Source organism: Gordionus sp. m RMFG-2023, chromosome 2 (genome assembly GCF_954871325.1).
Source record: "Gordionus sp. m RMFG-2023 chromosome 2, tfGorSpeb1-WG-v2, whole genome shotgun sequence".
Lineage (NCBI taxonomy): Eukaryota > Metazoa > Nematomorpha > Gordioida > Chordodea > Parachordodidae > Gordionus > Gordionus sp. m RMFG-2023.
The window spans coordinates 44,108,747-44,169,554 of NC_088776.1; the positions used below are offsets into that span (position 1 = coordinate 44,108,747).

The 60,808-nt window shown below is 27.7% G+C and overlaps 3 protein-coding genes across 13 annotated transcripts; 1 reads left to right on the forward strand and 2 right to left on the reverse strand.

The window, feature by feature from the left end:
• Positions 1 to 2,716: 2,716 nt before the first annotated feature.
• Positions 2,717 to 3,496, reverse strand: LOC135924366 (uncharacterized). The gene has a single exon (XM_065459422.1). It carries the CDS (start codon positions 3,494 to 3,496, stop codon positions 2,717 to 2,719), a length of 780 nt encoding a protein of 259 aa, XP_065315494.1.
• Positions 3,497 to 17,379: 13,883 nt separating this feature from the next.
• Positions 17,380 to 31,989, forward strand: LOC135923477 (uncharacterized). Its single transcript, XM_065458242.1, has 10 exons — positions 17,380 to 17,434; positions 17,479 to 17,557; positions 17,598 to 17,767; positions 17,808 to 18,175; positions 18,222 to 18,341; positions 18,384 to 18,470; positions 18,518 to 18,590; positions 30,996 to 31,169; positions 31,430 to 31,551; positions 31,723 to 31,989. The coding sequence occupies exons 1-10, from the start codon at positions 17,380 to 17,382 to the stop codon at positions 31,900 to 31,902; spliced, it is 1,428 nt and encodes a 475-aa protein (XP_065314314.1). The 3' UTR covers positions 31,903 to 31,989.
• On the reverse strand, positions 19,453 to 53,297 carry LOC135923478 (nucleoporin NUP35-like). 11 transcript variants are annotated; one of them, XR_010571223.1, is made up of 12 exons: positions 53,172 to 53,297; positions 52,940 to 53,127; positions 51,511 to 51,704; positions 51,405 to 51,465; positions 51,271 to 51,357; positions 51,159 to 51,228; positions 49,604 to 49,882; positions 49,221 to 49,394; positions 49,107 to 49,169; positions 47,215 to 47,341; positions 46,890 to 46,945; positions 37,998 to 38,138 (listed from the first exon to the last, which is right to left on the reverse strand). XR_010571223.1 is itself a non-coding variant. In XM_065458246.1 (9 exons), exons 1-8 carry the CDS (start codon positions 53,241 to 53,243, stop codon positions 47,303 to 47,305), a joined length of 990 nt encoding a protein of 329 aa, XP_065314318.1. In that variant the 5' UTR covers positions 53,244 to 53,297; the 3' UTR covers positions 37,998 to 38,138; positions 47,273 to 47,302. The 11 variants fall into 11 exon arrangements, 4 of the variants coding, with proteins under 4 accessions (XP_065314316.1, XP_065314315.1, XP_065314318.1 ...); XR_010571226.1 differs by lacking the exons at positions 49,107 to 49,169; positions 49,221 to 49,394 and having other exon boundaries at positions 47,273 to 47,341; XR_010571227.1 differs by lacking the exons at positions 49,107 to 49,169; positions 49,221 to 49,394.
• Between the last annotated feature and the right edge of the window lie 7,511 nt (positions 53,298 to 60,808).

Below are 60,808 nucleotides of genomic sequence, written 5' to 3' on the forward strand. Positions count from 1 at the left end.
CGGCCGGGCCGTTCTGCTATTTATTAATATGTTTCTAATATATGAGAAATATATAATTGTAGAACAAACTTCAGCCACAGCCCGTGATTTTTTGCTAGGTCTTGCCGGCCTTATATATACAACTAAAGTTAAATATCAATTAAAATCTTTTATAATATAATTTTATTTTAAAAAATTCAGCAAGCATTGGGCAGTCAATTTTTTTAAAATAAGTAGTGTAAAACTAAAATAATTATTTTTTAAAATATAACCTGGTCAGACTTGCAATAATAGGGATAAACCTTTCTAGAGGTCTATTTAAAAACAAATATAAATCAAAAATCTTATCAAATCGTCGTGTTCCAAGGCAAAACTATCTTAGTTTTCCCGGATCTCAATAAGAGCCTTTTTTGCCTCCCACTCTTATATGTTTTTTTTAAAATATAATTATTTATTTTTGTCTAACGTTTAATTAATATTTTTCATCTTATTTTAATATGTTTTATATATTATGCTATCCCCTACAACGGGGGGGGGTCCGAAGCAACTGCTTCAGTAAATTTGAGTGGGGGTAATTTTTTTAAATTTAATTCTTTTACTGTTTTGTTACATCCATCATGATCAAGTTATTTCTGGTTTATAAATGCAATAATAAGATACCCCCCTCCCCCCCCCCCCAACTTAATATTTAATTTAATATATATTGACGGAATTTTTCTAATTTTTTTTAAGCATAATATGAATAAATAATAGTATTCATATTTTAATTTAAATATCTTATCTTCCCTCCCTCCCTTTTCTTAGGAATCAAATGATCCCATCAATATTGTTGGAAAAAGAATTGACAAATTTATAATTGATAAATATCTATAATTAGGAGCTCTTCAACCTACACATTATTTATTCCCCAAAGATAATAAAATAGAAACAAATCCTTTAATAAAAGCTTATATGGAAAAACAATAGCAAAATTGCTAGAAATTGGATTACTTATGGTATTAAAATGAATAGTTTTTTGCTTAACATGTCTCTTATTTGGAGGTCCACACACAAATTCAAAATGGACATGTGAAGGTCCAGATAAATGGCAGAATATTAATCGTGATATAATTCTGCATGAATCTTCACAGGTACATATGATGGCCGATTATGGAAGGCTTTCTCACAATAAAAATTCCATATTAAAATTTATAACACCCCAATAATAACCGTTCTATCATAAGAATTATAATAAGATGTTTAGATTATTTAAATAACCGTTCTATCATAAGAATTATAATAAGATGTTTAGATTATTTAATATCTCGTAACCAAGCTTTCTGGGGGAACAGGCAACAAGAAGTCAATATGATGGCCCTTATTAAGCTTATTGTAGATTCTGCTGTACTAAAAATGTATATACAACAAAATGAAGAAAGAAAAAGGGATAAAAAAATAAGGGATTAAAAACGAAATTATATTCAAATCTATTATCATATAATAACATAAATCTTCTCATTGAAACCATGAAAAATATGGTTATAAAAAAAATTCAAAATGAGATTACATTTAACAGGTGCTTTTCAATCATATTTGATTCGAAATCAGAAGCAATAGCTTTGATAGTAAGATATGTTGAAAATAGTGAGACGCCGAAGCCTGTTGAAAGACGGATTGACATATATTGTACGGGAAATACAACAGGTCTCGATATTAAGCTTAATATAATATCCCAACTCGGCTCGATGAATTTACCCCATGAATTTCTAGTTGGGCGAAGTTATGATGGCGCCTCAAACATGAGTGGAAGAATCAATGGTGTGCAGGCCTTGATTAGAGCAGAGGCGCCAAAGGCAGCTTTTATTTGGTGTTATTGTCATCGATTAAATTTAATCATTGTTCAATTATGCCAATCAATTAAAGAACTTCGAAATGTTCTAGGAATACTAGATGAGTTGAGGGCAGCTTTAACAAATTTAAAGGATTTTGAAGATCCTGCCACTTCCACTATGGCTAGTGATATAGTCTTTAGAATAGAAAAATTTGATTTTATCTTATCACTTTGTGTTTTGGATAAAATATTTTTGATAACAAGTTTGGCTTGTACAAAATTGCAAACCATTTCAAAGGATATAGGGTTTGCAATAAATCAAATTCAATTGGCAAAAGATTGCTTGATTAATTTGAGAAGTATAATATAAATTATTGTCTTAATTATTTTTTAATCTAATAGATAATAACACTGAATTTTTGGATGTTTTTTCAAAGGCACAAGATTTTATGAAGGAGAGAAATCTACCTTTGATTTTAAAAATTCTAGACTTCAAACATTACATTCCAAAAAGGAGAGGTATATATACTTTCATCATTAAATGTATAAATTTTTTTTAACTTTAAAATAGGTGTTTTATATGCTGCACTTCCTACAACCTCATGTACTGCCGAAAGAATCAGGAGTAAAATTAAATTAATTTAAAAAAGACTTCGTAGTACCATGAAAGATTCATTTCTCAATAATTTAATCATATTATCAATGGAAAAAAAATTTATTTAAACAATTAAATATTGATGAAATTATAAATTCGCTTTCTCTATCTAAATTATTAATTTAAAAATAATATTTATAGTATATTTTTTTTGCATATTTATATTATATACTAGTTGATAACCCGTCAAAAATGACGGGGAATATTATTTTTAATGAAACAATATCTCTTAGTAGCACCCTAAATACTATCATTATTTACCAGAGCTCCTGTTAGTCAGAATTGTCAGCGATCATATTAGGAGACCAACCAGGTTCACCATGAGGGAATAGTATAGGATAAACCATGGGGTCTAAATTTGGGCTCAATACATTAAGAATAATGAGATCGTTGTCATTAGATTTAGGATAGACTTTAATATCTCTTTTGAAAGGAGGCTCTCCATCTTCATTATTGAAAATCATAGCTACGTCATCCATAGATGGTAAATTATAACGGCGTCGATCGCTAGAACGATCTCCTTTAAAGATCATATTAATGGTTGGGAGTTTTGTATTAGAAGTAGTTGCTAATTCTAATGCAGATTGATGGACTTCACCTAATGTCTTAAAACTAAGAGCATAGGGGTTAATTTGTCGTATTAACTGATCTAATTGCTTCATAATATCTTTATTACATTTACTATTTGCTGGATGGTGTATACGCTTATCTATAGCCTGTGTCGTATCTAACACGTATAACTGGGCATAAGTAGGCAAAGCATTAGAAGGTGGGTATAAATTAGATGTGCGGTGATATATTTGGCCGTGCACTTTGAAACAATAAGGGCCACTACCTGTAAGCTCCGAAATTTTTGCGCCCATCGATGCAAAAGCTACTGCTGAATTATAAGAACGTATGTTCTTCATAAAATTATTATGTAACTTATCTTGAGGGTTTGATATAAGATTTTTTAAATAAGGAGGATATGGTATTTGGGTAAGGATAACCTTCCCTTTATGACAGCACTGTGTGAATTTACCGTCGGTCGGTCTCTCAACTATGAAATTCATGGAAAAACAAAATTGACATATGATATTCATAGGCCCGCAAGTATGTTCAGTTATTAAGTGAATATCATTAGTATTAAAATGTGTTAAATTACTTCTATTTTTAAGAATAGATGTATAGGTGGTGGGGAAAATCTGTTTAAGCTTTAGACGAAATGGGCAGCACATGCCCGCATCCTAGCAGTTTTAGTTGATATATCAATAGGAAAAGGTTTATTTAAATTAATACTTTGAGGTGTAGGTACTAAAGCTACTATAGGTTTGGGTTTCTTGGATTTTATATGACTTCGCACTTTACGACCACTTTCCTTAAAATAAAAATATTTTATCTAAATTATTGGAAAATAAAACTTCTTTTGTTATGTTTAATCTTTTTCTATTTCCCAAAATAGAAGTGTAAGTGGTAGGGAAGATTTGTTTAATTTTTTGATGAAAACGGCTTATGCATGCGCTAATCATAGCAGTTTTAATTGATAAATCAATTGGGAGATATAAATTTGAATTAGGATTATGAGTTGTAGTTAATGAAACTAATTTAGGATTATTATATTTGGATTTTATGTGATTCCGTAATTTGCGGATACTTTCCTTTAATTGTTTGGGAGATTGTCTATTTTCCATAGTATTCTATTTATTAACGTTACAAAGAATAAAAATTAAATATTATTTTCAAATAACTGGTAACACAAAAAAATTCCTAAATCTAGAAATGAACTTTTTCGTATCTTGGTAATGTTAATTTTTTTTCTATCAACTTTCCTATCATCTTAACGTTAATTTTTTCACTTTCCTATCTCCTAATGTTAAAATATCTTTTTTCTATCACCTTTCCTATCAATCATCTTAATGTTAAATAAATTGAGAGCTACTATTATCTCGTTAATGTAAAATTTTTTTTATGGCAACACTGGGATTCGAACTCGCAACCTATCGTTCGGAAGACAAACTTTTTCCCATTAAGCCCCCCCCCCCCTTCAATATTATATTTTGATATATTTGTATATATATGAAACTTTTTTTTATGAAATTAACTTAATTTAATTAGAATGACGGGTTGATGGGTAATTATTAAGTTAGGTGTATATGATACTAAATATGCTTTATTAATATATTTTATAAAAATATTAAAATTTAGGAGAAAAAGAGGTAAAATTGTTACAATGTAACACGTGAACATTAAGGGTATTAGAAATATCAAAATTTAAATTGTGATAGAAATCATATTGGCTAAAATTTAAAATAGAGATCCTTGAAAATTTAATTTTAAATATGGGATATAGATATTGGTCTGAAAATTTTTTTTTACAAACATAGCCAGGCCTGATCAAAAAAAGTCCCATGCAACTTTCATAAAATTTTCATTTTTTTTATTTTGATTTAATAACAATGTCTTAAATTTAATTTTAATATTCCATTTATTTCTATTGTGGGTAATTACTAATTAGTTAGGTGTATATGATAAGAAATATGCTTTATTAATATATTTTATAAAAATATTAAAATTTAAGAGAAAAAGAGGTAAAATTGTTGCAATGTAACCCGCGAGCATTATGGGTATTAGAAATATCTGGGTAAAATTTAAAATAGAGATTCTTGAAAATTTTTTAATTTTAAATATGGGATATAGACATTGGCCTGATATTTTTTTTTGCAGACATAGCCAGGCCTGATCAAAAAACCAAGTCCAATGCAACTTTTATATAATTTTCATTTATTTTTTATTGTAATTTAATAACAATTTCTTAAATTTAATTTTATATTCCATTTATTTCTATTGTAATTTAATAACAATGTCTTAAATTAAATTTTATATTTAGATTTTAAAATAAAATTTAAAATTGTGATAGATATCATATTAAGTAAAATTTAAAATAGAGATAACATTGGCTGGGAAATTTTTTTTCGCAAACATGGCCAGGCCTTATCAAAAAACCAAGGCCTATGCGACTTTCATATTCTGATTGTATTTTTAAATGAATTATGGGGCTGGGCTTGGGAATTTTTTTATTATTAACTATGAGTCAGACATTGAACTAAAACAAATTTTATTGCAGGCCTGGGCTCGGCCTGATCATAAGATCTAAATTTTAATAATTACTTTTATGAAATTTTAATCAAGAATGAAGGAAGCATGATAAAAATGGGTAGCTAATGTCATTTTAAGAGATTCCAATATTGTTTGGGGTGTATTGTGAGATTTATTTTTGTTTGTCAAATAGCTAAATATAATTTAAAGAATAGTTATAAGATCTAAATTTTAATAATTACTTTTATGAAATTTTAATCAAGAATGAAGGAAGCATGATAAAAATGGGTAGCTAATGTCAGGGTGTATTGTGAGATTTATTTTTGTTTGTCAAATAGCTAAATATAATTTAAAGAATAGTTATAAGATCTAAATTTTAATAATTACTTTTATGAAATTTTAATCAAGAATGAAGGAAGCATGATAAAAATGGGTAGCTAATGTCAGGGTGTATTGTGAGATTTATTTTTGTTTGTCAAATAGCTAAATATAATTTAAAGAATAGTTATAAGATCTAAATTTTAATAATTACTTTTATGAAATTTTAATCAATAATGAAGGAAGCATGATAAAAATGGGTAGCTAATGTCATTTTAAGAGATTCCAATATTGTTTGGGGTGTATTGTGAGATTTATTTTTGTTTGTCAAATAGCTAAATATAATTTAAAGAATAGTTATAAGATCTAAATTTTAATAATTACTTTTATGAAATTTTAATCAAGAATGAAGGAAGCATGATAAAAATGGGTAGCTAATGTCAGGGTGTATTGTGAGATTTATTTTTGTTTGTCAAATAGCTAAATATAATTTAAAGAATAGTTATAAGATCTAAATTTTAATAATTACTTTTATGAAATTTTAATCAAGAATGAAGGAAGCATGATAAAAATGGGTAGCTAATGTCAGGGTGTATTGTGAGATTTATTTTTGTTTGTCAAATAGCTAAATATAATTTAAAGAATAGTTATAAGATCTAAATTTTAATAATTACTTTTATGAAATTTTAATCAATAATGAAGGAAGCATGATAAAAATGGGTAGCTAATGTCATTTTAAGAGATTCCAATATTGTTTGGGGTGTATTGTGAGATTTATTTTTGTTTGTCAAATAGCTAAATATAATTTAAAGAATAGTTATAAGATCTAAATTTTAATAATTACTTTTATGAAATTTTAATCAAGAATGAAGGAAGCATGATAAAAATGGGTAGCTAATGTCAGGGTGTATTGTGAGATTTATTTTTGTTTGTCAAATAGCTAAATATAATTTAAAGAATAGTTATAAGATCTAAATTTTAATAATTACTTTTATGAAATTTTAATCAAGAATGAAGGAAGCATGATAAAAATGGGTAGCTAATGTCAGGGTGTAGATTTATTTTTGTTTGTCAAATAGCTAAATATAATTTAAAGAGTAGTTATAAGATCTAAATTTTAATAATTACTTTTATGAAATTTTAAACAAGAATGAAGGAAGCATGATAAAAATGGGTAGCTAATGTCAGGGTGTATTGTGAGATTTATTTTTGTTTGTCAAATAGCTAAATATAATTTAAAGAATAGTTATAAGATCTAAATTTTAATAATTACTTTTATGAAATTTTAATCAATAATGAAGGAAGCATGATAAAAATGGGTAGCTAATGTCATTTCAAGAGATTCCAATATTGTTGGCGGTATAATTAATTGAAAAACGGTAAAAATATATTGGTGAGAAATTCAAAAATTACGTCAAAATTAGGCGCATGCGCAAAGTATATAAAGCTTCATATATATACACAAATATATCAAAATATAATATTGAAGGGGGGGGCTCAATGGTAAGAACGTTTGCCTTCCGAACGATAGGTGGCTAGTTCGAATCTCTGTTTTGCCATAAAAAATTTTTAAAAAAAGTTTTAACATTAGCGAGATAATAATAGCCCTCGATTTATTTAACATTAAGATGATAGGAAAGTTGATGGAAAAAAAATATTTTAACATGAGATAGGAAAGTGAAAAAATTAACGTTATGAAGATATGAAAGTTGATACAAAAAAAATTAACATTACTAAGATACGAAAACGTTCATTTCTTGAATATGGCTATTATATATTATATATTAAAAATTGATGCAATAAAAATTATTTTTGGAATTTATGGGTGTCATAAAATAATTATCATTTTTTCAAGGGGGGAGGGGGGCTACTTTTCAGGGGGGTATTCTGCTTCATTCGCTCAGAAAGTGTAGGGGCCACTGCTATTTTTTAAAACATAAAAAGATTTTTAAATCGAAAAAAAATATTAGAGCATTCTAGTTTTTAAAAAAATATTCCTTTGTATAATTTATAACATTATTATTTGATTGTTAAAATTCTTTATTGTTTACTGATTCTATAAATTCTTAAATGTATAATATTATTTTTTTAAAGTATTGTTTATATATAAATGTCTGCGCCTAAATTAGATAATATCCAAGAAGAATTGAGCGCCGTTTTGAAGAGAGACCAATATAAAAATCTCGCTGAATATATAAAAAATATAAGAAACGATCAGGCTCTAAATAAATATGAGGATGAAAATAAATATTCCTACGATGTTCCCAATTTATCATCATCCCAAAATCTCGGTGCTTTTAACTTTAAAAGAAAATTGAAAAAATTTAAATACAAGTCTGATATAAACTTGGATTCCTCTTTTGTGGACAATAATCAAAATCAGAAACTATCTACCAGATTGAAATCTAATTGTAACTAATTTTTACTTTTCGTTAATTAGACCAAATGCTAATATAAAGTTAAATATTTTTTTATTATTATTAAACATTAGGGGATGCTGAGGAAATAAGGATGGGGGAATATAGACATTACATCGAAGGAGAAGTGCCGCTGATAATACACATACCAACTTTGGAACGACCTTTTACTACAATGCACAAGAAAACTCATAGACCCGTAAGTTACATCGCTATGATGAACGATGAAAATGCAAGGATCATGCGGCCCATTATTTGGTTTTTATTGCTTCTGCTATTACTTTTATTGCTATGTTATTGCTGTTGCAATATCTGCAGATCAAAGAGAAGTAAAGTTAGAGGCGATGAATATGGCAGGTCTTTGTTTGGTAGATTCTTTCATAATTTGTGGGACATATTAAGTCTTAGACCGCTTAGAGATGTAAATAAGGATCTCTCTTTAAAACCAAATCCTCCATGCTGGTGCTGTCAAAACGTAGAACTTAGGCAGCAAGATAAAATTTTGAGATTGGAGCATGGTTCAAATATAGATGATGTTGTAAGCCTATCGTCGGAGGTATACTTTGTCAACAATAGAAATATGTTTTCTCCTCGAAAATTAGTTCACCAGCCTCTATCGATCTATGATAATAAATCTCCTAGGATTATAGAAGATAAAACGATAAATACAAAATTAGAAAGCTATTTGGGAACTCCCACTAATTTAGACTCTAAAACAGAAAAACCTTTCATTGCAATTGTAAAAACACCGGATATTAATAGTAAAATAACTCCTGCCAAAATCTTAATAGATAAACCCCCTCAATTTCCTAAAGAAATGAGACCCACCTCGGAAGTCGAATCGATCAAAGTCTTTACTCCTACCAAAAGCCCTAACCAACCTCCATCTACTATAAAGGAATGATTTATTATTCATAAAATTAATTAATTTATTGAGCTGGTTGTACGATGAATAGAAATCACCTTAAATGTATCTCCCTTTTTAAAACAATTGCCATATTTGTTATTTTTATAATTATAAATTATTAGTTAAAATATAGTATTTAATACATAATATTTTATAAAAATAACGCCTAGAGATAAATATTGCTAAAAAGAGAAGCTTACAATAAAATAAATATAATGTAATTTAAAATTACATTATTTATAAACTAAAAAACCGATATAAACCTGTGTAAATTGGTTTATAGACATTGACATTGCCAACCTTTACAATCTCAGGGGGCTCAAAAATTAGTTTTTTTAAAAATGCCTGATTTTTTTAATTAACATTTTCAAAACTTTTTTTAGGCATTTTAAAAAAAATGTTAAGATTTTCAGGGGGTTCTTCAAATTTTTCAGGAGACTTGAGCCCCTGTGTTCCCTTCCTCCTAGTGGCGCTACTGTTTATAGAGGTTACTAAGGTTCAGCTAACTCCTTTAATATATATTTTTTTAAAGTTCAGTTCGGTTTAGGTTAGTTTATAAAATATAAAATATTTTAAATTCGGTTCTAATTTCGAGGTAGTTTTGTTCGGCACTTTAAAATGAGTTATATTACAATATGATTTTAAGTATTTCATATATTTCATTGAATGCTTTATAGATTAAATGAATAACAAAGCACTACTGAATATATATAATTATCTAAAGACAATATAATTTATTTTTTTCACAAATATTATTAATAATATTTTTAATAAATTTATGGTCATGAAATAGTGGTTTGTAGTTATATTTTAAACAATATATATCAAATAATGCTATTTCATTTCTAATAATCCCTTTGCGATTTTCATTTGTTTAGGAGTTATAAATTTTTTGGAGGTGATGGGGATGTGGCACTCAGTTTTGGATAGTGTTAAACTAAACCTGACCTCTAAAACTAAACCGAACCTAAATAATTAAATATTTTTTATGGAATCTGAACCGAATCTTTTAAAAATGTAAAGAAATTAATCAAACCCTTTTAAACCTTTATAAAATTTATAGTCTTGTTTAAATTTCCCATGAAAATAATTTTTATAAAAAAATGAAACTGAAATTATTTTTAGTTTAATTAAGTTTTAATTGTAAATTATTTATCTGGAAAAATGTTTAATAGTGAATATATTCCAATATTAATTACATTAGGTAATTTAAATTAAGTTAAATTCCCAATTATTGTTATTTATCACCTAAACTATATATTTGATTTTACGCTATATTTTATGTTTTACTTCTCATCGATAATTTTTGTAATCACAAGATTCTAAACGGACATGTATTGTGAAAATACTTTAAATATCAGAGGAAATTGTTACATTTGAATATTTATTATTGTAAGATATATTTAAAGGTCACCTTATATTTGTATATTATATTATTCCGACATGTAATATTATATTATCGAGGTTAATCAAATTGCATATTATTAGAAGTTAAATTGGATAATTATATAAATGTATATTTACCAAAAGAATTACAAATAAAAGTATTATAGTTTTTTAAAAAAACTTAATCGATATAATATTTGGCGACGAGGAAAAAGGTCGCGCGGTTTTCGGTCTTCGGTCAAGTTAAATATTATATAGAATTATAATTTTTTTTTGTTAAAAAATAAATAAATTGATTTAGCAATTATGGATAAAAGATGAATGAGATAAATGGGCTACTGACGACTATAGACACATAAAATATCCTCAAAATTCTATTGATAGAGGAGCAATTGATTTCATTAGATTAAGTCGCGGCCCTACTGAATCCATAATAAAGAATTAAGAATTCGCGATCAATTAATCGTCGGAGAACTATGGTTACGATACCCAGATACTAAAGACGAAGACCAACCGTGAAACTTAACAAAATTATAGAATTTATACGATAAAGGCACAATGCAGCCTATTTAGGTTTCCATGGATTATAGAATTTATGATAATGATAAAGGGCACTATCAAAATGATTGATGCAGCCTATTTAGATTTCCATGATTATAGAATTTATACGATAAAGGCACGATGCAGCCTATTTAGATTTCCATGGATTATAGAATTTATGATAATGATAAAGGGCACTATCAAAATGATTGATGCAGCCTATTTAGATTTCCATGGATTATAGAATTTATGATAAAGGCACGATGCAGCCTATTTAGATTTCCATGGATTATAGAATTTATGATATGATAAAGGGCACTATCAAAATGATTGATATTTGGATTTCCGTGGATTATAAAATTTGACACAGCCTATTTGGATTTCCAGGAATTATAGAATTTGACTTATCGTTACCAACATATGTAGAAATTAACATAATCAACAATATAATGATAATGGTAACGTGAATATTGATAAACTATATAGAGTAACCTGGAGTACTACAAAAAATATAGATGAACTTGAACTTGGTAAATAAAAAGATTTGTAGACAATCTTAACTTGGTGGGAAAGAAGATATGTTATATTTGAATTTATTATTGTAAGATATATTTAAAGGTCACCTTATATTTGTATATTATATTATTCCGACATGTAATATTATATTATCGAGGTTAATCAAATTGCATATTATTAGAAGTTAAATTGGATAATTATATAAATGTATATATATACCAAAATAATTACAAATAAAAGTATTATAGTTTTTTTTAAAAAACTTAATCGATATAATAGAAATTATTTACTAATGTTTTAATTGTTAGTGGAAATAAAATAGTTAGACACGTTGTTTATATAGTATTTATAAATAAATATGATAATCTCAATGACATATATAATACCTAGACTGACGATTCATTCATTAAAATGCATTTTTAAACCTAGTTAAAAGCAAATCAGCTGGGCCCGCCATTTTGTTAACACATATAGTATATTATCATGTTAAAAATTACTATTAAATTGATAACTTGCTTCCTTATTATCTCATTGATCCGGTAATTCTTTAATAAAGTTTGCATAAGATATAGGAATAAATTAGGCTCTCGTTTAAAATTTTAATAATGATTAGTGTAACCAAGATGGCATCTCCAGCTGATTTGCATTGATGTACACTGTAAAATTTAAATTTTCTTTTACTTCGGGACTAGCATCTACATAAGTGGAAGAGGGTGCGGTATGTGCAATTTGTTTCCATTTTATAGGGAAGTAGGGGGTAGACATTTAAGGGCTAGGCTAGATATAGAATAAATTTATTTGGGATTTATTAAATTTTCAGATTAAATAGGACAAAATATATTGTTGTAAAAAATTACTTAAAACTTTTATTTTAGACCTATTATAATATAATGATATTGCTGAACATTGATCAAATTTATAAATTGCATACAATCATAGTCATTATTTTTTAAATAAAATTTATTTATGGATAATTTTCTGCTATCTTTTTATATGTAATTTAGAAGGTTTAGACATTCTATTAGCAAACTAATATCCATGCCAAACATTATACTATAATAATTCATTTATTTTAAATGAGGGTGTTTTTAATTATTCATGCTTTAAATAATAACTTTTTTTTGATAGTTTAGAGTAGAGTATTTATAAATTAAGTTATTCTTTTTAAAATATTAAGAGGGTAAAACTATAATTAAAAACGTGTATTAATAATATGGGATATCGCATCGGGATTTTTAGGGAAGGGAGATAGGTATAGGTTTTTGAGGATGGTTTACTTCTAGTGAATATCACGCCATATAGATATAATTCGAGACTCATCTAATTTCCAAAGAGGGTCTTTTAAATATTCCGCTGACGCAATCTAAGTATAACCAACCCTACTACATATTTCTATAGTTTTCAAATAATCCTTTAACCTATTGAGGTTGGCTTCAAAAATATTTTTTGGGCAAGTTCAGATTTTAACTAGATGCCACACTCGTGTCAGATGGGCTGTTTACTCCTTTAACTCCCAGACCCCTAGAAAAAATGCCCTATTTTTGTATACAATAATTCAATTCATGTAATATTTTGGTTGACGATGCAAAGCGTCAGATGTTATATTTACTTGTTTTTTAAATATAATATGACGTAAAATTAATGCATGTCGAATGAAAAATTATATTTGGCAGGTAATATTAATATTATAAATATATTTTACATTTTCAATATTATATAATTTTTAAAATCTTAAAATTTTTGTTTAAATAAATGAATAAATTTGACTATTCAAATTCAAAAATATTATCGTCATTGTATAGTCACAAAAAAAAAGTTCCAACCCCCTTTCTCTCCAATTTTAACCCCTTGCCCATGATAGAAAAAAATTATCCCTATTTATCCTACCTCTCTCATTTCATTCTAATTATGATGGCATCCACAAAACTAGTGTTGTTAAACGGCTTGTTTTGAGCCGATCTTTTAAAACGGCTAACTCAATATTTTAGCCAGAAAAATATTGCCTAAGCCTTGAGATCTCGCTAATAGGTGTCGAAACCTTTGTTCCTTCTACAAACAAAATCTTCAGGCTTGCGTAATACTATTCTGGATGAAATATTGAGTTAGCCGTTTTTAAAAATCGGCTCAAAACGAGCCGTTTAACAACACTACACAAAACCATATATTTATTTCTGTATTAACAAATTGCTATAAAATATTAATGTTAAATTTGAGAAAAAATATTCATTGAAATTAAATAAGCAAGAGATTTATTTAATTAAAAGTTAATTATATATTTTTTTAGATTACGGTTAGTATTTTTGTTATTTTAAAATAAATAACCTTAAATTATTTTTATATAGATTTTTATAATTTGGTTTCTCATTTTTTTTTAATTTTCAAAAACTAAACCAAATATTAAAATAAAATATATTTAAATCTTGTATAAATAATAATAAAGCAAATTATTTTTATATAAAACATAAATTACTAAATTATATCAGTAATTACTAAAATTGACTGACATACATATAAAATACTTGCCATCATGAATTTTAACTAAGATCTTGCGTTATACATTTACCTTCTTGGATATGGATAAATGTGTAGGCGCAGTCAAAGGTCTTATCATATTAAATAAATAAACTAGGTCATATAGAAAATAAATTGAAAATATGATTAGACTCGAATGAAACCAACAAAAGATAAATTAGGACAATAACTATATATAAATAATCAAATGTCCCTCCGGGATCGAGTTGTCTTTGAGACGAGTTTTTTTTAAGGTAAGCATGTTTGATGGAATAATTATATTAAAATCATACAAATATTAAAATCGTGTTTAATTTAAAAAAGGATAATTTCTTAAATAATATAATTACCACTAAACTTCTTATCATTTCTCTATATATTGTTTACAATACATCCACACGCCTTTTAATGGAACAGGAAATTACTGAGAATGAACTTATAGAAATCACAGAAGAAATAGTTATGCTAACGCATTCAAAAATGCTATTTTTATTAGATATGGCGTAGTTTTCAAATTCTTGTTTATAGGGATACTGATAGATAGCTCGTCAAGAATGACGGGGAATAAAAATTATATCCTTAATTTGATCCTGAATGTTACTTTTTATTTGACACCCATATCCAATTATTACTTTTTACCCCTCCCCCTACTTCCAGGTTTAAGTCAAACCCATTAAGACCAAGAGTGAGTACCATTATTTGAGTCAAAATATTTTTTAATTAGCATTATTTAATGCCCATAATATTTTTGTTTATAAAATATTCCTGACCCACCAATACCTAGACTGCCCACATAGAGTGTTACTTATCATTGTAATCAAAAAATAATTATATACCTTTTATTTGATACCCATATTAATATTTTCTGTTGATTATAATATTCTTACCCCCCCCCCCCCTCCCCCCCAAGATCTAACCTGCCCACTTAGAGTGACAATTATCATTACAATCAAAATATATTTTAATTCAATTTTATTCGATACACATAATATTTTGTGTTGATAAAAATATACCTGACCCCCCAAGACCTAGACCTATTCACTTAGCCTAATAACTTTCATTAAAATTAAGACATTATAATTATTTTTATTCAATACCTCAAATTTTTATTATTACCATACCCGCTCCTCTCCGCCCTACCGATTCCTTCTCCTTATCTTATCTAGATTAAATTCAACCTATTAAGTAATAAAACCATGAATAAATAGTTACAGTCAAAATTATTTGTCTTGTGTTGATTAAAATATTGACCTAGACCTCCTCATTAGTAGATATTTTTATTAGCTATCGACTTATACCTATATTGCACATCTCTACCTTTATAAGACCAAATGCAATCAAATAAATAAATAACCTCAAAATATGAGAACCACCTGTAAAGGCATAATGCCAAGTTGGTTTCGAAGAGAATACAACACTAAGCTGCTACGACAAATGTTCAGTTATCGTATTTTGTTATGAGTTCGATTCCAAATTCTAGTATTGTACACTTTTACACAAAATATGATAAAAATCTGTGACAAATAATGTACACTGGATTCAAACCCCCCTCAAAAACCTATGCCTAGTTTTCCCATTATAAATTACACTGGTACTCCTTACATAAATTTTAAAAAGAATAACTTAATTATTTTAGCTCGCCTACCAACTATCAAAATATTGTGAATATAAAACATATATTTTTTAGATCATGAATTCAATTAAAAAATCCCTCATTTACAATGAATGCATTATTATAACATATTGTTTGGCATGAATATGAGTTTGCTGAGAATGTTTAAACCTTTTAAATTACATTTAAAAGGATAGCAGAAAGTTTTATTTGAAAAATAATATCCATGATTGTTTGTAAAATATGTATTTGGTCGATTATCAGTAATATCACTGTATTATATTAAGTCTAAAAGAAATGAATTAATTTTTATAACAATATATTTTGTCCTATTATATTTATATATTTAGTAGATAACCCCCCAAAATTTATCATACCCCTCTTAAAGGTGCCTACCCCCTATTTCCCTTAATAAAAATTGGATGCAAACTGTTCCTACCACCTCCCCCTCCCCCTCGTTCATTTAGACGATGGACAAAGTGTCACAATTTTATTATCCTTTTATTATATAAGCGATTTGGGAAAAGGCCTAGGTAAGGGCAGCGTCAATATGACAGGATTTCTAGATGCAAACCTTCCTCAAAAACCTATGACTGCCCCCTAAAAAAAAGTTTCGCTGCCTTCGGCGGCGATATTTATACTTTATTAATTATATCTTTTTAATTATAATGGTTCCCTTCATAAATTTTAAAAAGAATAATTAAAATTATTAATACTCCAATACCAACTATCAAATATTATGAATGTAAAAGAGTTGATATTTAGAACATGTAATCAATTAAAACCCCCTCGGCATTATTATAATATAATGTTTGACATGAACATGAGTCGGCAGAAAATGTCCAACTCTTTAAAAATATAGCAGAAATTTTATTTGTAAAATAATGTCTATAATTGTATGCGTTTAACTATTTTTATGTGACATAAATATAACTTTAACTTGTTAATTAATATGTCATATTTACTTTCGAATCATGAAAAATTGCGACAAGAATAACAGGGACACCCTCCTTAAGACATAAAATCTCGAAACTTGTTCTAAAAATTAAAGAGGGGACGTGATGATAATTCAAAAAAATATGAATAAATTTCTTAATTCCCTGTCATGGAAATAATTTTTTTAACCGTAATAAACTTTCGCAACCTTTTTAATACCATGAAATCTATATTTATTTCATAATTTTCTAGCTTAATATGACTAAAATTATTTTTAACTCTTCCTAATCTCCGATATCACCAAGAATATTGTTCATAACGATCTTTGCCAAATATTAGGTATTCAAAAAATACATTTTGTATCCAATTAATACTTTTATTTGTAATATAATATATAAGCTAATTTTATTATAAAATAAAATATTTGTATAATTTCATAAACAATAATATATACTATATTACAGTGAATCTAAAGACTTCCAATCAAATTTTGGGAAAATACTCCGAATATTAGCTTATGTGTAGAATGTAGGGGGGGGGTTTATTAGCTTAATGATATTTAGTAAACTAACGAATTAGATGGGAAAAGGGACTTTCTTCTACCATAGGCAAACATAATTTTTAAATAAAAATTCTTATTTTTATTTAACATTTTATGATCTTAGATCTCGTGATTGACGTTACAGATGTCATATTATTTTATTTTCATACAATAAAATGTCATTTGCACCCAGTTTTCCAACAATTGACCGTACTTTAAGATCAGTTTTTGGTATGTTAAATATAATAACCCTTTTTTATAAATTCGAAATATAGTTGGAAATATACCGTATGAGGCCACAGAAGAACAACTTAAAGAGTTATTCTCTGAAGTTGGACCAATACTTTCATTTAGGTAGATTTAATAACAGTTTTAGAAATAATCTATTTATTAGATTGGTTTATGACAGAGATACAGGAAAGCCAAAGGGTTATGGATTTTGTGAGTATAAAGATCAAGAAACAGCAATGTCTGCTATGAGAAATCTATCTAATATTGAACTAAATGGAAGGGTTTTAAGGGTAGATACAGCAACAAATGAAAAGAATAGGGAGGAAATAAAACGTTAAAAAAAATTAAATGCCTTAATATAATTCTCATTTAGAATTTAGTCAACAACCATTTATGCAAATGCCACCAACATCTCATAATTATCCATCAAACAATCAATTTAATATGCCAATATCTGCTAATCATTCCTTTCCACCTCCTAATATGTTGTCAAATACAACTTTTACTAACAATATGATGCCTCCTCCTATACCTTCAACATTGAACAAGCAAAATATAAACATGGATAGCATAAATTTTAAAAATAATTCTACCCTTAATACTAATATAAGTAATGATAAAGTTGTTAAAACTAACAATGAACAAAGTAATATAAAGGTTGAAAATGCACCTGAAGCCATTACTAAAGCAGTTGCAAGCTTACCCCCTGAACAAATGTTTGAACTTATGAAACAAATAAAAGTTTGTTTACATTAATAGTATACATAAATTAACTTGAAATCTTTAGGCTTGCATAAAGAATAATTATAATGAAGCTAGAAACATGCTTTTACAAAATCCACAATTAGCTTATGCTTTGCTTCAGGCTCAAATTATGATGGGCCTGATTGATTCCAAGACAGCATCTGTAAATATATTTATTCAAAAATAAAATTATAGTTTATTACAGAGTTTACTTCACAAAGATGGAAATTTTTCGCAAGCTAATAATTTGCCAGCTCAATTAACTGCTTCTCAAAATGTCTCAATTGTAAATGTAAATTATTACTATTATATGAATCTATTTAAAAGATATCAATTTAGGGCAACTACTCAGCAACTCCAATATATAATAATTTTATAAATCCACCAAATACAAATCCAATTATATATCCAAGTAATACATTTTTATATAACTTAAAAAAAGATTTTTTATTTTTACTCTCACATTTCTATTCAGTGTTGTCTCACTGTTGCTACTATTTTAAAAAAAAATTACTGTGACCATATTTATAATATACTTTATTATTTTATGTATATATAATTCATTCATTCATTACCACACCAGAAATTTCATGAAGTGCATTTTCATCACCCACCAGGAGTACCATGTATTTTTACTAATATATGGATTGTATACATGATGTCTACCCATTTTATTATAGCTAGCATAGTAAAGAAGAGAAGAGTAAGAAAGTGGTGATATATCAGTTCCCTTGCTGGCAGTGTTAAAAAATTGTAAGGTCAAGTCATAACAATGATAAAAATTTATCTAAAACCTGGTTAGATTATTTAAGGGAAGAAAAAAAATATTATATTGGTAGATATTCCTTTTTGGTAGTTAACGTTATATACGTTATCTAATCCTTAATATCTTATTTTTGTTTTTCTTTGGTAAGTCGATATTGTGTGTCCCTGCAAATCCTTTCTTTGTACTTAAATGATGCTCTGGATCCTCATCATTATTATTATATCATTATGGTGAATGGTAGGGATGTACCGATATTTTTTATCGGATCGGATCGGGCTGATATTTCACCCATTTTAAAATATCATTTATCGGCCAATGTTATAAAATTTCCGGATCCTATCCAATATAAAATGGCGTCTTTACCAAAATAAAATTTTAAAAAAAGTTATATCTAAAATCATTTATTTTTATAAATAAAATCGAAATCCATTTTTATGTATTATATTTTTTTAATAATAATAATTAATTAATAAACATTCTGCCATATTGTTATTTTTTTGCGCATTCTGTTTATAAAACCGTGCGATAATTTCTTCAGAATCTGTTTTTAGTGAAGCTGGTGATATTGACAGTTACCATTGCTAGGCTGACCTCTGATAAATAGAAAATTTTGGTATTTCTAAAAAGAAATCTTCGATATATTCATGTTAAATATTATTTAAAATATTTATTTTAAATTTCATAATATATTTGTTAATTACTTATTATGTATATAGATTAATGTTATTACTTATTATATAAAAGGGATTTAACAATAAAAATATTTTATATAGTTTAGAATTGAAATTGAATATAAACTATAACTGATCATTATAATATATTTAAATGACATAAGTTATGGTATAGTTAAATTATAGATGTTATACTAATAAAAAGTATATTAAAAATGAAACCATTGGTATCTTTACAGAATAAAAAATTAGATATGATATCAGATCGGTAATCGGCCGATAACAATTTAATATCGGGAATATTGGATCGACCTCCAAAATAGTATCGATACACCCCTAGTGAATGGTATTTGTTATCATTATTAGCTCTTTAATGGTTGCTGTTGTTGTCAATATCGTGTGTTCAGTAGAAGAAAGTAGAGTTGTCAAAATTATTATCATCATAGGATCATTCTAGCCATTGTTACCAAAGGTAACCAATGCCAAAACATAAATTTTCATTCAACTTCCAAGGGAAGAAGAAAAAATAGGTGTGAGCATAGTCTCATTCCTTTCAAACGACTATTTTAGTTTAGACCATGCCTGATACATATATTGTAGATGTTCCTTTAGGTGTTTTTTGTTTTTGCTGAGTGTCATCTGTAAATAAGAGTTTGATCATCAAACATTTTGCCAGTCAATAGTATTCGGGTTCTGCTTCCCATAATCTGGGGACCATTTCAAGGATAATATCATATTCTTCTGAGAATGTCTTAAACTATGACCAAGTAATTCAAATCACCTCAAAGGAATGAGTCGATTGATTGTTAAGATGTCACGCCTATTCCAGAGAGTTGAGTTCGAGGTGTTGTATGGGTAATATGTTTTAGTTATTCTTTTTAGGCATATGTTTATAAAGGCATGGGATATGTTAATATTGATTTTAGTGTCCTGTAAAATCTCTAATATATCATTTAAAATGGGTATAATTAGGGACTTAAAAAGTCTTATCTTCTGATTTGTAGATATTTGTTTGGAAAAACATAATTTCGTCAATTGATGGTATTGGAATCTGGCATTGTTCGTTCTCGATTTTGTATCCAATATTGTGATGCCTAATGACATTATCCTGGTTCCTGGGTATTTAAAGTTAGGCACCATTTCTACCATATTACCATCAAAATTAAAGGGGTTTATGTAAGCTGTATATGTATTAGACGCGATTAACTTGATTTTCGAGTAGTTCACTTTTAATCCATATTCAGAGCAATTATTAATAAATAGTGACAATAAATTTCTTAGCATGTATTTATATGCATACATTATTGGCATAACATAGAAAATTCAGAGAGTTATGCATGTTATCATTGTGTTGATTATTGAGATATTGTGGGTTAAGTGCATACTCTTGTTTGAAGGATTTATTCAGAATATCATTCATTATAAATATCACAGTTGAGAGAATGCTTGTTTAAGGCCCCTATTGGCTTTAAACGGCTGTGATTTGATATTTAGATGTTGTGGTACTACTCTATGATTGTCGTGAATTATTTTAATTAGCGATATTAGATGTTTATCTATTTCTATGCCTTCCCGTAAGGGCCATATCTTATGCTGTATTATGGAATTAAAGGCTTGACTTATATCAATCATTAAGGTAAAAATTGGGGACGTATGCATTCTAGCTTTTTCCAGATTAAGCACCATGGTTAGTTCCATTGTGTTTCTGCGCTTCCTGTACGATGTGATAGCCTTTGATAGGATCCTATTGATGATTGGTTTGATCCTGACTCATATAATATATGTGAAAATTTTTAGGATAATCGGGATCAGTTTAATACCTTTGTAATCCTTCAGGCTATTAAGCTTTTTGTTTTTAGGGAAATAATATTATCGATGTCATCTATTCCTATGTAAAGTTGCCTGTGTTCCATACCTCATTAAAAAGGGGAAGCAGTAAACTGGCCCTTAGATCTATCCATCTTCAAGAGTTCTGCAAAGATCCCATCTATTCCGGCAGCTTTGAATGACACAGATTATATCCATCTTGCTAAGGTTCCAATTAGGTGATTGGAATGGATAATCACATATAGATCTTGGCCATCTCATTCTGTAAAGATTAATGTAATGATCTATCCATGTGGCTAATTGTTCCTAGGGGTCTGTAATAATTTTATTATTTTCCCTGTATAATCTTGGTAAAGGATTGGATAAAAAATTTAACAATAAATATCTCCTACAATCAATATGCTAAATACCCCACGACAGTGTCGTATCCACGATTTTCTTATGGGGGGGGGGATTTTTGGTGGGCTTTGCCCCCAAACCTCACTTATCTGGCTTTCGGCCAGCTTTCCCCCGGCCTTCGGCTATGCTTATGGTTTAAATAATTATATTTCTATTTGTAACTATTATTTACTAATTTGTGCTAATGGATATTTTAAGCCTATTTTTTATTATTTTTAGTTAGGTATATTATAATTAATAAAGTTTTTTAAATGTATAGTTGAAATAAAGTTTAATGTCATTTTTTTTATAAAATTTGCTTTAAAAACTAAAAACTAGCCTCAGCTTAAATTCTCATACAATATAAGTATAATATAATTTTTTTATTGAAAATACTAATAGTAGTGTAAACGGCTCGTTTTGAGCCGCTTTTTAAAAACGGCTAACTCAATATTTTCGCCAGAAAAATATTAACTAAGCCTCGAAATTTCGATACTATATGTCTAGACCTTTGCTCCTTCTATGAGCAAAATTTTCAGGCTTGCATAATATTTTTCTGGATAAATAACTGAGTTAGCCGTTTTTAAAATTCGGCTCAAAACGAGGCGTTTAACAACACTATAAAATATTGACAAGAAAATAATTTAAAAAACAAGTTTTTTTAAACTTCTTATCAAAAACAATATTATACAAAATTTTTTATTAAATACTAAAATTATAATGTGATTTTTAATTTTCGTGGGAATGTTGCCAATTCATCAAGAATTTTGTTTGTCGTTGGAACCAAATCTCTGTGGATATTTAACAGTGCTAACCCATTTAGCCGAGATTCGGAAGTAGTACTTCATAAATATGTTTTCAACCTTCTTAAGTTGGAAAGTCCTTGCATTCGTACATGTTATTATAGACAAACATGGTAGAATATAAAACAACTTCAAAATATTAGGAATTTGAGCCAAGGTTTCTTTACACCGATTGAGAGCATCAATAGCATGCTCAGGTAAAATAGCTAAACGTAGTAAATATTTATACCACAATTCGAATTCACTGATTAAATTTATTTCAGTATCAATATCATAGGAATAAAATTTTGCAAAATAATTTTACCAATAGTGTCATTAGAAAACGAAGATAGATCTTTGGGTATTAAAACTTGAAGATTGCTAAAGACTTGTTTTTTATCTAAAAACCGTACTTTTATTTGCGATAAAAAAGTATCTAAGAATGGGATGAAAGTGGATATTTTATAATATTCTTTAGTTGAGCCAATATTTATTTTACATCTCAATAATTGCCCAGGTGCTAGACGAGGTTTAATTAGTGTTATATCATAAAATTTAGCCTTCGATATAACGTCTATATAAATATTATAAAAATATTCATCTGCATTCATTCTTATTGTATCTACCTGTTCATATTTATTTTCTGCTTAATCAATAACCTGAACCAAATTTAAATTTGGTTTTTGTAGATTTCTACAAAGTAGTGAGCTATAGGAAAATAATTTATTGATGCAACTAGCAGCAATGATAAACTCTGATTGATCAATTGAATTCAATAATGATATCGCTTCTGACGACACATTACTTTTTTTCATGCTAAGCCTTATTTAACTTTTGTATTTCTATTATATATATTTATTAATAATTAATATTAAAAATACTTATTAATTCTAACTTACTAATAATTTTGAATTTAATAAAATAATTATATATAATAATAAATAAATTACCATTTGATTTCAATCTCTTTGACTTAAATTTTTTTTATTTTATTAATGTTTTTGAATAATGTTAATGTACTCACAAGGAAAGGAAATTTTAATAATATTTATTTATAAAAAATAAATTTTATGTTGGAAAATTGATATTCAAATATTTGTAAAATTTTGATTGGGGGGGGGTGGAGGGTAAAATTTTTATTAGCTTAAAATGATATTTATGAAAACAGTCAAATTTGCGATGGGGGGATTCCCCCCCCCCCCCCCCATTTGTTACGCGCCTGCCCCACGAGATAATTATTCACTGCATAAGAGCTGATAAAAGGCGATTTATTTCCAACTTAACTAAATTTATACAATTTAATTTTGACAACAATAATATATAAAAGGCTTTTCTCTCAAATTACTCTTTAAATCCAACCCTTTACCAAGATTACACATGGAATATAATAAAATTATTGCAGACCTCAAGGAATAATTTGCTATATGGATAGATCATTACATGAATCTTTAAAGAACGAGGTGGCCAAGATCTATATGTGATATCCATTCCAATTACCTACCCGGAACCTGAGCCTGATGGATATAATCAGTACCATTAAACGACTAATAATGCACAAAGCTGCCGAAATCAATAGGATCTTTGCAGAACTCTTGAAGATAGATCTAAAGGTCAGTTTACTGTTCCTCTTTTTAATGAGGTATGGAACACAGGCAACTTTACATAGGAATGGATGACATCGATAATATTAAATTTCCCTAAAAACAAGAAGCTTAATAGCCTGAAGGATTACAGAGGTATTGCATTGATCCCAGTTACCCTAAAAATGTTCACATATAAAATATCAGTCAGGATCAAACCAATCATCAATAGGATCTTTTCAAAAGCTATCACATCTTACAGGAAGCGCAGAAACTTAATATAACTAATCATGGTGCTTTAGGTTATTCTGGAAAAAGCTAGAATGCATAAGTCCCCCAATTTGCCCTAATGATTGATATAAGTCAGGTCTCCATAATACAGCATAAGATATGGCCCTCACTGGAAGGCATAGCAATAGATAAACATCTAATATAGCTAATAAAAATAATTTACGACAATCATAGCAAAGTAAACAACATCTAAATATCAAATCACCCATTTAAGCCAATTATGGTCTTAAAGGTTGCATTCTCTCACCTTATTTATAATGAATGATATTCTGAATAAATTCTTCAAACAAGAATATGCACTTAACCCACAATATTTCGATCAACAACACAATGATAACGCATAACTCTCTGAATTTTCTATGTTATGGCAATTGGTGATCTGCATCGGGTCCAATTTTTCAAGCCCGCCACGGCCCGAAATTTTTTTATAAAGTTTTGCCAGGCCCGAACTCGAAATTTTTTTTAAAAAATTTTGCCGGCTCGGCCCGAATTTATTTAAATATAGAAATTAATTTTTATAATTACTCAAAATAAACGATATATGTTATTTGGCGTCTACTTTCTATAAATAAAATCACATATTTTTATTTTACATAAGAAATTTAACATAAAATGATAAATTTAGATATATTTTCTAAGGTCCGACCCGACCTGGCCCGAATTTTCTTAAAAATATTAGGCCGGCGGGGTACGGGCCGGGTCTATTTTTGGGTCATTCCATGTCAAATGAGCAAGAAAATCAAGATTTTCGGCCGACCCCTTTCAATTTCGATAAAAAGTTGTAGGCTAGTTATATATGTTAACATTCGATTATAAACAAAATTTTAGCGCATTAACAACTATAGCGACTATAATCGGGGTTAAAGGTCCAATAAACTTTGCTTTTTATTGATGTTAAATAATTAGTTTTTAATTTAAAACTAAATATGATCAAATATTCAATCAAATATCAATAGCTAAGTTAATAATTGATAGATAATTATGGCGAAAACATCAAGATTAATTTTTCTTAAAATATGGGTCATCATATGGTCAGTTGAAAATTTAATATTTCGAAATGAATATGATCTCCAATTTTAAATTTTTTTAAGATAAAATTATTCGTTTACTATTTTTTTATTAATATCTTCAACAATTAGCGTGGCTAGATATTTATTTTAAAAATAATTGCAATTTTATATTTAAAAAAATAGATGGCGCTATATATAATAGATTTAATATGATAAAATTTATTTGTTTTATTGCTTAAAAATATTCTCAAGTATAATATATCATAAAATTCGGTTATATAACTTTGTAAACCTCATTCCCCTAAGATATTCGTAGGATAAAAAATTTTAATAATTTTTTTAATATTTAAATATAAATTAAAAATAATTTAAAAATCCGACTAGCACACGAATAAAAAAGCAGGATTAAAGGAGTGCAATAAAATTATTAAAGGAAAAATCACATTAATTACCAGGCCTAATATTCTTTTATGGAATTGTCATTATCTTATATTAAAAAAACCAGAGATAAACAAAATTGTAGTTTTTTTCGAAGATCAAAAATTTTTTGCTAAAAATTTCTATGATCAAAGTCTTTGAATTTTGAGCAAATGTTTTAACACTAAAAAAATTAATCAAATAAGCCTAAATTATTTTTTATAAAATAAACTGATTATTAAAATTAATAAGCGAAAATCGTGAAAACACTAAAAATAAATCGCAGTTGCTAAAAATACAAATTGATTTCTTTAATATTTTTTCACAAATTGTAAAAATAATACTTGATTCATTTCTTTAACATTTATTTTTCTAATTTAAAAAAAATTAATTTTTTGTATTTTTACTTGTCTTTAAAAATAAATAAATTTTTCTAAATGAAACCTTTAAAAGATAAGCTAAATTGTTGCAATCCACTGAATAAACCAAAACATAAAAATTTTAAAAAGAATTTACTCTATTACCTTGGATGCTTAATATAAATAGTGATTTATATCTTCAACAAAAAATATCTAATTCGTGCCGCTACCAGTTAAGTAAAATTGGTCCACACATTCCCGAAGAATTTATATCCCCAATAACCTATAATCAAGATGCCTTTTAATCGATTAATGAAACATTCAGTACACAATATTGGAGAATCACTAATTAAAAAAAAACGTTTAATGGAGAAAAAATATCCTTAAAATAAAATTCAAAAGATTGAAAAAGCAATAAAGACTAAGGTTTTAGAAATATCTGATTCTGAGAATGATATTCCAATGAAAGTGGAAATTCTTTGTATTAAAAGATAACTTTGATAAATTATTAAAAAATTTACAATATTTCTTACAATTTTGCCTCAAAGATGGAGTGTAAATAAAATTCAAGAGGAATTCAACGTAACATCAAACATGGCAAGAATATCCAAAATGATGGTAAGAAAGTGGAATTCTTTCATTCCCAAAACATAAGGCAGGAAAGACACTAAACGAAAGCATTTAAACTCGTCAAGGATTTCTATAGTTGATGAAATAAGGCGACTCATGCCTGGAATAAAAGATTGTGTATCCGTTAAAGGCGAGAAAGAACCAGTCCAAAAAAGACTAATATTAAATAATCTTAAAGAAATATTCAAGATGTTTAAGGAAGAATACCCAAATATATCAATTAGATTCTCTAAATTTGCCGAACTTAGGCCAAAAAACTGTATTTTAGTTGGAGCTAGTGGCACACACACTGTTTGTGTCTGCGCCATTCATCAGAATATGAAATTAATGACAATGTAATAGCTGAAATCACAGCAGGATAAGATTTCTGTATAAATATCTTTTGGCGCAAATTATTTGTAAGCCCTCTCATCCAAAATGTTATTTAACAAATTGTGATCAATGCCCTGGTATAAAATCTCTTAAGGGCCAATTATACTAATTGTTTCAGAAAAATCATATAGAATATGTCACGTTTAAACAATGGATCACGGAGGATAGAACAAATCTTGAAACTATTATAAAGTCCGTTGATGATATCATCGATTTTCTATTAGAAAAAGTTCAAATTATACTGCTCCACTCTTTTATAGCTAAACAACAAACTTTATTTTGAAGAATTCCAAAGAAAATTTAAAATATGGGGAATTTTTAACAATTCTAGATTATTCTGAAAATAATTCCTTCATTTTACAAGATGAAGTTCAGGGATTTCATTGGAACAACGTGCAAACCACTATACACCCATTTCTAGCATATTATAAATCTGGAGAAGATTTAAAAAATATAAATTTTGTTATTATATCCGAATCATTAAACCATAATACTAGTGCAGTCAAAATTTTTTTATTAATTTCTTAACAGCCAAATTTAATTCTAAATCAGAAAAAATAATATATTTTTCAGATGGAGCCGCGTCTCAGTACAAGAATCGCAGAAATTTCCTGAACATATGCCTTCATACATACTTAATATTCCTGCCGAATGGCATTTCTTCGCCACTGCTCACTGCAAATATGCATGTGACGGTATCGGAGGAACTGTCAAAAGATTAGTTGCCAGAGATGTCTTCAAAGGCCAAATAAAAATCAAATCCTAACTTTATTAGAATTATATAATTATGCAAAAAAAATATTAATGGAATTCAATTTGAATATATATCCAATCTAGAATATATCGAAGGAAAATTAGCCCTTCGCAAAAGATTTAATTTTGCACTTCCCATACATGTCCCAAAATAAACTAAAAACCAAAATATATTCAAATTCCAAAAAATATAATATAAAACAAGTTTCGTTTTTAAATGAGAAAATTATATTTAAAAATATTAATGGATATGTAACATGTGTGTATGATGACAAATGGTGGTTAGGACTTATAATCGATAAAAATGATACAAATGAAGAAATAAAAATCTGATTTTTACACCCTTATGAACCTTCAGCCTCATTTAAATTTCCTCTGATAGATGATATTTTAGTGTTGCCCAAATCTAATATTCTCTCGCTGGTCAATCCTTAATGATCAAAATAATATATATTAAATTAATTTATCAGAAAATGATCAGTTCAACCCATGCTCTTCTTCTATTATGATATCACTATCTGCTGTTTATATATTTTCATTTTCTAAAATTTTAGGAGTAAATAACTGAATTATTATGCAGTTAGAGGCCAATAAAGGCTGTCCAAAGCCCAACCAGAGACTTGAATCGGGTTTGGACATTGAATTAATTTTTCTTGGGCTCAGCTGTAAGAGGTGTCCAACCCGAAGCCTAGCCCGATAAATAAATATAAAAAATTAGAGGACTTGCTTGAAGCCAGATAAACTTGACTCATCATTATTTATTCATTATAATTTTTCTATGTGATTCTATTGACTGGTCATTCCAGTACAAATCAACCTGTGTTTTGGATGACCATCTTAAATATTAATGAAACTTGGCATGTTAATTATTTATGTTGTAAATTTTAATAAAATCAAAATTTTGGATCGTTAGCTCTTATTCGCTAGGAAGTTTATTACCTTTATGTTTAATTGTTTAATAAGAAAATCGGTCTTATTATTTAAGACTATAGTCTGGTCCTGTCTTTTTTATAAACATACTAAAAAAGAATGAATACTGAGGAGATTTATATTTCTTTTTTATATCCCCATGGACCTTCACATCCTTCTTTTACCCCACAAGTGACATAAAAATATGTATATGAAATTTTCAAATGTTTATTTTGAAATATAGGTTCTAATCATCATATGCATTTGTGCTGCTTGCTTACATCGCCCCAGGACATATTTGTTATATTCAATGAATCTTTTTTATTTTAATACCAATACAATTCATATTTTTATTAAATATATATATTATAATCATTTTTAGATATAACCCCATCTATGTTATATTTTTTAATAATAATAAAAATGTAAATAAAATTTCAAAAAGAAAAAATTCGGATTTTTTATTAAACAGTTAAAAATAAAGGTACATTCCTAGCAAATATAAACACCCAAAAAATAACTTCTCAACAATGTTAATTTTTTTATTTTACCGGGAATAAGAAAACATAAATTTGTGAATTTATATTTTCCAATGTAAAATTTTAACGGCTATAAAATAATATATAATTTTAACTCTATCTTTTAAGAATTTTTTTAAAAATAAGATTTAATGAAATCACACATTGCGCGATTTTCGACTTTTAAGGGCATATATTTTTGGATCTGGTTGAGCTAGCCCTCTAAAATTTCGATTTTACTAAAATATACAGCATAGATATCTATCATGTTTATTTCATTTATTTTAGAGCTCGTTTTTTGATCGATTTGGCATGGAATGACCCAAATATTAATTGTATTTTATGGTAATTAACTTTTCTACTCATTTATTGCTAAGTCTATGGGTTCTTTCAAAAGACCAAATTCTCTCCGAGGCAGCATTTAAGGCAGCATTTATTGAAGGAATCGATAAATGCTTTATAGCAATCATACTTTTATAATGTACCGACAGCCCTTTACACCATATGAGAGGTTGAACATGCTTTGCACTTTCCCATATTTCCATGTTTTCCCAAAAGCCACTTTTTGATCAAAATTCTGTCTGATTGACATAAAAAACTCTTTGAATTCTTCAATTAGGGCATTGATTGCAGTCATGCCAGATGATATCTCATAATTAGTTCAATTAAAACGAGGATAAAATATTTTAGTCGCAGAATGAATATTTTGACAACAAAACTCTTTGCCGTTTTTCAATGACTAATATATTACTGATCACTTTCACCAACAAAATTTATATTAATTTTTATTGATGTTGAAATAATAGTATTGCTTGTCCGCAGTAAGAAGATCGGTTTACCTCTAGAATAGTTGTTAAAGATAATTATTTGAAACCCAAAAATCACCAAAATCGAATAATTTTATTTGTAAGATAAAAAAATAATGAATTCTCAATCATACAACTTTTTATATCCTACAATAAAATAAATAATATGATGAGCCTATTGATGGTTCAGAGTATTATTAAGCTCATTCCAAATAATGAGTTTGTGGAGTTGGAGTTTTGCCAACCGCTTATACACTCTAAATACTAAAGATTTAAATTTTAAATATATGATAAACTTCTAAATGTATATATCAGGGATGATATAGCCTATTCAAATTTTGGGAAAGGATAAGCAGAGGTAGATAAAAATATGGATACAAAACATTAATTTATTTTATAAGCAAGCAACTAACCAATAATATATATGATTCGACCCAAAAATACTCAAATGGTTTGATTTTTTATGATTTATTCAAATTGATGTCCAAGGAAATAATCTATTAAACAAATTTTTTAGAATACTACTATGAAAATTATAATAATTTAAATTTTTTTTATATCAATACCTTTCCTCTAGTGGTATTATTATTTATCCATTTTTAAATAAATTATTTTATACAATATAGTGATAAAAATATGATTATTTTATAAACTACAAATACAGAAATAAAATAAATTTAATTGAAATGAAAGGGGTAGTGCTACTTTGTTAATTTTATCTTATTTAAAATTTAATTTTACTTATCAGGTCTTGTCGTGCCTCCGCCTGACTTTAATACAAAGCCACTTATGAATATAATCCAACCTCCTCCATTTCTTTTAAATCAAAAAATGGCTAGTGTCACTCAAACAACCTCCGAAACATTGGTTGCAACTAGCATTAAAATTGAACCTGATATTTCTGGTTCTAATACGAATGAAGGTTTATTTAAAATCTATAAAATTTAAGAAAAAAAGAGACAAGAATAAATATAAGATAGAGCATAAAATTATTTAGAGAGATAGATATGATCTTTGTAAAGAATTGCTAAGATTTTTAGAATATATAAAGTGTGCTGCAGACTGTATACGATTTAAAACCCTTGCTATTTTTATAAGGCTGGATTTTTTTACAAACATAGGAGGCCATGATGTTAAATGGCTACATATATCAATTTTATATTATTGTGTTTATCTAAACAGATATGACGGATTTGTTTCCAGGATTTGGTGGTAGCGATATAGATATGCGATCTGCTGGGAAAAGGCATCTCCAACAAAATTATACTCAGCCACCTGAAAGTGTTAATAGAGTTGATAATACAGTTTTAAAAAATTAAACATATTTTTATCTATAAGGAAATTAGTAAGTTATAATAATTAAATTCAGATATTTTAATCTTAATTTTTGAATATAGAGTGCTCTGAATAATTAAGACTTACTATTGATTATTGTGATATAATATAACCCTGTTTTATTCATTTCACCATATCAGTCTGACTCTAAAAGGAACAAAGTGGACACTGACCACGTCATCAAAAATCAAGATGAGAAAAGTCAACTTATTCAGCAAGTGCTTAAGTTAACTGATCAGCAAATCGCTCTTCTTCCTCTTGATCAACAAAAGAATATTCAATTGCTAAAACAACAATTGACCAAGACTTGTCAAGCATAAAATAGACTTGATATATTTTGTTAAATATTCTTAAAACGGTCTCAAAATATTTATTATATGTTATGAAAAAATATAGTATTTAGAGGACTTGTGTTCCAAAGTTCGTTTATATAATGTTTATAATAAATTATCATTCACATAATTTGGTTAGGATTATCGAGCCTAGTAGTCACACAAAAAAATGGTGTTGAAGCATTTCAACATCATATTAATCTCAATGGGCGGTAACCCGACAAAATTTCTTAGACCACAGGTGGGCGAGTGGGTTAAAAAAAGAATTTTTAAATAATGAGCTAATTATTTTGCTAATCGGGTGCCCACCCATAGAAATAAAAATATTTTTTATTTTCCTTAATAATATTTGTTTAAACTGATAAAGTTTATTTGAATGGTTATAATATAAAATACAATATATTATATATATAATATTTTTGTCATTGTTTCCGAGATATATTTAAAGTGAAATCTTTTACGTCCCACCCTTCACAAAATAACTTTTGATAATGATATCCTGCTATGGAGGAAATGCGTTGATGATGTCCCGAATCCAATAGACAGAAGGATTGAGACATGCCAGTTGTAGCATGCTGCTTTGAACTTTTTTACTTAATGTAGCTGGGCATAAATTTTCGGATGTCATTCCTTCCAAAAATCTTCAACTAATCAACAATGAGCTAACTCACGATAGGAATTTCGTCTAAATTGTACAATAATCTTTCCTCACTTCTGCTTTGGCTGCGGCCCTCAGGCAAAGGAAGGCACAGCTTACATTGCAGATTTTGCAAAGGACGAATCCTCAGACATGCCCAATGCAATTTTTTGGTTCAGCGAACATTGAAATCCGCCCAATTACCCGATTATACTTGAACAATCAGGACTTTTTAGATCCGATGGAAAGCGGCCTGACGGAATCACGATCCCATGGAAACGGTGGTTTGGGAGTTGGGACTATTCTTGTATAGATCCATTAGCTTTATCCAACCAAACCAATTTGAGCAAAAAAACAACATAAAATTTCCAAATATTCTGAAATATCAAAATATCACATTTTTATCCCAATAATATTCACTATCTTAACCTCCTTTGGTAAGCTTGCATTTCAAGGGTTTAGGACCTCACACCCGCAAGCATACTGGCGATTTTTTAGAAGGCGTCTTTCTTAGACAAAGACTGGCTATAGCTATCCTTAAAGCGAATTATCAAAGTTTCAATGGCAGACTTTACTCTACACAACTTCGCTAGACTTTCTTCCTTATTCTTATTATCTTGCACTATATTTTACCTTTATATTTTTTAATTTGGAATGGTTTTTTTTTCGCTTATAAATTTTGTATTGACTTTTATTATGAATAATAAAAATATATTTAATTTTCTACATTCATTTTAAAAAATAATAATTTATTTTTATATTATATCTTGCAATTTTATTTATATGCGATTTGAATAAAAAAATAAAGTACATTGTTATTCAATAAATAAAAATTTCTTAGAAATTAAATTTCATATTACTTACCTGACAATATAATTTTAAATACAATGTTTGTTTATTGTATTTATGACAGCAAAACTTATCTAACTTTTGCTGATCATATTTCTATAAGTAATATTTTATCAACTGCAATATTGTTGACGATTTTTTAAAAAAGTGAATGTGAAATCTAGGCAATACTAGAATAAAATATTTTCTCAAATTATAAAATATTTTGAATCATTTTTTTTGTTAGATATTTAAAAAATTATGAGAAAAAGTGTGATTCTTAAATAATGGGCGGGGTAAAAATTTTTAAACCAATGGGGGTATGGGCGAGTATATTTTTTTTTCAAAAATTTGGGTTAAAATCTTTTTAAAACATAGAATGGGTATGCTGATCCCGCTCATTGCAGACCTCTACATCTCATGCCAAATATATTTATATGAATTTTATAGATAATCCATATGAATATTTCAAGCATTTATATCAAATCATAATTTGAATGGTTTCATTTTAAACCACGGTGGATTATAGAAAATTAATGTTTATTTAGATCTATATCAGTAACATTCCTTATGCTAGATCTCAAAACGCAGATGTAAAAAGAACGAATTTCATATATTTGAATAGAATAGTAAATATTTAAATGAATTGAATAACGCATATTTAGTTAATATATAAATTAAAATGACGATTCTTAAAATCTATGTGACTATTCTAAACTAATAATGACCCTAAATAACAGTTAGGTAAATTTTATCGGCAAAAAGTATGATTAACATTTTAAAGTTATATTTAAATGTTATCAAATTATGTTTTTCTAGAGGTTAGGCGTCCGCATTAATGTTTTCTTGGGGATTCTCATAGAATCTTCCTGTTATATCAGGGTCATTCCATAATAGAACGACCAAAAAACGAGATTTTTGACTATCATACTTGAAAAAACTATAATTAATTCGGAGTTAGGCTCCTAACAGTGTCTACGAGCGGGAGGGGTGGTTTGAACAGTCTGCATCCAAATATTTTAAAGGGTGGTTGGGTAAGTGTCAACATTTTTGAATGATTTATTGATATAATAATTTATAATAGACCTATATAATATAAATGAATCGACCATTATATTTTCCAAAAACAAGTGAGAATTATGACTAGGAAAAAACCAAATAGAAAAATGTTAGGGATTATAATTTATATATTCAGGCCAAATTTTTAGAGTAATTTGAAATTCTTAAAACTGAGAAAGCACCTGTAGGACAGAGCTTTAAATGTTTATTTATACAAATTTTTTACACCATATATAACTAGGATTGAAGGTCGAAATATTTGTGTCCTAATATTGCCGGCTCAAATTTTTTTAAAAATATTTCAAACATTGAAATAAAAAGTTACACATGCTCATCAAGTTGTAATTTGATTTAACTTAGGCTGCATTCATAGTGGAGACGGATCCGTTTTTACATCCGTTCCGTCAAAAGTCAAACTCATTAAAAATGATATAAATGTTCATAGACTATAAAAAAATTGTAAGTAACGTTATAACGCTCTATAAGATTTGCCGGATCAAAAAGTCAAAATGTCTTGACTTCAAAATTTGCCGGATCCGTTTTTAAGACGGAAGGTATCGGAACGGACGCACTATGAACATATATATCATTTTTAATGAGATTGACTTTTGACGGAACGGATGTAAAAATCAGATCCGTCTCCACTATGAATGCAGCCTTAGCGTCTTGATTAGATTCCCAATTTCAAAAATGACTGAACAAAATTGTTTATCGATTGATTTTATTATAAAAGATCTTAAACTACATGATATTCAATATTAGTAAATGTTGAGAATAACAAACCCTGATAAATCAAATACAAGCTTATATGTCGAACAATTCTCATCGGAAAACGATATCAGCAGGATATAAATGTTCTAAATTTTTGAAATGGAAAGAGGAATGTCCGCATCTTTCCATACATTAAGATTTTTTACTTAATAATTTTTTTTACTGTTTCTTAAAAAAATTCAATTGGCATTTATCATAAAAGGTATAATAGAGATCTGCAAAGCCCGGCTCAAACGGACTATGGGCCTATTTTAAAATAAATTTGGACCAGCTTAAATATAATATTTAATTTGAAATAAATTGACATATTTTCAAATTTTTGGAAAAAATAACGCTAATATTTTTATTTGTAGAATATTATTTTTACAAGTAAAGAAATATTAAAAATAAAATAATTTTCTTTCAAAATAGGGATGACAAATTTATAATTTTTTTTTGGCCAGGCTTGAAAAATTAGGCCCTATTCACATCATTAATATATATTTAAAAAATCTCACGTCGATTCAAGCCATCTTTGATGATGGTGACTCACAGGCCATCGATTTGTTTCTAAACATTGTACCAGCCAGATAGTTTTATCGACGTGCAGTTCTATACAGGAGTTCGAACCGAACCGCCAAACCGGAATGAACCGTTATGATTTTCTGAACCGTAACCTTAACCGAACCGTTATAAAGAAAATATAAAAAGAGCGAACCGAACCGTTATAAATATTTTAAACCGGTTCAAAACGGTTTTAAAAAATAATTAATTTAAATTTTCCTTGAGGGAAGTTTATAAATTGGTGATTTCTTTTCAAATTAAATATTTTTATATTATCAACATTATATATCAATTAATACCAAGTTTATTGTTTTTTTCTTTAAATACTTATTTTATTAGAGATTAGGCTAATTATCTGTTAATTAGATAAGATATCTTAAAATCACACATAATTATTCTTGGCTAAATTAACAAGTTTATATATATATATAAGTTATTAATAAGCTTTTATAATACTTGCTAATAATTTAGGGAAAAATTAAATAAATCTACTATTAATAACTAACATCTAATAGAAATCAAGTACTTTTTACATTCATTTTTATATTATATGGTTTATTTTTTATCTCATTATAAAAACTTGGACCATTGAATTTAAATGACAATAAATAAAATGGTCAGCAATATTTTAATGATATGATAATTTTTTATTAATAATCATATTGTTTTTTTAAATTCAGAATTCTAATATTTATTTAAGTCATTATAAATTATTTATTATTAAAATAATATTTTTAACATTTGAAGAAAGAGAGATCGCCAGAAAACATCTTTGTAAAACTTGGAACTTGATACAAAGTCTAAATAATCAGAGTATTGAAATTCTAAATACTATGCCTACGTGTTCGCATTCGAAAGATAATTTAGATGATGATTTATTAAAGTGGCATAAAAGTCTTAATAAGAATAATTCTCAGGGCATAGAAAACTATAATAAATGTATAGAAATAGAATATATAATTCGGTCATTCGATAATATAGAGAGATTAGAAAAAGATACTAATCTTTTGAATTATTGGGAAAATGTAAAGAATAGTATGCCAGAACTTTATAAGTTAGCTATAAATGTGCTAGCAGTTCCAGTTATCCGTAGAAAGAGCATTTTCTAGCCTTAAGTTTATACTCTCTGCGCAGGGAACTAAATTAAATCCTGAAATATTATAAAATATTTTAGTCATCCGTTCTAATTCTCTTTTTAAACATAAATAGTATACCTTTTATTATATTTATGTGTTATTTTATTCATCATTGTATTTAGTCATGTTTGTTTTTATCTTATTTATTTATGAAATAAAAAAAAATAATTTGTCTAATTTATATTTACTAAGTTTAATAAAAATATCTATTAGATTATCATGGTTAAATTAAATAAGGAATTATAAATTGAAAAGATTTTTCTCTAAAATTAATATATACATGGTTAATGATTAATTTTTTTTAATCAAATTTATAAAAACCGGAACAAACCGAAATGAACCGTTATAAATTATAAACCGAACCGATATGAATTTTTTAAAAAAAACCCGAAATGGAACAAAACCTTTATGAAATTTTAAACTAAAAACCGGAACAACCCGAACTATGCTTAACGGTTCGAAACCCTGGTTCTATATGATCAACGCATCAAGTTTCATTAATTTTAAAAAAGGTCATTTGGAATCACCTATCGCACTTTACTTAATCAGTGATGAGGATTATTTTATTAACTAAATATATTTTTACGTTCAAACTGCCAATTTTACGTACAAGATATCATAAATAAGCAAATATCCTGCTTATAATTGAAGAAAATATATTTTTCCTTCAAGGAGTAAGAAAAATTAGTGTTAATACCTAACTATCCCCAACTCCAAACATAATTGAGAGTATAGAGATTAGATGTCTGAATTAGATAGTGGAATATGAATAAGAAAATTATATATTTTTTTATGAGAAATAAAAATACTATGTAGTTTATAAAAAAGGTGGTGGATGATAAAAGAATTTTAAAGCGAATTAAAACTTAAGGATATTTGTAACTTTTCATTTCTGCAAGAATTGTTTAGGCTAAAAGATTTGCTAAGTCATATTGTAGTTGGCCAAAGTTAGGCAATTTATTCAACAACACTCATTCTTACATTTAAAAATATAACTTATTGATTAAATCATAAGACATTTATAAAGATATCTATTTACACATTATTTAATATTTATACAAAATTAAAGCTTATAAAGATTTAAAATCCTTATAAATAATTTTTTTGTCCAACAAGATAAAATTTAATCAAGGAAATGTATTTAAAAAATATTTGAGTATTTTGGCGACTATATTAACACCAGGAATTAAATTAACAAAATAATGTAGAAACGTTAGATGGTCCTCTTCATCATGTTCTGGAATAAAAATCTTTTGTTAATATTTTTTTTGAAAATATAAATGCTAAAAATATTAGTAATCAACAATCTTACAAGTTAAAAATATTCCTTTTTTGGTTAAATTTAAGTATAAGTAGTAAAGTTTTTCTAAAATATTATCCGAAATTATTAATGAAAAATAAATATCTGTAGATGAGTGGCGACCTTCCGCTATATTCAAAAATGGATTTTAATAGTGTTGTAAACGAACGCGTTCATGAACGAAGTTAGTTTTTTTGAAAAAAATGGTGAACAGCGTTCCTTTTATTTTTGACGAACTTTGAACGTGAACGCGTTCCTTTTTTATGACTAACGCGTTCGAATTTAACGTTAGTTCAATTTTAAAAACACCTTTTATTTTTATTTATTTGAAAAATTTAATATTAATCCAAATTTTTATCAACTGTTTTTCCTTTTCATATTTCAATTTTTTTTAACATACCATTATTATAGTTGATTAATTTGAATATTATCGTTTATATTTTAATTTAATAGATTTGCATAAGCATGGAAATATTATTTCATCATCATTATCTGATTCTGAAAATTCAAAATCAGATGAATTAACATTACCATGGCCCAAATATGATAAATATTTTACAGTAACATCATATAATGAAGGAACTAATTCAATAATCAATACTAACCAAATGTAAAATGTGCCCAAAAAGTATTATATAGTTTCAAAATCTTCATATTCCAATTTAAAACGACATTTGATTGTAATATTAATTATTTATTCTATATAATATGGTTCCACGTCAATTCGGCTTGAAAATTTAGCGCGGCGACAATTCAGCGCAGCGTCAATTCGGCGCGTATCTATTACAGTTGCAATTTATTATAAATTACTTAGTATAAAAATATAAGGATGATTAAATAGAAGTCATTTTGAATGTTGGTATTATTAATTAATTCTTCATATTTATTTTTACAAAAATCTCAATTTTATTTAATATATTTATACCTAATGGACCAATTTACCATTCTAAAAAACATAAAATCCAAATCTCCTTTTTTTTTTATTTTTTACGCCTAACTATTGACAAAAAATTAATAAATATAATTATATTTTATTTTAAGATTTTCTCTTTTTGTTCAACAATTTTAAAGAATTCAATCATTATTTTTCTCAACAATAAAAATAAAAGTTTACATTCTAAAAAACACAAAATCCAAATCTCCTTTTTTAAAATTTTTTCCGCCTAACTATTGACAAAAAATTAATAAATAGAATTATATTTTATCTTAAAATTTTGTCCTTTCTTCCATTTTAAAATTTAATAAAGTTTGTAAAAACTTTATTTTTTTCTTTTCCTTCCATAATTTAATCTTTATAATTTCTTTCCATAATTTAATCATTATAAATTGAGAATTCCTGATAAAGGTAAATATTAATATTATTTCTGTATATCATTTATAATTTTTATACATTTATTTTTAAGAATGCCTTTAAAATATGTTATAAGTGAACATGGATCAAAAAAACTTGTTCATGATCAATACATATTCAGGAAAGAGAGAACTTCTTCTTCTCCGTTTTATGGCGATTTCCAGGTTTACCCGGGTAGGCCAGTTTTCCCTCTGATTTTTCTTTTCCATTTTTGACGGTCCTGAGCATCAATACTTGTAAGATTCATGCTTTTCATATCCGCCGCTATCAGATTTGTCCAAGTCATCTTGGGTCTTCCTCTAGGTCTTGATCCTCCTACTTCCATCATTGTGCATCTCTTTACCCAGTCATCTCTTGTCATACGTTCCACATGCCCAAACCATCTTAGTCTATTTCGTCGCATTACCATACCAATCATTTCTATACCTAATCTTGCTCGTAATTCCTTGCTAATTTTTCTCTCTCTCAGAGATACCCCACACATCCATCTAACCATCCTCATCTCTGTTCTTTCTAATTTGGCTTCTTGAGTTGCTTTCATTGCCCATGTTTCACCGGCATAAACTAAACAACTCCTCACACAGCTTACGTAAACTTTCTCCTTTAACTTCAGAGAAACTTTTTTATTTGTAAGAATAGACGACATCTCTCTGAACTTCTTCCAAGCTTGTCTGATCCTTGCAACAACGGCAGAATCTACACCACCATCTGCGTTTAGCATATCACCTAAATAACAAAACTTATCCACTTTTTCTAGGGTTAACCCATTGCCAATATACAGACCACAATTTTTTAGGTTATCATTATTATGTATCCCTTTCATGCATGTTTTACAAATAAAGGTCATTCTTTCTAACATCAAACTGCCTTTTTTCCCGCTACATCTTTTATGTACCCATTTCTGGCATCTGGTGCATTGGATAGAATTTCTAGCAACTCCTTTCCCACATACAAGGCCACTTACCGGATTCTTCCATCTTTAGATTTTCCCCACCAATCATCACCTTTGTTTTTGATGCATTCATTTTCAGGCCCTTTGCTTCCATAGTCATCTTCCATTTACTAACTTTATCCCTAAATTCTCCCTCACTGTTTGCCATTAATACAAGGTCATCTGCATATAATATCTCCCAGGGAAGTCCTTCACGCATTTCTCTAGCCACCACATCCATTACTAAGATAAATAATAATGGACTCAGCACGGATCCTTGATGAAGTCCTACCTTCACCTCAAAGCTGTCACTATCACCATAATCCGTCCGTACTGCTGTTTGTGCTCCAACATACATTGCCATCACTGCGGTAACCAACCATTCCTCCACACCGGATTTTCTCAAGGCCAATCTTGTAATCTCACGCGGCACCCTATCAAATGCTTTCTCCAAATCAACAAACGCATAATAGTGTTTCTTTTCCTTCGCAAGATACTTCTCCTGAATTTGTCTCACCACAAAAATTGCATCTGTCGTGCCTTTTCCCGATGTAATACCAAACTGCATTTCATCAATTTTAATTTGTTCCCTTAACCGCTATTCTAACACTCTCTCAAATACTTTTATTGCATGTTCCAAGAGTTTAATAGCTCTGTAAGACCCGCAATCTAAAGGATCACCTTTCCCCTTGTATACTGGGATAATTATACTTCTTTGCCAGTCCTCGGGAATAGTACCTTCTGTGACAATCTGATTTGCTAAATTCATTAACCATTCAATCCCTAAATCATCAGAACCTTTAAACATCTCTGATACCACCATCGTTAAACCCGATGCCTTCCCTATCTTCATCTTTTTCACTGCTCTCTTTATCTCATTCTTGCCAAATTTACACCCTGGACCTTCTACCTTTGCACAACTAATATTATTCCATTCATTTTCTTCATTCAAAAGTCCTTTCATGTAAATCTTCCAGGTGTTCTTAATACCATTACTATCAATCGTCATTTTTCCTTCCATATTTTTCAAACATTTTACACCTATCACATCCTGCCTCTTTTTTGACATCTGTTTTGCCATTCGAACCATATTTCCAATTCCATCAGCGCATTCCATTTCTTTAGCAAACTCGTGTCTTTTTTCTTCTTGAGCCTTTGCTATTAATTTCTTAGCATTTCTTTTAGCCATCTTGTAAATATCATTATCACTATTTTCTTTGCTATTATACCATACTTTGAAACACCTCCGTTTCTCATCCACGGCTTTCGCTACCTCCGGGCTCCACCACCAAGTCTCCTTATGTCTAGGCGGCCCTTTTGTCCATCCACATACCTCCTCAGTTGTCATTACCCAGGCTTTCTTCATGGCTTCCCACTTGTCATTCACCCCAGATGCTTGTGCCACCTCCGCCTCCCTAATCGCCAATGCCATATTGAATTGACGTCTAGCATTCTCCTCCTTCAATTTCCAAACCTTCAGCCTTGGGACAAACTTTCTTTTAGTGACCCTGGCACCTTTAAGAGTGAGATCTCCTACAACTAGTCGATGCTTGATATACATTCCTCTCCCGGTATCACTTTCACATTTTTTACTATACATCGATCACATCTCCTTAATAACAAGTAATCCACAGCACTTTTGGTACTACCCGACTTATAAGTCACCAGCTTCTCTGATTCTTTCTTAAACATTGTATTACAGACAATCATATCCATAGCATCACTAAATTCTAAAATCCTCTCTCCTTCCAAATTTCTCATGCCCTAACTGAACCCTCCATGCACTCCTTCATAACCCTCACTACTCGCTCCCACATGTCCATTCTGATCACCAGCCAGGATAATCCCCTCTTCATTTGCCAGTCTCGATGTCACCCCCAATAGACTGTCCCAAAATATATCTTTCTCTTTTTCACTTCTGCCAACCTGAGGAACATATGCCGAGATAATATTATATAGCTTCTACCAAAAATCATCTTGATAACCATTATCTGGTTGTCTAGCCTTCTCACTTCGACTACCAATTTCTCCGCAACCAATACCCCAACTCCAGCCTTACCATCATTACCCCTTGCCAAAAGAATTTATACTTTTCGCTAGTCTTGCCAATCATTCTGGTCCCATTTCCTTTCCATCTAGTCTCCTGTATGCAGCACACATCTATATGTCTTCTGTGCAATACATCGACGACTTCTCCCGCTCTTCCCGTCATACTCCCAACATTCCATGTCGCGACCCTAACTCGATCACCCGTAAACTGGTTTCTCCACTTTTAATCAGGTCGTTTATGGCCGTCATAAGTTTCATTTTCCTGAATAGTGGTTCCACCAGGTTTCCCATCCTTCTTTTTGTCGTAGGCGGATGAGGAGGCCCACGGGGTACTTTGGGCTGTATCCCGCCCATGCTTTGTTGTAACCATAAGGAACTTTTGTAGCAAGGTTTTTATAATCGGATGCCTTTCCTGACATCAACCTATTTAAGTGATTTTTACACCCCGTCGAGGAGAAGGTGATCCTATTCTAGACCCAGATCACAGGGAACCTTTTAGACCTCCATTAGCCGCCAAAAGACGTTGCCAATCCCCCGCCACGATGAGGCTGAAGGTAAAAACAATATGGAAATGTGTTGAGTCTTATAAATTATTGGAAGGTAGACCTACCCATTGCAAAGGGCGGTAAATGAAGAAGTAATTCTTCAAATCATAATCATGTGTTAGATGATACTGAGTTATTAAAAACCGAATGCTAAATCGCCCGATTAATGATTATTTAAGGGGGATCGCATATAATTTTAATTTACAAATATGTTTCTTTTAATAGCATGTTTTGTATAGTATATTTATTATTCTATATTCATTTTATAAATAAATAAAAAAAATTGTGCTTTAATTCATTTTTTTTTGATTTATATAATAGAAAAAAGCCTAAGCATAATATTTTTTTTAAGGATTAATAGAATTTAAGGATTTTTAATAAATCTAAAAAATGAGTCAGTCTTAATTTGATTTTTTTTGGATCATCGCTGGGTCTATTTTTAAAAACGGTCGATTTAAATTTTAGCCAAAATAATATTTAAGATTCGAGATAGAGGTCCAAACCTTTCTTTTTCTTTCTTTCTTCTATGCCCAAAATCTCGGCTTACATAACATTGGCTACTAATCAACATACATTATGTGATAAATTGGTCAACCAATAAAATAGGTATAAATATTGGTTATTAATTTTTTTTTGATATTACACATTTAGTAAATAAAATAGAGATTTTTGTAAAAATAAATATGAAAAAATAATTAATAGGGCCAACATTCAAAATCATTTCTATTTAATCATCCTTATTTTTTAATACTAAGTAATATATAATAAATTGCAACTGTAATAGATACGCGCCGAATTGACGCTGCGCTGAATTGTCGCCACGCCGAATTGTCGTGCGCCGAATTTTCCGCGTCGAATTGACGTGATACCATATAATATAAGTAAATCATTAAATTTGAAAAAATAAATACATTTAAGTTATTTGACCACAACAATAACGATAGTTATTTTAAAATTAAAAAAAAAATTAGTGGCCTAAATTATGGTCAACTATGGATAGACGCATTATTAAATAGAATTAATAAAAATATTAAACCTATTACTATAAAATTAATTACATATATTTTATTTTTTTAAAAATTTGAACATATATATGAAGATCAATATGTTCTTTCTGCAATTATACATCCAATATTCAAGCTTCAATAGCCATAGATAAAACTTCCTCAGAACGAACCCTAAAAAATAAACTTATAGCGTTATTGATGAAAAAATGCATTGAAAACTCTAGAAATGATAATGCAAGAACTGTTAATTTCGAGATATCCTTTTTTTGACGAGTAAGTAAAAGATGGATTGGAGGAGGATACCTTATCACAATTTTTTGAAGCAAGGACAAAACATGTTTTCAATAAATTCTCCATGTTAAAAGAGTTGTTTATTAAGTAAAATACTGCAAACCCCTCATCTGCCCCTGTAGAGCGCGTTTTTAGTATAGATAATGTCGTATTAACTGTTAAGTGTTCTGTCTATCAGATGAAAATTTTGAAAACAATTGTTATTAAAATTTTGAAAAACATAAAAATATCTTTTTATTCACTATATTATATTATATTTATAATTATATTATCAAAATAAAACTATATTATTTTTTAACATGGCGAATATATTGCGTAAAAAATATGACATTTATTTAATTTAATTAAAAAAAAATTATCATAAAATTGAACGAACCTGAACGCGTTCCTTTTTTTTTAAAGTGAACGCGTTCGATTTTTGTCTATGAATGTTGAACGCGTTCGATTTCTTTAGAAATGTTTAAAGCACTAGATGCTAATAATGGTTTACAGTTTTCGATTCAGTAATCATAAGTTTCCTGATTATATCAACTCGTTATTACATATGATGTTTCACTAAGTCTGAAAAATTTCGCATATATCCTTTTGACATATTAATCGATAAGTGATCAAAAATTTTTTAAAGTTTTTCTATTCTTTTTATTTTGACAAGCACAAAGATTAAAATAAAACAATTTTTATTAGCATGGAAACATAGTTCACATTGGCATTTCGCTCATTTTATATGTGTACGCCTTTACATATTAAATGTTTGTTGGGAACTGTCAATTAGATTCATGCGAATATCTTTTGAAGGTCCCAATCTTATTTTTATCTAAGTAAAATATAAATTTTCGATTATAGAAGAAGGAGCCCGCTTTTCATATTGAAGCTTCAATTTAACACATTGTTATGGTTACTTCTTGGCGAAATTTCGATAGAGAAAAGCAGGATTGTCATCTGATTTGACTTTCTCACCTTGAATAAGCCGATATAATAACCACGAATTTATAACTGCTACATCAATAAGGATGGAAGGCTCTTATATGTGACTCTTTGGATATAATTGTATTATGATACCTTTCAATATTTCTATCTAATAAATCAACCCCTCCCATATATATATATACTGTTTGACAAGCATAGGACATGAAGTTTTTCTTGGTGTTGTGGTCATATCTTTCAATATCACTCTAAATTCCCATCCAATTTTGATAAAAAGGTCACCGTTTTATTTTCTTTCCATACTAAGAAAGTTATGTCTACTCCTTCAATGTGTGCTATTTATTCAAAAGTTGGCCCTCTGATCTCTTTTTTCATTTCGCTCTTTGTGGGAAGCTCGCAATTTGGGATCATATTACTCCTTATGGTACTAAGATTCTATATACCTATAATATACTTGAAAAATTAAAGATAGAATAGATTTATTATACCCCTTTTTGCTAAATACATCAAAAGTTGTCAAATATAGCTTATACTTTTGATTGGAAGGTATTGTTTGGCTTAGTACAACAATATTGCTGGATGCTCCAAAATCTGGTTCTGTTGATCTTTTTTTCAGAATCATTTTCGTGCCAAAAATATAGTTAAAAGTCATAGGCAAATCCAGAAACATGACAAAGAATGCCAATCAAAATTATAGGCTATATTTTGACAATTACTATACCTCAATACTTTTGATTTATTAGGCAAAAAGAGGCATAATAAATCTATCTCTTTAATTTTTCAAGTATATTTATAGGCATATTATACAGTCATAGTACAGTAAGGAGGAACAGGATCCCAAATTGTAAGCTTCCTAAAGAGATGAATGAGATCAGAGAAATATCTTTTGAATCAGGGCAAACATCGAAGAAGTAGATATAATATCCTTATTTTTATCATAATTGAATGGTAAATTACCTTGGCGTGATATTGAAAGATATGACCACAAAACCAAGAAAGGACTGCAAGTCTTATGCCTGTCAAACTGTATAACATATATAAGGTGGGGTTGATTTATTAGACACAATATTGAAAGATCTCATAATACAACCATATCCAAAAAGTGGCATATAAAAGTCTTCCAACACCTTAATGATGAAGCAGTTATAAATTCGTGGTTATCATAACGGCGTAAAGGTGAGAAAGTCAAATGATAATTCTGCTTTTCTCTATCGAAAATCGCTCAGAAGTAACCAGGGACATTCAATGACAAATCAACTATGATTTGGCCGACCCCTTCGATTTTAGAAATTTGGTAGGAAAGATGAATGTAACTAAGAAATATCCAAAAATTTCCTAACATTTATATTTTTGAAGATATCAGGGTTTCAAAGTTTCAAAAATGACCTATTATCATTATCTACTTTCATTCAACTAAACATATCTTAAAAACCACATAATTGTAAATATTTAATTTAATATAAAATTACGCACAAAGATTATACCTTTAGGTAAATTTTTATTTTTTTAATTTCCGGTTTTTTATTTATTATATAAGAATTAAAAACAATTTTATGGAAATATTACCATTTTCAATTTTTATAAAAAATTTAGTAGACATTACTTCACTCCTCTTTTATATTTATAAAAAAATCAGTCGAGGACGCGGCCAGCTTCATCCTTAAAATTGATAAAAATGATTAAAAAAATGTATAAATATTTTCCCAAAAAGGAACGTCTGTGTATAAAATTATATATTATTCCATTTTTAATAATTTTTCTTAACGAATTTGATATAATTTAAAAATTTATTCATCTTGTAATTGAAAATAATAATCAACTGAGATACAGGGCCTCAAAGGTATGAAAAATTACGTGTTTCACAAACTGTAAAATTTTTAAATTGCTTATATCTCAAAAATTATTTATCGTAAAAATAAAATATATACTTCATTTTGTAGATTAAAAAATCTCTAAAGGTCTATCGAAAGAAACAAAAATTGGTACCAATTTGAGTCCTTAACTTCCGGTTTATGTTCACTGTATACGATGTGAAAACCCGGGTGATGCTATCGGCTTCCAAAATATGCATTTTTTTTACCAAAATTGAAAGTTTACATGTATAAAATATACGGCACTATACAAAATTATGGATAGTTTTTTTTACTAAACTTACCAATAACAGGATATTTTTTCATATTATTTAGAATTATCGATCAAAAAAGGCCTAATTTTTTAAGAACGGGCGGGCGGGTTAAAAAAATTTTTTAAACTATGGGCGGGTGAGGTGGGTGGGCGGGTTAAGAAAATTAAACAATGGGCGGGTGGGCTAAAAAATTAAAAATCATTTAAGTAAATATTAATTAAAAATGGTTCTTATAAACTTTTTGGATATTAAATATTAAATGTCCTTTTTTGGTATCATAAAACCTTTTTTGTATATTTAAAACTACTTTGGTGGAAACAACAAGAAAGAGATTTGCTTAAGCTATCACGATTAACAAGAAAAATATTGGCAATTCCTGCAACTAGTGCTTCTTCTGACAAGAATTTAGCATTGCTAGAATTTAGAACAAAGATGAACGTGCTTAAATCCAGAAAATGTCGATATTATTATTTTTACATTATAATTTCAATTTATATTTTTTCATAAGTATTTTATTTGATCAAATAAATTATCCATAATTTAAATTGAATATTTTTTATGCTTAATATAGAAATTTCCATAATTATAAAACTTCTTGTAGAAGTGTAATGCTAAAATATTTATATTAGATGTTTAAAAAATTGAAATAATGGCCATAATTAAATTTTATAATAGCGAGCTCAAATTTTTTTATAAATAATGAATGGGCGATTAAAATTTTTAGAATTAGCAGGCGGATAAGGAATTTTAGACTAATGGGCGGACCGGGTATTTTTTTTAAAACTATGGGCAGACTGGGCGGGTTAAATTTTTTATAAAAAATTGAGTGGGTGGGCTTATGGTTCAAAAATCCGCCCATTTACAATAGACCTTTAGATATTTATTGGCTACAAAATCATATATTTATTTTTATTATTTTTAAGATACGAGCAATTTAAAAAATTTTCAGGAGCAAAAATATCCAATTTTCCCAGCTCTGAAACCCTCTCTCTCGGGACAAGGTGTGCTAGCTAACTAAAATAAATGGCTCCCATTTTTTTACAGCAATTTTTAATAATTTCAAGAGGCCGACCGAATCGTGATCGATTTGAAATGGAATGACCGAATTTATTTCATCATTTGAAACTTCCATTGTATAATATTCGCTTATGTTATGAATAATCCTTTAAATTATGTCAAATACGTTAAGAAAACCCATTAAAAACTGATTAACATGTAATTTTTATTTACACACTTTTCTAATCATTTTCCTTGATTTTAAGGATGAAGATGGCCGCGTCTCAGACCGATTTTTTTTTATAAATATAAGAGTTTAGTAATGTCGTCTAAATTTATAAAAATCGTTTTTAATTCTTATATATTTAATAAAACGGCCGGAAATTAAAAAAATCAAGATTTTTTTAAAAATTATTTTAAGGTATAATCTGAATACGTATTTTTGATATTAAATTTGTCATTTACAACAATTATGTAGTTTTTAAGATATGTTCAAATGAATGAAGGTAGATAATGGTAAGAGTACGTTATTTTTGCCACGTTGAACTCCAATATCTATAAAAATTTAAGTGCAAGGAGGCTAAAATTTTGACTCTTTTTAGTTACATTAATCCTTCTTTGCTTACCAAATTTTAAAAAAATTGAAGGGGATCGGCCAAAAATCTCATTTTTTTGCTCATTTGATATGAAATGACCTACCACAGCAAGGTGTCAAATTGAAGCTACAATAGAATTGAAACGCGGACGTCTATTCTTTTATGCCTGAAAATTAATAGGTGATTGTTTATTTATTATTGTATTATATTTTCATACTTAGATAAAAAAGATGGTGACCTACACCTTTCGTGCCGTCAACAGATATTCGCCTGAATCAAATTGGACATTTCCTAGAGTGGATGACATTTCGATAAAGATGCAAAAATCCAATATGTAAAGGTGTTACACATGTAAAATGGGTGAAATGCCAATGCAAACTATGTTTTCATGCTAATTAAAATTGTTTTATTCAATTATCAATTAATATATTTTTTCAGGTGGTAAAGGGTTAAGTGGCAATTTAGAAAAAGGTGAAAATTTTTCTTAAAGGAAATAACTTCAAAAATTAAAGGTAATATTTAGAAATAGTTATAAGGATTAATTTTAATTGCTAATTTATATGATATATAAAAATATAATTAATATTTAAGTAATTAAACTTTTCTTTTATCAATTGATTGGCGCAGTGCTAATTTAGTTTTATTTCTTGTGGATCTATTGATCAAATCCCTAATATTCCGCCTGGATGATGGTTGAGTACTTGGATTAGCCCAATTACCATTGACATTATTCACGCATTCGTTTGGTGCTGGAGTAACTCCAATCATAATTTGATTGCCATCTATCACTAAAATTCTACTATTTTGCCGAAGGGCTTGTGTTGCTTGTAATTTTGTTTGGTATTTCAGATCAATCCAATTACCACATTCAGTTGCAAACTGATTATACATGAAATAAATGTCAGTTAAATTTTAATAAAGAATTGACCATAAATTTACAATTTAGTGAGTTATCTACCATTATATTAAAAATGATAGAGTATTGTTTTAATTAGGCAGTGGATGACCATTTTTGGTGTTGAAGGTTAAATGATGGGTAGGAGGTAACTCTATTTTTCATATTTAGGCCACTAATCTATCACCAGTTACTTATTTTATTTGAGCTAAGCGATTTTAAGAAATTTATACAAATATAATATATTAATCAGAGACCTGCAGAGGTTCTATTTGCTCAGTCTGAGGATCTTTTAAAAGTATATCATATTTATTTTTTTATATAATAATGGCGATTTAAAATATTTGGTTTTAAAGTATATAGCCCTGCCTGGAAAAAATTTTTTTTAGGGCTGGCCTAGATATATTTTAAAAATTAAATATGGCCCAGCTGCAGGTCTCTGATATTAATTATGTTTTTGATTTATATTTAGGGATGAAAAAAAACGTTTTTTTGGTTGAAAAACAAATGTTGTTAAAAAAATTTTTTTTTAATGCTACAATATTAATATTTTATTGCAAATTTTTGATTTTCACAATCATTTAATTAAAATCTTAAAATGCAACAAATTTAACAATATAAATAATATACAATCAAGCATTCATGAACATTCTTTCATTGAAATATAAATTTGATGCATTGAATTTTGTGAATAAGATGGTAGGGTATTGTTCATTGGCATATATCATTTTTGCTCAAGCATTTATTCATATACCTACATAGTTTATATTATGATCCTTTAGTCTGCTGATACTTGAAGATAAAATGTACTTTGAGCAAAAAATACATTTATAAATTCCAATATTTATATTTATTTCCTACAATAAAAAGTTTTTATACACATAATGAGATTAGTATCGTGTCATATTTTAATCGAAAGACTAAAAAAAATAAAATTTTAAATTAACTGATATATTTGTTAATTAAAAAAAATAGTTAGTTATAAAAATAATTGCTAATTTTTAAAAAAATTCAATATTCTCACCCAACTTTTAGCTAAATATTTTTGCATCTTTTAAAAATAAAATTTAATAAAATATTTTTATAATTTAAAAATAGGAGCAGATTTTAAAATATTTTTCTTTGTTTCCTTCAATGTTTTTTTTATCTTTTTTAAATTTCTTTTTATTGTTTTTTTTGAATATTTTTTGTTAAGAAAAACAGTTTTTTTCCATCCCTACTTATATTTCAAAATTAAAAGTTGTAAGATTTCTTTTTAACTTTGTAATCCAATATGTCACCATATTCTGAAAATGAAGATATTATATTATTTGTGTAAGTATTAGGATATCTAAATCAAATATAATTAATTAAATTATAAATTAATATTTACCCAAACACTCTGACCCAATATTCAGTCAATGAATCAAAACATGTAGGGAATATATTCTTGTTTTCAAAAGTTTGATTGAGATTTGAGCTTAAATTATAAAAATTATTAATGAATATAATAAATTGATTGCCTACTTTTGACTATTAAATATTGAATTACCTTTAAATTGAGAATAATCCGATTTTTTGAATGTATCTAATATATTTTAATGTATGATTTAAAAATGTATTCATATATTACTAGAGTTTTGATAATCTTCTGGATTATAAACAATTTGATCCTGAATTAGTATGTCAGCTATATTTGGATTTTGATTTGATAAATTTTCTTGAATATCATCAAAATCAGAGTTATTAAGAATTGGTGTAAAATCCAGGTTGCTTACAGATTCACTGTATATATCATCCTTCAACTCTCTAATGGGAGGTTTGTTCCTTTAAATAAGAAATGATATAGCTTCATGCATATTTTTTTTAAAAAGAAATCAAACGGAATGGGTTTCAGGCCTATATTTTTTACAAAAAATCGGGTTTGGGCTGGTCCAAAAAATTTGAGTCAGATCATGTTGGGGTTTGGAATTTTTTTTAATATATCTAAATTTATCAATTTTATGTTGAATTTTTGATGTAAAATAAAAATATTTGATTTTATTTATAGAAACTAAATGCCTTATAACAGATATCATTTATTTTGGGTAATTATAAAAATTAATTTATATATTAAAATAAATTAAAGCTGGGCCGGCAAAACTTTTTTAAAAAAATTTTGGGCTGGGCCTGAAAAGATAGGCTTAATGCAGATCACTAATACATTAATAACCCAGTCTTACAAAAACATCCTCAGCCCATAATAATCAATAAATATAGGTCTGGTACATGGCCCAAAAAGATATTGTTATACTTAATTCCTATTTTTTTAAAATCTAATATCACTTATCAAAAAAGAAGGGCATGACTAAAATATGAGCCCATGAAAACTACGCGGTCCCTATCAAATTTCTTTCTTTCTTTCTTTAAGAAAGAAAGAAAGAAAGAAAAATTTATATTATATAAATACAGAATCGGATTTAGCTTAATAAGATGAGTTAGAAAATGTTTTTTTTTATTTAAAAAAAATGGCAAATTAGTAAAATTTAAAAAAAAATTTAGTCAAAAAAAAAGAAATTAAATGTTTTTTCAAACTCTCAATAAGTTATAAATAATTTATAAACTTAGAATTAACATTTTTTTATTTCTTTTAATAGGTTATATGATTCTGCATTCATTTTTATATATTAAGCTTCTTTGATAGGGGGTGCGTAGTTTAGTCATGTATAAAAATAATTTTTTTAAAATTTTACTATGTTGCCATTTTTTTTAAATAAAAAAAATACATTTTCTAACTCATCTTATGAAGCTAAATACGATTCTGTAATAATATAATTTAAATTAAGCTTTTTTGATAGGGGACACATGGGGGTGCTCAGTTTTCGGGGGCATGTATTTTAGTCATGCCCAAAAAGATTAAAAAAGTCAGGGTGGGAAAAAATTCTCATGTTATAATTTTAATAAAAAGTTATTGCAGGAATAATTAAATTTAATGAATAGCAATAATTTTGTAGAGAATTTTTCAATTTCAACAAAAAAATTTTTTTATGGCCACTTGCAAGATATCATTTAAAAATATTTACTTTAAAAAATAGGAAGATGGAGGAGTTTTAAGATATGAGGTTTTGCGTTCAAATGTTTCTGGAGCAAATTTAATAGTTTTATTTGATTTAGGATTGGAAAAATTTATTTGTGAACAATCTGTAAGGTCTTTGTCATTTCTATTTGCAGGATTTAAGGTATTGTGTAATTTTGGATATATTTTTTTGACCTTTTTAAAAAAAATTTAATTAAAATTGAATATATTTTTAAAACTTGTTCATTAGGTGAAGGACCAAACAAATAATTAGGGAGATAATGCTTCTTAGTCAGTGCCTTGGATTCCATCCGTTTCGTATGAAGAAAAATTTAATTTAATGATTATTAGGTTTTTAAGATTAAATAACTGACAGCCTGCTATCTGACAAGTGACTTAGATTTAGAAGGTTTTAGGAATTAGTGTTGTAAAATCGCTTCAAAAATATATTACGCAAGTGTGAAGATCATGTCTTAGATGAGATAAAGGTTTAGAAATCTGTCAGCGAAATCTCGAAGCTTAGCTAATATTTTTCTGGGTAAATTTTGAGTTAGCCGTTTTAAAAAAATACTAAAATTGAGTGGTTTCCATCATTATTAGAATTATCAATGATTAGTATTGAGAGCAATTCTTTTATACCAGCTACTATGTCGATTGATTCATTTATTTTTAAAATAATTTAAAAATTCGTTATCATCATTTGACTTTCCTTTCCATCTTTTAAAGAATAAGTCAGGAGCATCATTAGCCTTCACAATCTCAGGGAGTTCAAAATTTTTTTCTAAAGTTATTTTCAAAATAATCTTCTTCTTTTTTTTTTTTTAGCTAACTTGTCTTTTTAGTTATTTATAAAAATTCAAAATTTTGAGGAGGCTCTTTAAATTTTAAATTTTAAGAGGATTCGAGCCCCTGCGCCCCCCCCCCTTTCCACATAGACTCTACCAGAATAAGTCAAATTGTACAGATCCTTGTCTTAAGATTTTTAGATAAAATTTATGTTACCAAAACTTTAATAGGCCGAATTCATTTTTTACATTACGGTGCCAGCATCTACATAACAGGATTTTCACTGGATGCAAACCCCCTTCAAAAACCTATGCCTACCCTTGCCTCCGCCCCGCTACAAAATCCCAATTTCACCTTTTTAATTATATTGATACTCTTTCAGAAAATTTAAAAAGAATAACTTAAATTATTTTATCTCTACTACCAACTATCGACATTTTGTGAATATAAAGGAGTTATTTTTTAGATAATAAATTCAATTAAAACCCCCATCATTTACAATGAATTTATTATTTTAGCATTATGAGCTTGCTGAAAATGTCTAAACCTTTTAAATTACATTTGAAAGGATAGCAGAAAGTTTTATTTGGAAAATAATGTTTATGATTGTTTGCAATATATACCATAGATTTGGTTGATGAATTGTATTTTAATAGGTCTATAATAAAAGTATTAATTTTTACAGCAATAAATTTTGTCCTATTTTATCTCAAAATTTAATAGATATCCCCCAAAAAATTTTATCCTCCCCCATTAAAGTCGCCTCCCCCCCCCCCCCCCCCCCCCCAAAAAAAAATAAATAAATAAATAGGATGCATAGGATATGATTATAGTCAAACACTTTCATAACCAGTTTTATTTGCGTCAGCAGTGCCTGATATTAGAGATAAGAGTTTTAATAGAAGGTTTAAATTTTCCAAACTTTTTTGTAAACTTAAAAATATAAAATCAAAATTATCCTGGCTTATGTCCGAACGTACATAAAATTTATTGGTCGTCTCTACAATGAAAACAGGGTATGATTGCCATATAAGTTTGTATTTAGCTTCACAGTGAATTAATGTCAAAGAATGAGCGATTTCTCGAATATTTTTATTGTTATTAACAGTCAAAATATATTAATTTCATCATTATCAGGTTCATGATATATTATTTCTAAATTAGTAATATATATCATGAATATCTGGAATATAAGAGTTTATTGTGCAGTATTGTACTAACTAGCCCATATTTATTTTTATTGGCTTTTATTTTCTTCATATAATAAAGATAATTATTATTGATTAATTTTAGTCACTTAAAATTTTTCCCTTTGATAGATTTTTGAATACAGGATGAATTTGTTATATTTTTTTGAATTAATAAATCTATATATTCTTTAATATCACAGTTCAACCATGACTATTGAAAAGTGTTGTGATCAAGTTTTTGATGTATTTTGAATAATTAAATGTCATCTGAATCAAAAAGAAAACTTAAATATAATAGTGCTTGATATGGGTTTCCTCTATAAAAAGCTAGGTACCTATAATATTAATGAATACTTTCTACATAGGCGTAGCCAGAATTTTCCTAAGGGGGAGGGTGGAATTAAAAAATTTTTGGGAGCTTCGCCCCAGACCACATTTTGGGCGGGCCTTCGACCCGTTTTTGTTCTGCCTTCAAGGTTACATTAGTCTATATATAGTCATAAAATATTTTTACAAGATAGGAGGTTTATTTTAATAAAAAATAAGCCTGGAACAAATATGAAATATATTTTTATTGGTTTATATAAAATACTATTAGATAGCCCGTCAAAAATGACGGGAATGAGAATTTTTTTTTACTTTTATGCTAGATGTTACCTGTTATTTGAAAATAATATCCAATTTTTTTTAAACCTCCTCCCCCCTTCAGACCAGGTTTAATCCATTAAAACTAAGTGTAAATACTATGGTTTGAGTAAAAGAATATTTAAAGCTTTTACTTGATAATACCAATATTATTTGTTAAATATTACTGATCACTTATACCTAATATTTAATATTAAAAAAAATTCTCAGGCAAAGTACAAAGCCATTATAATTTTGAAAAATTCTTCCAAGCCCAATGAAAGATCATAATAATTTTGGTAGTTGAGAACTGAAATAAAATATCTATATAATCATAATGAATTTAAAAATACAATCAAAATTAGATTTTCATGGGCCTTGGTTTTTTGATCAGGTCAAACCCAAGTCTGCAAAAAATTGTTTTAGGCCAATGTCTGACCCACAATTAATAATAAAAAAAATTATCAAGCGTCCAAGCTCATAATAATTTTGAAAAATTCTCCCCAAGCCCAGCTCAATTTAAAAATATTTCCCAAGCCTAGCTTAACCCATAATTTTATAAAAAATTTTTCTCAAACCTGACCAACCCATAGCAATTTTCAAAAATTTTCACCAAACCTAGAGATAGGTAAATCTTTAAAAATCATATATATTTTTATTCTATTTTAACCCAGCTCACCCCGACCAAGGCCAACCCATTAAAACTAAAAATGAAATACTATTTTTTCGAATAAAAATATATTTAAATTAGCTTTTACCTGAGGGCCATATAAATATTATGTGTTAAATATTACACCTATGCCTAATATTAAAAAAAATTCCCAAGCCAGGTCCTTGCACTTGAGAAAATTTTTTCAAACTCGCCAAAGACCATAATAATTTTGATAGTTGAGAACTGAAATAAAATATATAAAAAGTCACAATGCATTTAAAAATACAATCAGAATATGAAAGTTGAATGGGCCTTGGTTTTTGATCAGGCCTTGCCATGTCTTCAAAAGAAATTTTCAGGCCAATTTCTAGCCCATATTTAATATAAAAAAATTTACAGGAATCTAAGACTATAATAATTATAAATATGTTTCTCAAGCTATGTTCAAGTCCATAAATGGTGAAAAATATTTCCCAAGTCCTGGAAAACCCAAAATAATTTATTTCTACTATGGATCCAGAAAAATAGGTCTGATGTAAGGGGTTTATAAGAATTAAATCTGTCTAATATGTACATATTTATTTTGCCATTTTATATGGAAAATTTTTCAAAATCATCAAATGAAGGAATTCATGAATACATATTAAAATACCATGCTGAAAATATGTTCATCTTAACCCTTCAATACTCTGGTGGGGTATATGAAACCCCAGGCATGCTAGAAATGATATTACATAAAAACGGTTGAATATTATGATCTGGATTCTTCAGCAGCTTCATCAAATATATCTTAGAATCTATATTCCAAATTTCTTATATTTCGGTTGAGTAGTTTTTAAGATATAAGTATTTTGTGACTGATTGGGGTTTGTGAGACCCCACCAGAGTAATTAGTGTTCTATATTTTTTTTATATTTGAATGTATTAGTGTAATTTTTTTTTATATTGAAGAATAAAGATCCATATTACGAATTATCATGATTATATGATGGATAAGTTATTTTTTTAATTTTATATTTGAAATTTAAAAAAAGTAAGCTTTTTTTCGGCACAAATTATCCTCATCATCTTAATCTAGGCTTAAGAAATAAAAATATTTAAATATTTTATCAAGCTTAAGGTTAGATCTATCTTATATCCAAATATCAAATGAAAATAATTAATATTACTGGAGATATATACATTTGAAATTGGGGTCTATTAAACCCCACATGAGTACTAACGTCATTTTTTTCACCGGAGAATTTTAAACAAACCATAACCCTTCCAAATAATTTATTACTTAGTTACAAAATATAAAATTAAATATAAGATATTTATTAAATTACAATAGAAAAAAGATATGTCTTAGTTAACAAATAATAGGAGGTTGCTTAACTTCAATCATAGTCAAATTATATATAAGTAAAACAAAAAGTTTATACTATAATATGTTATGAATAACATACATTCTAAAATTATGAAGTTATGAGAAAATATACAAAATTTTCCTATCTTATGTGGTGTTATTTAAAAATTATATTTATTTGGGGATTTTCTAAAATTTTCCATTATTTTTATAAAATATGTTAATGAAGTATATATTTAGTAATTTTATTTATGTGTTATTCATTTGTGTTTGTAATTTATAATCTAAAAATTTATTTCTGCTAGATGAGAGTTTTGTGTTACCAAGGTGTGCTTTGTGACTTCCATTATTAAAAACCCTTAAGGAAGGATCCATTCCATAATCTAATAAATATTTGAATATAAACCTATATATCTTTCAATTAGGTAATTTTTATGCATAAGTAAATATTTGCATCTCTCTTATCCTTTCTGAAACCCCAATATAATGGTATAAAATTCTAAATTATACATAAATTTAAGAATTAAAATAATATTTAAATAAATCTCTTTTTCCTATTGAATTGGTACTTAATGCATTTAAAGTTCTACTGATCCCTAAATATTCAGAGATATGTATAATATTAGGTGTGTATTCAGTGCATTCAATGCACATTGTTGTTCTTCTGGACTGATATTTTTCATATAATTACATATGGAACTATGATATGCATTGATTTAGGAGGGGGAATAAAAAATGTTTAATTTTCTAACTCTAAAATAATTAAAAATTATTTATTAATATTAAAAATTTACTTTGATATAAACTACTATTTCTGAAAGTACAATCATTACTTTATTTTCACATCTTATATAAGCTAAACCAAACAATTGTATCTATAAATGTAAAAAAGCTTTTTAATTTTATAATGAGCCAAGGCAGTTTGGAAATCTATATTTCTCAAAGTATTCTTGTGCCATTTAAAATTATATTAAAATCTAAATTTAATACTTTCTCAGAATTCTAGTTGGAACTGGATATCTTTTAAAGTTTTCCATATAGCATCACATACCTCTGGAATGATGATAATTATCCATGTGAATATATTCGCCGTATTATAAATCACATGGCATTGGAATTATTATTGGCTTAAAATTGCTATAATGATTATCATTGGACAAATATTTTTTTTATTGGTTAAATTTGATTGACGTTTTTTGAGGATTATAATATATAATAAATTACTTGTATATACATTAATATAAAAGCATGATAATAATTTATTCCCAAACAAATATAAGAAATTTATTCATAAAAAGTAAGTATACATATAGTTGATATTCCTTATCATATAGAACTGGTTACAAAATACTAGGTAAAATTCCACTTTTACAGACATATTTGACAGTTAGAGAATATATTACAGTTAATATTTTAACAAATTTTACTAATCAATGCTCTTGATAATAAATATAGCAACAATTTGCATCAATTATTTAACGCCATCTATTTAATTTAAATAAAAAATGATATTAAAAATTAATCTTCATATTTCCCACAATGTTTTTAAAAGATATTTTCTGATGTCCTCCTATCAATATTTTATAGTTTTCTGTAAAATATATAATTCGGTATATTGGTAAATTGTCATATGATAAAATTAGATATACTGTAAATCTACGACATATAATATTCCACTGTTTGTATTGTGGTTTAATTTTTTTATTTAATTTATAATTAATTTTATCAATAGTTTTGTAATTATATTTTACTTTTATTACTATTAGGATAAATATATTAAAATTACTCACTTTATAAAAAATTATATTTGATATAGTATATTATTTAGTAATTTTATGGATCTATTATTATGATTATAATATATTTAATTTTTGTCTTAAGACTTATCTTTGGCTTATATTGCACTTCTTTAAAAACACTTTTGGTTCACTTTTTTTATATATAAATCTTTTTTTTCAAAAATTATAAATTATAATGAATAGTTTTAGTTTAAAAAAATATCAACTTTTACATTCTTTCTTTCAAATGATTGTTTAAGATATATGCATACATTTTTGGGGGCCAGGGAGTGGGGGAAGGACTAAGGGGGATAATTTTTATTAGCTTAAAATGATATTCACAAAAAGTGATAAATTTCTGAAGGGGGGATTTCCCCTTGCCACCCCCCCCTGGCTACGCCTATAACTTTCTATTAGATTAGTTTGATAATATCTTGACTTGACCATAATTTTAAATAATCATAAATGTTTCGTTCTCCTCTTTAGATTTAAATATTTATAGCTTTTTCAGTCCTTATATTTAAGTTTCATAGGTAGTAAACTTTCACAAACATGAGAAATATTGTCGTCTTCGGGGGATGTATAATTTCTTTACACTTTTCATATTAATATTATATTATTTTTAGAAATTAAACTTAAAAATATTTACGATATAGTCTTTCACAAATATAACTTGCTAGCTAAAAAAAATAAAAATTAACAAGAAAAGTATTCTGAGCTATTCATTTTTTAATCTGAGCCCTTCAGTTATATATCTGAGCAATTAATATTTTTTTTTCTGGGCAATTAAGTTTTTTCATGTGAGATTAAAGAAATAATTCTGAGCATTCATATATTTATCTGAGCATTAAGTATTTATTCTGAGTGTTTAAACATTCTTGTTTCTGAGCATATCACTTATTATTCTGAGCGATTAAATATAAGCCTTTAAATCATTTTAATTAAAAAATGTTTTTCGAATAATGGATAAATTCCACGGGCACTGGACAAAAAACTATAATTTTTTTATAAAATGGAATACTTTTTACAATTTTTTTTTTGATATTATTTTTGATACAGAGTTGCTATTCAAAAATACCTAGAGCGCCGCTATATTTTGAAGATCGGGAGGATAGCTAGTTTATTTTTTTTGATAGACTGGAGGGGCGCAGCCCTCTATTTCTTTAATTTTATTGCATATTGTTTAAAAAGTAATCTTAATATTAAATCTATTGTTGAATGGAAGCATCAAAAATAATGTATATTTCTTAAAATTTATAAACCTATTTATATATTAAATGTTGAGCCGAGTTGTTATTCATATTTTTTTTTTATTAGAGTCTACATATGCTGAGGGAAGGAGGGGGGTAGTTGCAGTTTGCTTTCAATTCTTTAAGAGGGATGAGAGAGGCATAGGGTGATAAGTTAGAGGTAGGATAAATGTATTATGATAGGGGCTATCTATTAAATATTTTGATGAAATAAGGCAAAATTTTGCTGATAAAAATTATTTGATAAT

Excerpts from the sequence above, each read along its gene's own strand:
- LOC135923477 (XM_065458242.1), top strand. The coding sequence starts at position 17,380 with ATGTCATTTGCACCCAGTTTTCCAACAATTGACCGTACTTTAAGATCA. Across the intron at positions 18,342-18,383 it reads TTGATTCCAAGACAGCATCT|AGTTTACTTCACAAAGATGG; the intron begins GTAAATATATTT and ends AGTTTATTACAG. Across the intron at positions 18,591-30,995 it reads AAATCCAATTATATATCCAA|GTCTTGTCGTGCCTCCGCCT; the intron begins GTAATACATTTT and ends TTTACTTATCAG.
- LOC135923478 (XM_065458243.1), bottom strand. The coding sequence starts at position 53,243 with ATGGAATCCAAGGCACTGACTAAGAAGCATTATCTCCCTAATTATTTG. Across the intron at positions 53,128-53,171 it reads GTCCTTCACCTAATGAACAA|GTCAAAAAAATATATCCAAA; the intron begins GTTTTAAAAATA and ends TTTTTTAAAAAG. Across the intron at positions 51,466-51,510 it reads AGAAGATTATCAAAACTCTA|ATACATTCAAAAAATCGGAT; the intron begins GTAATATATGAA and ends AAAATATATTAG.
- LOC135924366 (XM_065459422.1), bottom strand. The coding sequence starts at position 3,496 with ATGAATTTCATAGTTGAGAGACCGACCGACGGTAAATTCACACAGTGC.